Source organism: Mercenaria mercenaria, unplaced genomic scaffold (genome assembly GCF_021730395.1).
Source record: "Mercenaria mercenaria strain notata unplaced genomic scaffold, MADL_Memer_1 contig_916, whole genome shotgun sequence".
Classification (NCBI taxonomy): Eukaryota; Metazoa; Mollusca; class Bivalvia; order Venerida; family Veneridae; genus Mercenaria; species Mercenaria mercenaria.
The window spans coordinates 173-72,261 of NW_026463831.1; the positions used below are offsets into that span (position 1 = coordinate 173).

Sequence of the window (72,089 nt, forward strand, 5' to 3'; positions counted from 1 at the left end):
TGTAACCATTGTAACAGGGAAATAAAGTAAAAACCCATTTTATTTAAAGAATACTTACAAGGGACATTTTTGGGTGTATAGATATATATGAATATTCTGAGAAAGTTGATTTATAAAACAATAAAATCATAAGGTGTCTTCAAAGCTGTAAGGATAAAGATCTTAGAAAAACATTATGACTTAAGAAAAGTAATGGGGTTATGAAATTGTAGTGTTCAACTTTTAAATGTATCACTATTTTTTTTTATGAAGGGGTTTCCATCACAAGACATGAACTATTGGTAAGAATAAAATGTAGTTAATGAAAAGAAGTATTTTGTTTTAAATGTGCAGAGTTTAGATTTCATTTAAGAAAAGCCAAAGCTGTAACAATTGAGTTTGGTTTGAAAAAGTAAAACACAGTTGAAAACTATCCTTCATGCAAAATGTCACACTTTTGGTGCAGAGGGGACAAAATTAGCTAGATCTATATAATTTAACATAACTTTAAAAATGCTTGAGCCATTCATCTGAAATTGCACACATTTCTTGAATACATTGATTTGGATATGATTTGCCCCAACACACTCTAAAACTGAACTGAATTAAAGTAAGGTGAAAAAGAAGAAAAAGCTTCATTATTTTGAAAACCACCCATATAAGGAAATCAGCATTATATATGGAATCTTGACAAGTGTGGATTAATGTATCTTAAAACTACTCATGTAGCTTCATTTCTTTATGCTGATTCTGTAGGTCTACAGCACAGTTGTTTTATGAAGTTGAACAATTCATGCATGCCATGTAAAATAAATAATTATGATACTATTTATTAATCACATCTTGCTGTAATATAGGCCTACTGTATGTTATTTCATTCCATTGTATAAATGTATAAATTTGTTGATATTTTGGTGCATGATCATGCTTCATTCAAACCCTTGACCATGTCAGCTGTGCAGAGGTGTCCTTTCTTTGGCTTACTTATAGACATTGTTCTTTTTTTTACGAAATTATTCTATATATAGAACATTGACATTTACCTAGCTGTACTGTTGGTCGACATCATGTATTCCTGTTGAACAAGAAATGTCAATGTGAACGCCCAGCACAAGTTCAAAAAGTTTGCAAATGACATTGTTTCCATGGTGCAGGTATTCATTCATCTGAAACAAACACATGAAGGATTAAAATGCACAGTAGACCTTGATTCTAATTAATGTTACTTTAAAAATATTGATGGCTTTTGCCGGATTATTCAGCACGTCCGATCAGACATATTTTGTGGCATAAATGCAGAGTCTATGTTCAAATTATGTCAATTCGAATGCAAAAAGTACATCAACGTTTTTTTTTCTATGACAAAGTCACAATGATCTATTCTGTCTATTCTGATCGATTCACTATCTATGAAACAATGCGTTAATTCTGCAGCGACTCTATTTCAAGATCTGAGAATGATTTGTTGTAGATCTACCAGTGGATCTAATGATAAAAATAGGCAAATCATTCTCAGATCTTGAAATAGAGTCGACTGATAATCAACCTTACTTTGAACTCGTTGCAAAAATATAAATCTATATAATTTTGTACTTACCATTGTTCCTAGTCCCAGAACAACTCGACCTGTCAAAATATGTAAACACGAGGGAGGCCTTTTGACAGGACAGTCCTGTAAACTTCCGAAGGAAATAGTCCAAATTTATTCCAGTTACTTCCATATGCGATATTATCGTGAATTATAATTATATGCATAATGTATCGCATATAGATTTAAGCATAAATTTAATGTTTGTGAATCCTGTGCTTTAACTGTTTTCACGTTAAGCGCCGAAAATCATGAAATCCATAAGGCCATGTGCTCAGCCTGATCACATTTCTACGCACTAACACATTTTTGTGTGAAAAAATATGCTGAAAGTTACATTTTATTCTGTCAATTACTTTGTGACTGCAACCGTTTCTAAAAATAAAATTGACACATCTGACTTTTATGTGTATTGCCCATGTAATGATAGTATGGATTTTTGTCATAGATACGCATGTTTATCTCGAATTAGTTGTGAAATGATGATGTCTGCATGAAAAAAAGAGAAAATAAAAATTATCTGAAATTATCGACTATAAAAGACACTTTCATCAAATTTATTTAAAAATTGATTGCTCGCAGGAAGTAGATATATTATCTAGGTACGTTTTGGTCACAATTTTAGGCAGAATAATGCTTGAATGTAGCAGCTGTCGATTTTGAAAAAATATGACCGCCTAAAAATATTTTTTTCTGTCTTCTGTCCGGATTTTCGGGTACAAGTTGGCATTTGTTTTTCAAGATATATACTTCAAAGGAGAGCTAAATCATTTTCAATAGGCATTTCATTCATCAAATTATGTAATTCTTCAGTAAAAATTCGCAAAATGGTTGTAAAGACAAGCACTAAAATGTCGATATTTTGGCTATAGAATGTACCTTAAGAACAACTAAATACTTATTTTGTTAGGAGGCGAGAATGCAAAGAGAAAGTTATAAAAATTTGTCCGGACTAAATTGTATCATTGCATTATTGAAAATAGAACAGTTCCTATTCTTACGTTAAACAAACTCATCTATAAATTATTTAAGTGCAAAACCGTGATTTAGTATTATTAAAACACAACGGGCTGTTATACGTTGGCTGTAATAATTTCACGAGCGCGCAACCCTCAACCCTCGTGAAATCATTTCGAACGACGTGTAACTGTCCGAGTGTTTCAGAATGTGCTCTTGAAATTATTTCGAACGATGTGTAATTGCTCGAGTGTATACACAATTTGATCAAATATGTCAGAATTTCTTCTTTACGCATGCATGGTATACACGCCAGAACCGGAAATGGTAATGCTTCTTGTAGGAGGGTTCATTTTGTGCAAAGTGGTATTCCGTTTTAAGCGTGCTATTAAGTAAAACATTTGACAAAATTTGATTTGTTTGTTTGTTTGTTTTGGGTTTAACGCCGTTTTTCAACAGTATTTCAGTCATGTAACGGCGGGCAGTTAACCTAACCAGTGTTCCTGGATTCTGTACCAGTACAAACCTGTTCTCCGCAAGTAACTGCCAACTTCCCCACATGAATCAGAGGTCGAGGACTAATGATATCAGACACAATGTCGTTCATCAATTAGTCACGGAGAACATACGCCCCGCCCGAGGATCGAACTCGCGACCTCGAGATCCGTAGACCAACGCTCTTACCTATTGAGCTAAGCGGGCGGGCTTGACAAAATTTGAAAGCGTTATTTCTAGGTGCATATATGTCGCTTAAATTCACGACGATATGACGTCAACGTAATTTCGTTTTGATGACTTCAACATTATTAGTCATATTAGCTGTTTTTGGTGATGCAGGCGGCCATGAAAGGCAAAATATGTCACTATTTATTTTGTGTTCTTTGTATGTTCTTTCAGGACTTTGGGCTGTAATTAATAACGCTGGAGTTCTTGGAACAGCAGGGCAGTGCATCTGGCAAACTAGACAAGATTTTGAAACCGTGTTAGCAGTTAATTTTTATGGTGTTGCTATGGTAACAAACGCTTTTTGCCCGCTAGTATTGAAAGAACATGGTCGTATTGTGAATGCATCAAGTGTGGTGGGTCGTTTTGCAGCTGGTCCGGCTGCGTACGTCGTTTCAAAGCATTGTGTGGAAGCATTTTCTGATGTACTCAGGTAAATCATAGGTCGTGGTCAAGAATTTATATACTCATACAACATCTGACAGTATTGAATTTTGAATACGATTTTTGTTTCAGTTTAACAGTTTTTTAAAATTATTTTTCGGAAATGTCTCCATTCTTGAATTGACGGTGATATCACATAGCTTTTTTTAACATACCAAATATCCAATTATATTACAGACGGGAACTTTACAGAACAGGGGTAAAGGTATGCATAGTTGAGCCTGGAGCATTTAAGACGGGAATTCTTGATCCAAGGGCTCAATTAAAAAGACTAGACAATAAAGTTAACAGCTTGCCAGAAGGAATAAAGGGGAAACTGCGAGAAGATTACATCAGCAAAAGTATTTAAATTTCTTTATATTTTATTCTTTTAAAGACAACATTGCATTAACCGTTTCAGGAATTCAGAACGTTCTGTTCATGTAAAACATTTTTGCGTCTTGACTTGTTACAAATAGCTGATATTTGTGATGCTGGCATACTTACTTCAGACTGGTTGATGATCAAAACCAAAATTCATTCAAAACCTCAATATAAGTTTAGGACTTGTGATAACATTAACACTTCTCATTGCCGAACGAAACTTACGGCATGATTCATATGTTTAAGTCATTTTTTCAAACCGTTCAAATTTCTGAATATTGCATTGAAGGTCTGGCAAGGTTTATAAAGGACACTTCTCATGCCTCCATTAATTTCAATGAGTTTGTCGGCGCCTACATACATGCCATTACCGCTAGGTATCCATTGAAAAGGTAAAAGATAATATTGTCTACATGATCAGTAAAGTATATCTTTCAGGGTTTTTTGTCTGTCGTTTTTTTGTCTTTAATAACATCATTTAAAACTATCTATCGTCATTAGTTCTTTAACACCGAACAGCTCACTGTGAAAAAATATTTCTTTCGATACAAACCTCCTACCCATATTATTATTATTATTATTATTATTATTATTATTATACCAGATTTATATAGCGCCCTTTTCATGATCAATTTCACGTTCAAAGGCGCTTTACACAGTTCAAATGCAGCCACACAGGGCGCATAAATTCATCCTCTACTAGTACAGACACAGAGCGATCTGACCAGAGGGACATAGTGAGACAAAGCCCACACGACAGAGATCAGAAATCAGATACAGGCTTGTCCGGCTAACTTATCCTAGCTCGATGCGAATAGACAGCCTGGTTCTTTAACGTGCCCAGTGTATAGCACTGATACACGCAAGGATTGCCTGGGTTCCTGAGCAGTACACCTCTAGTTGGGTGGGAAACACTGAAAAGCGTTCCTGAAAATTCCCGAGTAGCTGCCGGGGATCGAACCCCCGACCTCAGGATTGGAAGGCCAGTGTGCAAACCACTGAGCTATTCGTCCACACTTTCTAGAGAGTTGATACAGTTTTTACAACAGGGAGCAGATAAGAGTGTAAAACTGTTAGCAGTTGAGGTGACCTAGCGTTTAAGGTTTCGCACACTGATCCCGGAGGTCGTGTGTTTGAATCCAACAGGGGCCACGGCAACATCTCTTCATACGACACCATTACTGATTTTCCCAGGAAGCAGGTTCGAGAAGGATTGAAATTTATCCCCATACTATCACAACTGGACTGAGAGAGTCTGATATATACAAATCGGTTAGCTAATTAGCAATTTGAGTCGCACCATGAGAAAACCAACATAGTGCATTTGAGACCAGCATGGATCCAGACCAGCATGTGCAGGTTGGTCTTGATCCATGCTGTTCGCTAACGGTTTCTCTAATTGCAATAGACTTTGAAAAGCGAACAGTATGTATCCTGATCAGACTGTGCAAATTCTGGTCACAATGCAAATGGTGGTTTTCTCATGATGCAGCACATTTAATTGATAGTGCGTTTGAATGATGTCTTTCTGAACAATAGAATACATTTATATATTAATCATATTATTTGAAATGTTTTGGAATTATCTATCTTTGCATAATAGTGATGATGCATTATGTAATTAGATGCTAAACCATTCGGTCAACCAAATGATCAATCGAACCGTGCCAAAAACAAAAAATATATACAGCTAATGAATACACATTGTTATTATAGAATATAGATTTGTAATTTATTTACAGATATCTGGTTGGCAAAGACGCAAAAAAATTTATGCGGGCATTGTGGCTGCTTCCTGAATGCGCAAGTGATTTCATCATTGATAAATTTAGTGGAGTGGATATTTATATGGAGTAGAGGGACTTTGCTTATAACTATCTACAGTTCTTTTTATGTAACAATTATCTTAGTTTTTTGAGCATCAATATACAATATAGTTAGATTTGAAATATAATGCATTATGTAGTCTACACATCAATATTATGCTTACAAGTTAAGCAAGGGAAATACTGCTGGTATAATAACAGCTAACAGCGTCATCTATTCTGCTTTTAAACTTTGTGTTTCAACCTGAGTGTATGAAAATCAAAGCTTGCAGTGACGAAAAACTAAAACAAGTTCTTCAAGCCAAAGGCATCTGGGCCGTCGTCTGCGTCGGCGTCTGATTCAGAAACTTTATGCACGATTACCAGCAAGTTTGTATCTGTGATTTTGATATTACTAATCAGGAATAAACAGATGTCCATCCAGTTACGAAAAAAGTATTATATCATATATATAACTATTATTGTTATCAATTTTATAGAAAATACTCTCATGTATATTATTCAACAAAATTATGTTCGCGCATGTGTGCAAGATGCTGTGTCATAACGTAAGTATACGGTGTATATCATAAATAAATAAAGGAAAGAATTTACCCCCTAAAAACATATTTCCATAAGAATTACATACGTTTCTTACTGTAATTCTAGGCATTTTACTTTGAAGCAGGTCATATTTAAAAATAATAATAGTAGCGTCATCGGACGGACGAATTAATGGATAAACAGATAGGACGATTCCAACAATTACAATTGCTTCCTCTTGCCGATGTGGGGAAAATATTCATATTGACAATTAATTCAAAGTTAATTCCGAGTGATAAACTCATGAAAGCAGGAAACAACACTATTTCATTTAATCAAACATTTATTTACAATTGGCCAATACAAGGTAGTTTAGACATAATAGAATGCTTCAGAACAACACATATTGAAAGTTAATGTAATGTATTTCTCCATCCCTCTTAAACTGTATGCTTCATTTACCTTTGCCCTTACTAAAACATATACAGAATATACAAATGTAGGCATTTCTACAAACATTGTGTGTTTTGAAATTTTAGTCACAGAATCGAAAAGGAACTTCAGTATATATAATTTATTCCTCTACCCTTCTGACATTGTATGCTTCATTTATCATTATCGTTCGTAAAACAAAAGCATAAACAATAATTGTTACAAACATAAGAAATACAGAAAACTGCCTATTAGTAAACGACACATCTGACAGTTTTCTATTAAGCATATAGGCCAAACTGTTTCTGCAGACAGAATTTCTTTATTTTTTGTTTTAACTTAGAATCAAGTTAAAACAGAAGTATTATTAAAAATCATAGGTAATATTTACAGTATTTTCCGCCTTTCAAGGACAGATCATTAATGACCAATGCTGGGTACATTGAATTATTTTATTTTATACATCTGTTGTTTATTTGATTCTCAGTAAACAGATTTAAAACAACCCCTGTCCGTAAGATAGGTCAGTATAGACACTTGCAAACTTCCTTGACGATGAACATGACAAACTGATACCTCAAAGTCATGCTCTTTCCCATGGGCCAAATTTCTATAAACATTGTAAGACTATACTGAATCACACTATGTATCCGGATAATCCTAACTCTGTTCAGCGACCCTAACTCAGTGCCAACATGGCGGATGTAAAGCCGATACAGCTTTGTTTTCTGTGTAATTTCGATGTATAAAGGAATGTTTCGGTAGAAAAGTGTCAGTGTATTTGGGGGTGGGGGAAGGTGCATGGACTGACAGGGAAGAGTTATGGAAATCCACACATTTTTCACTTGTCAACGGACACTTAAAAATGCACTTGTCTATAGTCAAATTTCACTCGCTCGGATTTGTAATATTAAAATTTCACGAAACTGCAAATAGACTGGAGAGTTCTTTATTTAGGACAATGAAAAGAAAAGCATATCAAAGTAACTGTGGTAAAAAATAAGGTGTTTAAGTATTTGCCTTTTAAAGTTTATAAAAGCCTGAAATCGCGCAAGCAGGATTATGGATCTTTTAATTCCATGTCCAAAACACTGTCCACGCAATGGTACAAAGCCAGATGAATTCAGAGAAAAATTCTTAAAACGTTTTGACTTGTTTTTAGTCATACTTGAGATCTCTGTGAGCTTCTGATTTTCATTTGGCTGATTACTGGCTCCCATATTTCCTTTGACAGTGACTTATTGTCTTAGCAGTTTGAATTCTACTTACAAACTTGTCGAAATACTTTTTTAAGTTGTTTAAGTGTCTGAATTTTATTATAGTTACCGAGTTACAGTGTGCGCAAGACCTAGCCAAAGAACCAATCAGATCATGGAAAGTGATGCTTAAAGACAAAGATGCATGATTTTTTTTTCTAAAACTGCAACAATCGAGAGACTCTCAGCAAGTACACAATGTATTTCATACATTCAATTATCTTTATCACCTCCATACACTTGAAGCAACACACAACCTGAATGATATTTTTTTTCCTCATTTCATACCTGAAAATCCTGCCTGTCCGTGGACACACAGAATGAAAAATGCACTTGTTTGCCGGCAAAAAATCACAAGTTTGACAAGTTGGATATAGGAATCCCACATCCCTGCAGGGATGGGCGGGTCAAGGAACTTCGAGCATCTATAATTCATACATAAAGCAAAGACGAACAGCTATGTTTTCGTTTGGTTAGGTGTTTATCCATTCTAAGTTCGTATTTATCCAGCACTGTTTCCTATACCAGTCAGGAATTATCCACAAATCTATACCCACCTCATAATCAATATAGTTTTTAAGCTAGAAAAATGAATTTCAAACTTTGATACTGTTTAACATTGTCTAAGAGATGTTTATTGAACTAATACAGTCGATAAGTAAGGTCTTATTGCAATTTCTGGTACTTTAAAACAGTTAAAAACATAAAACATGTTCATTTTGAAGACTTCTTCGAGTACATTTTAATGAATTCCAGCCACATAATGCGCATTGTCGATTAAATATTTAGTAAACAAAACATGTTATCAATACAGAATATGAAGGCTATCAAAAGTTTTACGCTAACATTGCATACTAACATAAAAACAGGAAAAAAGACATCGTCTTTCTGTCAGCCATGTTGGCACTGAGTTAGGGTCGCTGAACAGAGTTAGGATTATCCGGGTACAAAGTGTGTGAATGCAAATGATGACTATAATAGAAATAGAAATTAAAATGCATAGTTCCCTAAATGCCTTACTCTTGATTTATCTGCCCTTGAATTGATATTTTTTAGTATTTTCTGATTTTCAAGGGCAGATAATTCAAGATCCTAATCAATAGGGCTCATTTGCTGGTCATGACTAATTTCTCTTTCAACTTTCATAATCCTAGGCAAAGGCGTCCTTGAGTTATCATTCGGAAACCGTTAAACTGTTCGGATCACTGTGACCTTGCTCTTTGACCCACAGACCTTTAGACCTATTGGTCTCATCTGCTGGTCATGACCATCCTCCCTATTACATGTAACATGCATCCAAGAAAGTTAAACTAAATGTCCTACAGCATATAAATGCATATTTTTCATAAGAACTGAAAGATTATAATAATAATGATTAAGTATATCAAGATTTAAGTTAAAATATACTCAAATAACAAACAGTCATCTTTTACCCAGATCTTTTGATCCAAACATATGTATAAATGCTTTAAGGATGCTATGCTGCATATAATATTTAATAACGTATTAACCTTTGAAAGCCATTTTGTTAACTTGTCTCGAACACTGACTGACTTTCAATAATTAATTGCAAAGCGTTAGCATTATGTCTAATTTCACTTACACGTATTTGACAATAGCTAAATAGAATAAGGTGACGAAATCATCTTTTGATATGCACGGAATGGTCTTCTTTCCAAACAATAATTAGAACTGCTTTTGAGAAAAGCGCATGTCTCCCAAAATGCCTAATTATCTGAATAGTAGTATATGAGATATCAGACTATCAGTCCTTAAATTACCAAAAAAAAAAAAAAAAAAAAAAAAAAATAATAATAATTTCAATGGCCATAACTTCGACGTGCCTAGGGCGATTTCGCTAGATATCGAACTTGTCCGAGGACTTATTGGCGAACACTTTTTTAAGTTTGATGAAGATCGAATGAGAAATGTTTGACCTAGGGTGCGGACAAGATTTGAAACAGAGACACAGACTGACACACAAACGTACAGACACAGACATGAGTAAATGTATATGTCTCCCACACCACTGTGTAGCGGGAGACATAATAATTACATTACCATGCAAATTTACAGAGATTTTTTCAGAATAAGTTGTATGTTTAATATATTGATAACGTAACACATTAAGCACAGATAGTGATTGACTCACTTTCCATGCTATCATTGCTATAATTATTGTTGAATAGCTGTTAATAATAGAATCTGGGTCATTTGCGGCTGATCTGGTTTCATTATGTGGATGGCCGGGTCCCAGCTTCGCACATTATGTCATATACAAAACTTAAAGGGAACCAGATATTGATAGAGCAAGTACTCGTTGTAAAACGTTATGTTTAAATTTAGACCAATCGGAAACAAGTTCTAAAAATAGCACGTCTGCTGAGGTATAAATAGGTAGATGGATGACAGACAGATTTCGGTATCCAGCTGTAGAAGAAGACGCATCGAGGATTCAACTAATAATTTATCCCAGTACCTTGATAAGCAGACTATTGCAGCTACCCTGTCAGGGGCGGATAACTTATTAAAAAGAACACGTTTGAAGTTCATAGACTAAAGAAGAGTTGCAGAATTTTAACAAGATTTCGAGTTATAGGGCCAGCGCATAGGAGTTGAAAGGGTAGTTGAATGCTATAGACGATAGCAAAAAAAGGCTGAGGATCGGAAAGCTGAGACAGAGACCCAGAGTTTGGTAATCTACTGAGATGGTAGGAAAGCTCCAGCGTGTAGACAGTTCAGCATTATTGGCAGAGTACAGCCAAGGCATCGGGGATATACCTATATGTTAGTTGAATGTTACATATGATAACATATAGGCGCTAAGCATCCAGGAGTCAGGGCAATCATATAGAGTTTGAGAGGATAAAGGCCGAGCATCTATGCGATAGGACTTTTATGTTGTTGATTCAAAGACATTGTCTGATGGGATAGTTAGTTTGAAACATTTAGTGATTTGCTTGATCCCTGAAATTGTATAGCTCATACTAAGAAATCATTTACGAATCATTGGTACACGAATCATTTAGGCAAGGTAGCCAGAGGAAAATTCTATATATGAGCTATTTGGTCTCACTAGCCCTACGTTTTAACAAAGGACAATCTACATCGTTTGTCAGCTAGTCTAAGACATAGTCACCTTAGCAATTGGACCCAAACTATTGTTCAAGATACTAAAGGCACTTCCCTGGGTCATATAACCAGTGTCCTGACAGATTTAAAATAGGATAAGTAACTGAAATTTGTAAATCAATTAATGATTTAGGTCAAAAGATACTCAAAGAGCAAACAATCCTATCAATTATATTGTCGAGTTACATATGAACTTTTAAGAGCCGTTTTGTTTACTCTTCGGATCAAACAGTCTTAAATAACATGCTATTTTTCAATAATTAAAGCAATCCGTAAACACTACGTCTACCTTCAAAAATTTAAAATAAGGTTATAATCTTTAAGTCTTCTCTTCAAACAATAATGATTCCGCTACCTTGCAAACTTACTAAGGTCAAAACGAATAAGAATAACTGAATATCGTAAGTCATTTCATGATTTTAGTCAAAAGATACTCAAATAACAAACAGTCACCTTTTACCTAGACCCATCATCCTCACATATATCTAAATGCCTAAGATACTACCACGTTTATCAAATATACTATTCCATAACGTGCTAGAATTCGAGTTACAGCTTGCTTACCTGTACCATAATGCAAAAAAGTATTCCGACATACCCTTAATTTTTGACCCAACCTAAATGTTTTTATGGCCTTAAGATTTTCTAAAACTAATAAAACTTTTAAACAAAAAGATGCAAAACTGCACTTTTTATGCTTTAAACAGGGTCAGCTCTAAAGGCATAACTCCCTTATTTATATTTCTTTTTGACACAAAAATAATTTCCAAAAAGTCCCATTTTTTTAACAAATTTAAGAAGTGCTCATGGTGAGCTATTGTGATCGCTCACCGTCCGGCGTCCATTTGTCCGTCTATCAACACTTTCGTTTAAACAACATCACTTCCTACACATGAGGCCACTTTGGATGAAACTTCACAGAGATGTTCCTTGCAAACTGTTTTTTTTAATTGTTCAAGGATGTGAGTTCCACAAATAACTCTAACTGCCATGGTAACCAAAAGGAAAAACTTTAAAAGTTCTTTTCTAAAACTGCTAGACAAATAGCTTTGATATTTGGCATGTGACATTATATAATGGTCCTCTATGAAGATTATTCAAATTATGTCTCTGTGGTGGAAAGTGGCCCCGCCCCGTTGTTCAAAAGTTTTATATAGGACTTACACAGGAAAAAACTTCCTGAATGAAATCACAAAACCTGCGCCATTGGTATTTGGCATGTATCATTGTCTTGTGGTCTTATACTAAGATTGTTAAAATTTTTACCCTTTAATGAAAATGCCCAACCCGGAGTTCAAAATTTAACACAGGCGTTTCTAGGAAAAAAACTTTAAAAATCTTTTTGCCTGAAACCACAAGATCTAGACCTTTGATATTTTTAAGCGGCATTTCCTTGTGATCCTCTACCAAAATTATTTACATTTTTTCCCTGGGATGAAAAGAGGGCTTATCCAGGTGGTTATAAGTTTTACATAGACGTTTGGAGGAAAAACTTTTAAAAAATCTTGTCTGAACGTTCAAGGCCTAGGCCTTTGAATTTTGGTATGTAGCATTGCTTAGTGGTTTCCTAACAAAATTGTTCAAATTATGTCCCTTGGGTGAAAAGAGGCTATGCCCAGGGGTTATGTTTTATATGGGTTCTAAAGGACTGTTTACTTATAATCACCTGATTACCCTCCAAGTAATGAGGTCACTAAACCTTTACCCTGACGTACTTTTTGCTAATATAATTTAAGAAACAGCCTTGAAACTTGAACAAACAAGTCTAACCAATTTTCATTAAGAATAGACCGAGAATGTGGCCTGAATGTAAACAAGCTTTCCTTTGATTTTAACAAGCCTTCTAGATTTTGACCCTACATGACCCATATTCGAAATCATATAATACTTCATAATATCAAACATTCTGACCAATTTCTATGAAGATCAAATAAAAAATATGGCATATAGAGTGTAAGCAAGTATTTTCTTTGATTTGAGCTGGTGACATAGTTTTAGACACATAGTTTTAGACATTAGCTTCATGCATATTAAAGAAAAATGCAGCCCCTATAGCATACACAAGGTTTATATTTGATTTGACCAGGTGACTTAGTTTTTGACCCCAGATAATCCATATTCAAACCTGACCTAGATTTCATCAAGGAGATTTTTCCGATCATATTTCACGAATATCCATTGAAAGATGCTGTCTCTACTGCACACACGTAACTTTTTCTTTGATTTGACCGAGTGACATAGTTTTTGACCCCAAATGACCCATATTAAAACTGTACTTAGATTTCATCAAGGAAATTATTCTGACTAATTCTCTTGAATTTAAACTTAAAATGTGGGATATAAAGTGTTAACCTAGGCCTAGTGACCTAGGTTTTGACCTCACATAACCCGGATTCAAACTTGGCTGAAAGATCATCAGTATAAACTTTCCTACCAAGTTTCATAAAGATATGGTCATAAAGGTGGCCTATAGAGTGTTAACGAGCTTTTCCTTTAATTTGAACGGGTGACATACTTTAAAACTCCACATAACCCAGATTAAATCTGACTTGAAAGTCATCAAGGCAAACATTCTGACCAATTCTTATGAGTTTTAAATTTAAACTAGTCTCAAGAGTGTTAACAAGATTTTCCTTTGATCTAGCCTAGTGACCTTGTTTTTAACCCCACATAACCAAGATTCAAACTTGGCATTAAGACCATCAAGATAAACATTCTGACTAAGTTGCATGAAGATAGGTTCATAAATGTGACAAGCCATGACAAAATGGTCCCAAATGACATTTTTATGGAAACTGAGTTTTCCACATATTCTGAACTGTACATGTATCCTTAACATAAATCCAAAATTTTAGACCTGTATGCTTTAAAATAACAAAATTATAGCATTTTTTGTACAATAACTCCCCATCACAAACTTGCACTTTTTGTTAAATAATAATGACAAATACTAAAATCATTTACTTTTGTCATATATTTTAATTTATTTTGCCATCTATATCAAAAGTATTTAACAAGATTAGCACAATTGATAATGCCTTCTTGCTATAAATATGCTATTTTATATTAAAAGTGTTTCAAAATTTATGTTTCTATAGCAACAAAATACATGAATTGCTTTAAATGTCAGTTTAACAGACATTTTAGCCTATATTTGATACCAAAAAAAAATGTAAATTTACACAATATATATATAAGTTCTCTAGAAGAACTAGAATTTGTGATTTTTCTGATTTATATTCATCTCAAAAATATCTAAAAGCAATTCCATAAATATCTAATATTTGTAATGTGTCATTCAACTTCAAATGTACTTAAGATGCCTTGCTCAAAGACAGTGTAAATTGAAAATTAAAAGTATCAGTGATGATGATATAACATTAAATTGTTTACATAATTATAATTAAAAGTCATTTTTACTCTGGTATGAAAGCAGATAAACTTAATACTCAAGTTCTGTTTCCATGGCAACAACATTTTTATAAAATAAAGAATTCATTTTAACATCTATTTCCTTCGTTTTTCACATAAATTTTCAAGTAAAAGTATCATTTCAAAATATTCTTCCTGGATGGCAGCTTTTTTCAACTTATATAGTTGCATAAAATATATCAATAATCTTCACTAAAATATTTAATATTTAGGTAATCTCAAATGTAGAAAATCATCAATAAATATATTTAACTTTGCTTAATGTATAAATCAACTGTGTATGTAGAGTTCCATTCATAATTTTATATCATGCAGTACTAAACAGTAGATTGTTGAAAAAATCTTCCAGTGTCTTAGAGGAATTTCACATTTATACTGTGTTCAGCCTTACATACATACAGTGTGTCTATATTTAACCAATGCAAACTACTGCTGACACCATAAACTTGTTAATTCAATGTTTACATAACTATATGTTGCATTTGTTCATATTCATATATATGGAATTTGGGTCAAGTACACCTTTAAACAATCAAAAACAAAACACTTTCAAATTAATTAAAATTTCACAAAATACCAAATGAGCTAAGCTCTTTCTCTGTATTACTTTAAATGTTAAACACTTTTTTCCATTCATTCTTCGTTTTAAATGACTGAGTTCTCAATTTTAATGGCTTTGGCACTGCTAGTTTTGAGCATACATTGCTGTTGCTGCAAAGGGGCCCTATTTCATTATACAGGTACCACTGTCGACTGGTATCCAGCTCAGGAATGGTAATACGGTTGGAGAATTTGCCTGTCATGCCAATCCCCTGCCTAAAATATTAATCTCTGTCTCTGTGTTGAAGTAATTATCCTTCAAGAATACTATACTAGGTCATGCAGAAGACATTCTGTAATGATAAATGTATGAAATATTTAAGACAAAGAACACTAATAACCATTTTTCAATCCTGAACAACAGCTGTCCATAAGACAGCCCACACATAATTACATTAAATTACATTTTAGAATTTTATTATAGTAATGACAACCTCTTTTCATCAAAAATTTCATTTCAACCATCGCACATATTTTACATCAAGTAAGGGCCATGATTTTGATCTCATTTTAACAAATAGTTCTTTAACCTGGTTCAGAAAAAGCAGTTACTGTATTACAATTATGTTATTTCTGTTGAAATGGCTTGCAGTGAGCTAGACACTCTTTAACAACATAAAAAGAAACAGAAAATGTGGCCTATTTACAGACATGAACTCTGCAGCAAGTTTTATCAATTCTTGATTATTACAAAAAAACTGTTTAAAGAGGTGACAAGCCAAATATACATAAACATGTTCAGGACTGAATTCTGCAAGCCCGGCCTCCATCAGGTTGTACTCCAAGTCAATCATGTAGACCCATCATATCAAGCCACATTCCAGAACTGAAATAAGGGTATATTTAAACAATGAATTCTTAGACAATAACTTTAAAGTAGCAATAGTGTAGTCCTTAGAATATAACATAGCGTCTCTTTATTACAACAATCAAATGCCAGCTACACAGTTGAATTTTTTAATACAGTATGTTATGTAAGTATGCAATATTCAAATTGTAAATCAATGTTTATCAGTGTGTCACAGTGAGTGAAAAGAATTGGTATTGTAATACCTAAATCACTGATGCGAGAGAGTATCTTTGTCCGGAGCATAACTCCAAAAGTGCTGGAGGGATTTTCTTCAAACTTCATACACTGATAGAACACATTGGGAGGAAGCTCAGTGTTCAAGAACTATAACTCTACGTTGCCTATTTTTTGAGTTATTCCACTTTATCTTATTTTCTTAAAAAAAATTGTCCGGAGCATAACTCAAAAAGAACTGGAGGGATTTTCTTCAAACTTCATACACTGATAGAACACTTTGGGAGGAAGTGCAGTGTGCAAAAACAATAACTCTATCTTGCCTATTTTTTGAGTTATTTCCCTTTATCATATTTTCTTAAAAAAAATTATCCGGAGCATATCTTTTTCATGCATGGCACAAATGTTCACCACCACGAGGCAGAGTGTCATGCGCAAGAACCAGGTCCCTAGGTCTAAGGTCAAGGTCACACTTAGAGGTCAAAGGAAACAAGAATGAAAATCTTGTCCGGAGCATTTCTTCTTCATGCATAGAGGGATTTGATATAACTTGGCACAAATGTTCACCACCACGAGACAGAGTGTCATGCGCAAGATCCAGGTCCCTAGGTCTAAGGTCAAGGTCACACTTAGAGGCCAAAGATCAGATACAAGAATGACTTTGTCCGAAGCATTTCTTCTTCATGCATGGAGGGATTTTGATGTAACTTGGCACAATTATACACCATCATGAGACGAAGTGTCGTGCGCAGTTCCTTTCTTTAGAATTACTTCCCTTTGTTGTTACTTTAAATAGCTTTTATTGTAACTTTTTCATTACTAATCGTAGGGAAAAATCGAGACCACTTTTCTGTAGTACAACATGCATGCTACATCCAATTTTGAGGTGTATTTTGACCAATCTCTACCTGGTAAAGATTTTTTTGTGGACTTACAATTTTTTTTTATTTTTTTTATTTTTTTAGATTAACTTCCCTTAGTTGTTACTATAAATAACTTATATTGTAACATTTTTATAACTGACCGTAGGGAAAAAACAAGACCACTTTTCTGTGGTGGTACAACATGGATGTTACTTTCCAATTTTAGGTGTATTTTAAGATATCTCTACTTGGTAAGGAGTTTTTTGTGGACTTAGAAAAGGAAAAGACTTACAATGATTACTAAACAACCACAAAATTAAAATTCCATTTGCAAATACAGCTGCTAGAGTAAAGAAATTTGCTGTGACGGGCGTATATTGTGACATTCTGGCACTCTTTTTCCCTGTTAGCTTTCCATTCCTTCTTTTTACAGTAGCTATACTGTTCATGAAAATTAATAAAATTTAGCAGTAAACCACCTCACCACTGACCTATTCTTTCTTCCACATCTTTAAAACCCCTGATGCGGACCACAACTAAACGGTTCTTCAAAGCTTTCCCCAAAATTAATACTTTCAGACACTAACTTGCCAGGAACTTTAGTCTTCAATTATAATATGCCCGGCGGGGGGATTGGCCTGTCTGACATGGCTCTTGTATTTTATTTTATATTATAGCTTATGCTTGTGTTTGTTTGTTTGCAGGACACCCTGCAATTCTACCAATTATCTGCATAATCTTCCAACAATGGAATAAATATCGACAAACCCTTATGAATCTTATTTTGTGACAACCCCCAGAAATAATTGAATTCTACCAAATACACCTCTGTCACAAGTGGATATATGATGTTTCATTTACATAAAAGTATGCATATTATATATATAAACTGGAAACTAGTGACTTTCCAAACTGAAGTGTATGATCACACTGTGAAATTAAATATTTCAACATAAAGTTCTGTGTGCTTAATAAATATTTCATTATTTATTGAAAATTCTTACCTTATTAGAACACTTTTCTTATTTTGTCCAATATAATTGTCCATATGTAATGAAACCTTCTTTTATCCATAGCCATGATGCTTGAAGTGATGGTGGACCATAGATACCACACTGTTTGCTCCTCTTCCAACAGCAGTACTGTATTTTTCATACACTAGGTAGAAAATCTGAGAGCCTTGAAAACAAGAACAGTTTATGAGAAATGTATTAAAGTCCTCATCAAAACGGAGTGAATCAACACTGACCAAAACAGTCCACCATTTCTTATAGATAATGCTTGACAACAACTTGCATTTATCAAAATTTAATTGAAATCCAATTTAAGGTGCTTATTATACAGCATCTTTATTATAAAGCAATGCAGTATTTTCAATCCCATTTCAGGGATTAAAAAAAGTCCAGTGAAAAAAAAAACAAGCTAAGAAATTAATAGTAAAATCAAGTCTTAACAAAACACAACTTCCTGTAGTTTTTATGTATAGTCATGGTTGTTTTGAAGACTGTGGAATTTAATTTAGTGATACTGCAGTATATGGAATTTCATAGTTAAATTGATATTGAAAAAAAATACATTTGAGGATACTGACACTGATATGAATGTAAACACTAACTTTAGATATTAAACCTGCATGAAAACTCACAGCAACTCCACTTTCTGAGCATAGTATGTGTACAGTACTTGTAGTCAAAACTGCAGTGAACCTTTATATCTCATACTGCTGGAGGCTGTCCTGAAAAATATAAAGAAAGATTATCATTTATTTAGTAGCCTACAATTGCTGTCTACTAGTATTGACAGTAGTGAGGATGAACAAAGTAGTTTTTATTGTAAATATTGCATGTAGATTTTTTAGAAATGTTCAGGAGGTCTATTTTAGTTGCTATTACAACAATAAGTGACAATTTAAAACACCACTTTTCCTGTGTTATTGTACTTTTCTTTTCCAATTGTCATAGATTCTACTGTACCATGTAATTATTCACAGACACTTTGGGCTCAGACAAGCTTATAGTTGTATATTATCATCACACATACGTATCTGACGAATATGAACAGGTTTCATAAGTTTATATTTAAAAGATGCCTCCATATACTATCAAGCCTTAATATACTGAAGATACCAAACTTTTCCAGTGTTTCATTGTTCACATATAGTGACCTTGTTTAGGGCGATTTTATTTAACTTAATTCGACACAAATACACATACTATTGGTTCCATCCATTCAACGCTTAATATGAATTAAGGCACTGCCTAGCATGGGGATTTATCTTTTATATATCTACTTACGAAGAAATATTCAACACTCAAAAGAAAGCTAAAGTTCGCTCTAAACAGTTTACAGTTAGTGTCATCATACCTCATACAGTGAATATCATACTTCGCAAAAATTACGGGAAGCCGCGACGGTGACGTCATTCACCGCGTTCTCGTACTGGTTTTATGATTTTTTTGTTTGTTTGCACTCCACGCAGAATCTTGACGGCCTTTACACTTCCTTACTGTTTAAAAAGTGTTTTTCAGTTGCATGTATAGTTTTCATTACGAAAAAGAAGTAAAAAGAATCATGTTGGCGCGGTTTACGAATTTTTGTGACTGATTCGAAAGATCGAATGTTCTTGAAGACAACCAGTCTGCGTTGTGTACATAAACCGGAACCGGAAAACATCGAAAAAATTGCCTCAGTATATGCAGACAACAAAGACGAATAACTATATACGGACGTTACCGTCTCGGGGATTTTCATCCCCTAATAATCTTTCCGGTCATATGCATATTATTACCTGTCATGAACTTAAAATAGCAAATTTCGTCTTTGTTTCCATCGCACGCAAGTAACATTTTGTTTGCCACATCAACTCTCCGTTGAATGGTTCGTGGTACCCGGCTGACATGCACATGTATCGACAACGCAGAGTGAGGGGAACCAATAATGCATATGTGGGCGCTTTTGTTTGTAACAAACTTGGTTCGGTTTCAAACCGGTTTGCCAAACTTTCGATTTGTTTTGTAAAACTGGTTTTGATCTCGAAAACGTTTGTGTCAATTGTTTTCAAAAACCGCTAACCGGTTTGTCAAACCGACCAAACTGCCCCCGGAGGCGGTTTGTTTGGTTTGTTATATCCGAAATTTATTGCAGTACGAGAAAAAATGGCGGACCGTGTGGATCAAAATGGAAACGAGAAAAGAAAAAAATAAGAATTGGTTCATTTCTGGAGTAAACCCGTGGTAATCTTTATGCTCAGCCGAATTTATTTGTCAATAATTACTTCTAAAAACAGTCTCTTTGACTGGCATACATCGTTTTCATCAGTTTCTCTAACCATCGAAATATTCCATTCATTTCGTTCCAAGATTATTCGACCTCCAACAGTCCAAAATCCAATTACAGTTATAGAATAAAGTTTTAAGTTATAGTAAATGTGTCTGTTTCTGAAGGATAACATACATATGCAATATTTTGTATTTAAATAAATGTCTTTGTTGCTAAGCAAGGGATCACTTCTTGTAGTGTAAAGAAACACACTTACTTTTGTAAGAAGTCTAGGTTCAAGTCCTAGCAAGAAGCCCTATGCACATTACATAACTTTATATGCACATAAATATCGTTAGTATATAAATACATATGCAAAGCAGGTCTCTAGCCTGACTAAAAGATGCAGTTTTAAATTTTAAGAGCAAAATGATTATTGTTTTATTATTTTCATGCACACAACTATTCATATCAATGAACATTTTATTTTCCAACTAATTTTTCATTTTTTTTATCCCTGACAAGATATTTATTGAAAATAAATTGACTGACAGCTCTAGGACCTCTTAACTGATGCAGAAAAATGGCCGAAAAACATTGCAAGCTCATAAATACTTGTGGGGGACTAATTTTCATTGATTTCATAGTTGTGTAATTAATTTCTAACAAGCCGAAAAATACCATCGTTTTTATCTTTAAAAGTTGAATTCCATAAATTCGTGTCCCCATGAAATAGCCATTTTAATATAGACAAAGCAATTATCAACAACAAAAACAAAATGACTATTAAGGACGTATGCTAGAATTTGGTGCGAAAATTTTCCCAATAACAGAATTTCTTCAAACTTTGGATATTGAAGGACAATCATCTAAGAAACAAAAAAATGCAATAAAAATCATAGGTCACCGGTATCGAAAAAGAGTTATCTGCCCTTGAAAACGACATTTCCCCCAAAAATGACGTTTTCAAGGGCAGATAACTCTTTTTCGAATCCGGTGACCTATGATTTTTATTGCATTTTTTTGTTTCTTAGATGATTGTCCTTCAATATCCAAAGTTTAAAGAAATTCTGTTATTGGGAAAATTTTCGCCCATCTCATATACAGGGAATTCTAGCGTACGCCTTTAAGTCTGTAAAAAGAACTGATCCTTGTTGTCAAATGTTGTACAGTTTATTACAATGCTAACTTCGGAAAGAAGTTTACACAAGTTTGTTTCAGTTGATAATGCATTGTCTCGTTAGTGCCTTGATGATGGTGACTTTCTCCTTGTAACTCACAGGTTCTGTTGGTTGTTCTGACTGAGCTCCTAGCTTAGCCAGTTTGTCTGCCTCTTCATTGCCTGCAAGTCCACAATGGGATGGAATCCACTGAAGTGCTACTTTGTAGGTTATACTCAGGCTCTGCATTCTCCTGGCTAGCTGCGGAGCTTTATTGTTGATCAGAGCTTCCATGACTGACAGTGCATCTATGAGAAAGACGACTGAGGAGCTTTCTTCAGCCGAGTCTTCAATCATTGAGACGGCCTTCATGAGTGCTTCAGTCTCTGCCTTGTAATTGCTGCAGTGTTTTCCTGTGGCTGCGTATATATAGTGTAGAGAAATTTCAATTCACCGAAATACATATAATTATATACATAAGTATCAATTATGTTTAATAATGTATACCCATGGTTTCTGGTTCCCTTTAAATACAGTGACATAAATGTTCAAAGTATTAAGTATTATCTGATCGAGTCAGGGGTGTCATTGGATGCCATCCAACTCGTTGCCAGATTTTGGATGTACAGTGTGTCATCAGAAAAAAATGTCAGAGATTAAATATGTCAACCATTTTTTGAAGAATCTTAATTAATATTTATTTAAACAAGTTTTTGTAAGGTAAGATACACTCGCTGGCCTAAAATACAACTGGTTACTTAAATCAGTCCAGCACCAGAGTCAGAGTATATGTGCTTTGCTTTTACCTGGAGTAGTATAACATCATCTATTTTTGCACTTTAACTACATCACAACTGTCAAACTTTGCTGAGTGTGTCTAAAACAAGGAAACAGCAATGATTTCAATTTAGGAGTTATCCCTGTTACAAAACACTTAATCTCTAATTTTCAGCAAATTGAAATAAAAAAAGTCTGCTGGATAGCGGATACAGTTAAATGATTGCATCTCAGTCTTAGTCTTTGTGGCCGGATGGTTAGGGTAGTTGATTTTAAATTATTTGTCCTTCACTGCTGTGTGTTCGAAACCTTGCTCAGGGTGTAGATTTCATTCATGTGTGGAATTTTTACGTAATCCAGCTGACTTAAAGGATAGTCGTTTAACCTAGCTGCCCGCCCATGCCTTAAATAATGCATTGAAAGTTGATATATGACCTTTAATTCTGTCAGTCTGACATTAAACTTAACAAGAACAAACATTTGTATTCACTAAATTGGTCTAATGGTTTATGTTGTTGAGTGCAAAAGGCAGTTACTCAACTGTCTATGCCATAATTAGCCTTGCTATATACATAGTGTCGGCTTATGAGGAGTAGTAATAGCAGTACATGTTATTTAATATGTTTGGCTGTTAGATACAAAATCTGTCATTTATCTCCATTTAGAATAAATTTAATCACTAGTTTTTCTAGATTCGTCATTTTGTTTATACAAACTGCCTGTTTGTTCAAGAACTCATATTAACTGAAACCAGTTTAAGTTTATCATTTTTTTTATACAAACCAAAACCTAAAACCCAAACCGGATTTTTGCAAACAAAAGCGCCCTGTGTAAACACATTACTCAATGAACTTGCGTAAAATTCTTGCGCCTATCAGTCGAGAATATGTTCCCATTTTTTACCAGTCGCTGGCTGTTGCAAATGAGCAGCGTGTCACTAAAAAGAACAAAATGCTTATTTGCATTTGGAAATGCGGATAAATTGACACGTCTGTCACCGCGATATTTTATCAGGAAATGCAAAAAAATACTTTATCAGCACTTTCTACTGCGTCATAACGAATTAACGATTGAACTGGGCGGTTGAGTTTTACTCGATTAATCCAGTAATTATAGCGTGAGTTTTGCGTTATAAAACACAGACTGAGAAGTTTGAAAGCATATATTTAGTAAGTATTAAAGTTATTAAGTCATGCTAAGTCAAAGTCAAAGCTTATATTATGCTATGACATTAAATGACCATAATGTTGTCCTTATGGTCAATGTGGCAGTGGTAAGACCTATGTATTGTAAGAAACGGCAGCAAGAATAAACGTATTTCTTTTTCTTTTTTCTTCTACCACGTGCATTATTACCTATCGCATACTATAATAATTTACCTGATATGTAAATGATTTCATTGCCTTATATGTAAATAATTTTATGGAAAAGCCTTGAAATAATATGATTAATAAAACTTGCACACAGTTTCTAATCAGCCATATGTTTGAAATATAACATGACATGAAGGTTTTTTTTTCAACACATACTGAAATTATCGAAAGATTGAATAATAGATGTTCATAGCATTATGCAATATCCACGAATTTTATGTGATCGTGCTGTTGTTGAGAGATTATTATTTAAAAAGCGATCATCGTTAGTTTCACCTTATGTTCACGGAGGAAGTGTCATAAGATAAACACTACATATATAGTTACCCTATAGGCGACTGCTATGTTATGCAAAGATTGTTGCCATTTTAAAAGATTGCACACTTAACCCTTTGTCCTTAAAATACTTGTAATATTACTCCGTGAAATATTCTATAAGATGTTTACTTGTTTTTTTTTTCTGTAGTACAGAATTCAAATGAGCGACGTAACTTTCCTACTAATTATAAGTGATCTAACATACAGCTTGCTTTGTTTATGGGCCCATGAAAGTAAGTACACGTGATCAGCCCCTTATGGGTGCTACGGAAAAACCATATTCACCCATTTCAAGTACACAAATTCCTATCCTTTATACAACTGTACTACTACCAAACATGTTAGAGTTCAACAGTTCAAATCGTTTTGGCATAAATGTAGCGCTTCGAAACATTTGAGCGTCATATTTGGGTGCCAAAAGTCATGGGTTGTTTTACTGACTGTGTCATACCAAAGACTTTACATAATCCTACCAATAGCTCCACTGCTTGGCGCTAAGTGTTAAGATGAAAAAATGACTTGTCTTCCTTCTAAACTTTGTGCCGTTATTACAATGAAAACCGGATGAAAAGAAGTATTTATATAAATTGCAGAACGTGCTTTACAAATGAGCTATAGAATAAATTTGTGTCAACATGCTATATTTGTTGTCATTGAATAGGTATAGCTGCTGGTAATTATGCGTAACTGATACCATAATGTACAGCTACTTCATCCTTTATGTATTCCATATTAATGTCAGTCCCTTTAAGTCCTATTCAGCTTGCATTTGAAACATTATTGTTATTCACTTTCAGTCCTTTTCAAGCTTTATGTCAGTATTAATATCTATCTCACCATTAACATGTAATATTAAAAACGATAGCTGTATTGTCCATTCAAAGCACAGGTGGAAGTAGGATACAGTACAAAATCATGAGCCATATATTACAATAATTACAGTGTGTGTAGCAGTTCCGAATCATGAGCAGTTCCAGATCACTTCAATTTCATTCTTCACACGTTGCCAATAAAATTAAATGTTTTGCCCCTAGAATGTCCCTTAGTTAAAGCAATAATTTCACATTTTTTTTAGAAGCTGAGTGTCATGTTGTTCTTCCAAGGGAGATAAATGTTGAAAAAAGTGATTCTGAACTAGTCTACTTGAATGACTATGTTTGGAAATGACCTCATAAATAATTGAAGGCTTTCTTATTTTCAAAAAAATTTTTTGGCAGATTGAAATTAACTGTCATGACTATGTTTTGAAATGTTTATTTTATATTTTTCATAATTCTGCATTTTTTTTTCTTCTGAGTGACCTTTAATTGCAAATTTTCGATGAAAATAAGTATGTACCCCGTGGCCAAACTAGTAATCATAGAAATGAAATCATACCTTTTATTTTTACATCTTTTCATATGAACACTAAACCCCAAAGGATACAATTCTGATTGATATATTGAACATTTTATGTTGGGTGATTCGGAACTGGTACACACACTGTATGTTTTCTTTCTAATGTCGATAGGCTGTTATATGCTTAAGAGTAATATAAAATAAAAATGTTCTAATTTGTGCGTTAATGAGGCGCAAAATTTGTAAATTTACACCGAGAATGTAGTGGCATGTCATCAGAAAGGCAGGTGCACAATTACATTATATGCATATACATACTGGTTATGACGCAGTAGAAAGTGCTGATAAAGTATCCTCTTAGCATTCCTGATAAAATATCGCGGTGACAGACGTGTCAATTTATCCGCATTTCCATTTGCAAATAAGCATTTTGTTCATTTGAGTGGCACGCTTCTCATTTGCAACAGCCTGCGACTGGTCAATTAATGGGAACTTATTTTCGACTGATTGGCGCAAAAATTTTACGCAAGTTCATTGAGTAATGTGTTTACATATATGCATTATTGGTTCCCCTCACTCTGCGTTGTCGATACATGTGCATGTCAGCCGGGTACCAGAGACAATTCAACGGAGAGTTGATGTGGCAAACGAAAAGTTACTTGCGTGCAATGGAAACAAAGAAGAAATTTGCTGTTTTTAGTTCATGACAGGTAAAAATATGTATATGACCGGAAAGATTATTAAGCGCTGAATAAACGGACACCAATAGTATGTGTGTTTGTGTCGGATTAAATTGAATACAATCGTCACAAACAAGGTCACTATATGTGAACAATGAGGAAAACACTGGAAAAGTTTGGTATAGATCTTCAGTATTTTAAGGCTTGATAGTATATGGGGGCATTTTTTAAATACTAGTAGAAACTTATGAAACCTGTTCATATTTGTCAGATACGTATGTGTGATGATAATATACAACTATAAGCTTGTCTGAGCCCCAAATGTCTGTGTAATTATTCACCAGTTCACATCTGTGACATTTTAAAAAATGAACAATATTCCTGTTTATTTACAATTTCTAGATAGAAAATTTCATACAGAATGTACTTAATATAGTAGATGTCTGGCTGTCTTGGCTACAAGTATAATATGCCATCATGAAAATTTACAAATATACAGAAAAAATATTAAAAGTACTTGACAGCAGACAGTCAAATCGAAATGTCAACACGGCCATTTTTCGCTGTCAAGTTGTATCGATTCGATACATCAACAAAAGAAGCGGTCTGTCCATTCTTTTTTTACTTAAGTTACGAATAAATGTATGATGAAAATAAGCAATTACCATAACAACCAATAAATCCGCCAGGTACTTTATATATCCGCGTAAATTCAGAGCATGTTTTAACTGCATGTTTTTCTCTGACCCAGTTTCACGGGAACGTCTCTTTTCCATAGTGAAGAAAGTACTGCGGCCATATGCAAAGGCATAATACCACCAATATTTTACCTGCGCTACGAACGATAAAAAACATGATTATATCTCAACCCCTCTGGGGGAGACATATTGTTTTTGCCCTGTCCGTCCGTCCGTCCTTCCGTCTGTCTGTCCGTCCGCCCGTCCGTCCGTACGTCACACTTAATTTCCGAGCAATAACTGGAGAACCATTTGACCTAGAACCTTAAAACTTCATAGGTTGTAGGGCTGCTGGAGTAGACGACCCCTATTGTTTTTGGGGTCACTCCATCAAAGGTCAAGGTCACAGGGGCCTGAACATTGAAAACCATTTCCGATCAATAATTTGAGTACCACTTGACCCAGAATGTTGAAACTTCATACGATGATTGTACATGCAAAGGGGATGACCCCTATCGATTTTGGGGTCACTCCGTCAAAAGGTCAAGGTCACAGGGGCCTGAACATTGAAAACCATTTCCGGTCAGTAACTTGAGAACCACTTGACCCAGAATGTTGAAACTTCATAGGATGATTGAACATTCAGAGTAGATGACTCCAGTCGATTTTGGAGTCACTCTGTTAAAGGTCAAGGTCTCAGGAGCCTGAACATGGAAAACCGTTTCCAATCAATAACTTGAGAACCTATCGGCACAGAATGTTGAAACTTCATAGGATGATTGTTCATGCAGAGTAAATGACCTCTATTGTTTTTGTGGTCACTCCGTTAAAGGTCAAGGTCTCAGGGGCCTGAACATTGATAACCATTTCCGATAAATAACTTGAGAACCATTTGATCCAGAATGTTGAAACTTCATAGGATGATTGAACATGCAGAGTAGATGACCCCTATCGATTTTGGGATCACTCTGTTAAAGGTCAAGGTCTCAGGAGCCTGAACATGGAAAACAATATCCGATCAATAACTTGAGAACCATTTGACCCAGAATGTTGAAACTTCAAGGATGATTGGGCATGCAGAGAAGATGACCCCTATTGATTTTGGGGTCATTCTATTAAAGGTCAAGGTCACAGGTTCCTGGTCATTTAAAATCATTTCTGGAAAATAACTTGAGAACCACTTGACCTAGAATGTTGAAACTTAACAGGATGATTGGACATGCAGAGTAGATGACCCCTATTTATTTTGAGGTCACTTGATCAAAGGTCAAGGTCACAGGAGCCTGAACAGTGACTTGAAAACCACTAGGCTAAGAGTGTTGAAATTTAGCGGGATGACTGGACATGCCAAGTAGATGATCCCTACTGCAGCCAACCATCAGTGTCCCTTTGACTTTCGCTCCTGACCCCTATTGACTTCTTGCCTATAGGACTTTGCATTGGGGGAGACATGCGCTTTTTTGCAAAAGCAATTTCTGGTTTAAAATTATGTATGAGCAGATGTATAAGCAAAAAGAAGATAAATAAGGTGTAAGAAGCTAAAGTCTTTGAACAGCAAATAACTGTATGAATATGTACGTCCATGCGTCCGTCCAGATTTGTGTGTTTAGACTAAAACTTTGATACGCATGGAAAAATCTCGTTGATATTTGCTATTTGTGTTAACCCCAGTGTGACAAAGTGTCATGCGCAAGCACCAGGGTCCTATCTCAAAGGTCAAGGTTACAGTTAGAGTAAAACATCATGCCATATACCGCTGACATGCCTGGTGCATATTTATTTATTTATTTGGGTTTTACGGCGCACCAACACAGTATAGGTTAGATGGCGCAAATTTTTGTTTCACATCCATGTATATCGAAATAAAAACATGAGGCATAGAATCAAAATTTGCACCTGCTGGAATCACAGAGTTACAGCAAAACCAAGTGTTAAGACCCTCTTAGTCGCCTCTTACGATCATGCAAGGGTAAGGCAGTGGTTCCAATTCTTTTCATACATAGATCGCCCCAGAACCACATGGGGCATGCCTGGTGCAATCTTGTTTACAAGTAGCATGAATGTTACCATCAGTGAGACGAAGTATTCAAAACAGAACTCTTCTGATTAGTCCTCTATGGCTACAGTAAATAAACGTCAATATAGCACTAACTACCCGTATGACTAGTTCTATATGGCCAGAGTAAATAGAGATCATATATCACCAAGTACCAACCTGACTACTTCTGTATGGCCAAAGAAAATAGACATCAATATAGCACCAAGTACCCATTTGACAAGTTCAATATGGCCACAGTAAATAGAGGTTAATATAGCACCAAGTTCCGATATGACTACTTGAATATGGCCACAGTAAATGAAGGTCAATATAACACCAAGTTCCGATATGATTTGTACAGTATGGCCACAGTAAATATAGGTCAATATAGCACCCAGTTCCGATATGACTAGTTGAATATGGCCACAGTAAATAGAGGTCAATACAGCACCAAGTTCCGATGTGACTAGTTGAATATGGCAACAGGAAATGAAGGTCAATATAACACCAAGTTCCGATATGACTAGTTCAATAAGGCCACAGTAAATGAAGGTCAATATAGCACCAAGTTCCGATATCACTGGTTCAATATGGTCACAGTAAATGAAGGACAATATAACACCAAGATCCGATATGACTAGTTCAATATGGTCACAGTAAAGGAAGGTCAATATAACACCAAGTTCCGATATGATTAGTACAGTATGGCTACAGTAAATAGAGGTCAATATAGCACCAAGTTCCGATATGACTAGTTGAATATGGCTACAGTAAATGAAGGTCAATATAACACCAAGTTCCGATAGGACTAGTTGAATATGGCCACAGTAAATGGAGGTGAATATAACACCAAGTTCCGATATGATTAGTACAATATGGCCGCAGAAAATGAAGGTGAATATAACACCAAATTCGATATGATTAGTACAGTATGGCCACAGTAAATAGAGGTCAATATAGCATCCAGTTCCGATATGACAAGTTGAATATGGCCACAGTAAATAGAGGTCAATATAGCACCCAGTTCCGATATGACAAGTTTAATATAGCCACAGTACATAGAGGTCAATATAGCACCAAGTTCCGATATGACTAGTTGAATATGGCCACAGTAAATGAAGGTGAATATAACACCAAGATCCGATATCACTGGTTCAATATGGCCACAGTAAATGAAGGTGAATATAACACCAAGTTCCGATATGACTAGTTCAATATGGCCACAGTAAATGAAGGTGAATATAACACCAAGTTCCGATATGACTAGTTGAATATGGCCACAGTAAATGAAGGTCAATATAGCACCAAGTTCCGATATGACTAGTTGAATATGGCTACATATAATGAAGGTCAATATAGCACCCAGTTCCGATATGACAAGTTGAATATGGCCACAGTAAATAGAGGTCAATATAGCACCCAGTTCCGATATGACAAGTTGAATATGGCCACAGTAAATAGAGGTCAATATAGCACCAAGTTCCGATATGACTAGTTGAATATGGCTACAGTACATGAAGGCCAATATAACACCAAGTTCCGATAGGACTAGTTGAATATGGCCACAGTAAATGAAGGTCAATATAACACCAAGTTCCGATATGATTAGTACAGTATGGCTACAGTAAATAGAAGTCAATATAGCACCAAGTTCCGATATGACTAGTTGAATATGGCCACAGGAAATGAAGGTGAATATAACACCAAGTTCCGATATGATTAGTACAGTATGGCCACAGTAAATAGAGGTCAATATAGCACCAAGTTCCGATATGACTAGTTGAATATGGCCACAGTAAATGAAGGTGAATATAACATCAAGTTCCGATATCACTTGTTCAATATGGCCACAGTAAATGAAGGTGAATATAACACCAAGTTCCGATATGACTAGTTGAATATGGCAACAGTAAATGAAGGTCAATATAGCACCAACTTCAAACATGACTAGTTGAACATCGCCACAGTAAATGAAGGTCAATATAACGCCAAGTTCCAATACCATAAGTACAGTATGGCCACAGTAAATAGAGGTCAATATAGCACCAAGTTCCGATATGACTGGTTGAATATGGCCACAGTAAATGAAGGTGAAAATAACACCTAGTTCCGATATGTCTAGTTCAATATGGCCACAGTAAATGAAGGTCAATATAACACCACGTTCCGATATGACTAGTTGAATATGGCCACAGTAAATGAAGGTCAATATAACACCAAGTTCCCATATGACTAGTTCAATATGGTCACAGTAAAGGAAGGTGAATATAACACCAAGTTCCGATATGATTTGTACAGTATGGCCACAGTAAATAGAGGTCAATATAGCACCAAGTTCCAATATGACTAGTTGAATATGACCACATTAAATGAAGGTGTATATAGCAGCACGTTCCGATATGACTGGTTGAATGTCGCCACAGTTAAAGAAGGTCAATATAACACCAAGTTCCGATATGATTAGTAGAGTATGGCCACAGTAAATGGAGGTCAATATAGCACCACATTCCGATACGGCTAGTTGAATATGGCCACAGTAAATGAAGGTGAATATAACACCAAGTTCCGATATGATTAGTTGAACATGACCACAGTAAATAAAGGTGAATTTAGCACCAAGTTCTGAATTGACCAGTTGAATATGGCCACAGTACATGTACGTCAATATAACACCAAGTTCCGATAGGACTAGTTGAATATGGCCACAGTAAATGAAGGTGAATATAGCAGAAAGTTCCGATATGACTAGTTGAATATGGCCACAGTAAATAAAGGTCAATACACCAACAAGTTCCGATATGACTAGTTCAATATGGCCACAGTAAATAAAGGTCAATATAGCACCAAGTTCCGATATGACTAGTTGAATATTGCTACATTAAATGAAGGTCAATATAACACCAAGTTCCGATAGGACTAGTTGAATATGGCCACAGTAAATGAAGGTCAATATAACACCAAGTTCCGATATGACTAGTTCAATATGGTCACAGTAAATGAAAGTCAATATAACACTAAGTTCCGATATGATTTGTACAGTATGGCCACAGTAAATAGAGGTCAATATAGCACCAAGTTCCAATATGACTAGTTGAATATGGCCACAGTAAATGAAGGTGAATATAACACCAAGTTCCGATATGACTAGTTTAATATGGCCACAGTAAATGAAGGTCAATATAACACCAAGTTCCGATATGACTAGTTGAATATGGCCACAGTAAATGAAGGTGTATTTAGCAGCAAGTTCCGATATGACTAGTTGAATATGGCCACAGTAAATGAAGGTCATTATAACACCAATTTCCCATATGATAAGTAGAGTATGGTCACAGTAAATGGAGGTCAATATAGCACCACGTTCCGATATGACTAGTTGAATATGGCCACAGTAAATAAAGGTGAATATAACAGCAAGATCCGATATCACTGGTTCAATATGGCCACAGTAAACGAAGTTGAATATAGCTCCAAGTTCTGATATAACCAGTTGAATATGGCCACAGTAAATAGACGTCAATATAGCACCCAGTTCCGATATGACTAGTTCAGTATGGTCACAGTAAAGTAAAGTCAATATAACACTAAGTTCCGATATGATTAGTACAGTATGGCCACAGTAAATAGAGGTCAATATAGCACCAAGTTCCGATATGACTAGTTGAATATGGCCACAGTAAATGAAGGTGAATATAACACCAAGTTCCGATATGACTAGTTCAATATGGCCACAGTAAATGAAGGTCAATATAACACCAAGTTCCGATATGACTAGTTGGATATGGCCACAGTACATGAAGGTGCATTTAGCAGCAAGTTCCGATATGACTAGTTCAATATGGTCACAGTAAAGGAAGGTCAATATAACACAAAGTTCCGATATGATTAGTACAGTATGGCCACAGTAAATAGAGGTCAATATAGCACCAAATTCCGATATGACTAGTTGAATATGGCCACAGTAAATGAAGGTGAATATAACACCAAGTTCCGATATGACTAGTTGAATATGGCCACAGTAAATGAAGGTGAATATAGCACCAAGTTCCTATCTGACTAGTTCTATATGGCCGCAGTAAATACATGTAAATATAGCACCAAGTACCAATTTGACTAGTTCTGTATGGCCGCAGTAAAAGGAGGTCAATATGGCACGAAGTACCCGTATGACTAGTTCTATATGGCCACAGTAAATACATGTAAATATTTCAACAAATCCTCTTCTGACTAGATGACTTGTCTTATTAGTGTCCTCTGGCCAAAATGCTATATTAAAATTTATTTGCTGTTGCCATATGTTACTATTGATGAAAGTAAGAGTGTTATATTTAAGTGTTTTCACTTTGGCCAGAGGACACTAATAAGAATAGTCATCTAGTCAGAAGAGGATTTTTGAACTGTTTACGTGTATTTACTGTGGCCATATATGACTAGTCAGTATTTAGTTCTATATAGACGTCTATTCACTGTAGTCATGGAACTTCGTGCTATACTGACCTCTATTTACTGCGGCCATACTGTACTAATCACATCGGAACTTGGTGTTATATTGACCTTTATTTACTGTGGCCATACTGTACTAATCATATTGGAACTTGCTGTTATATTGACCTTCATTTACTGTGGCCATATTGAACTAGTCATATCGGAACTTGGTGTTATATTCACCTTCATTTACTGTGGCCATATTCAACTAGTCATATCGGAACTTGGTGCTATATTGACCTCTATTTACTGTGGCCATATTCAACTAGTCATATCGGAACTTGGTACTATATTGACCTCTATTTACTGTGGCCATACTGTACTAATCATATCGGAACTTGGTGTTGTATTGACCTTCATTTACTGTGGCCATATAGAACTAGTCATATTGGAACTTGGTGTTATATTGACCTCCATTTACTGTGGCCATATAGAACTAGTTTGATAGTTACTTTGTGCTATATTGACCTCTATTTACCGTGGCCATATTGAACTAGTCATATCGGAACTTGGTTTTATGTTGACCTTCATTTACTGTGGCCATATTGAACTATTCATATCGGAACTTGGTGTTATATTGAACTTCATTTACTGTGGCCATATAGAACTAGTCAGATAGGTACTTGGTGCTATATTGACCTTCATTTACTGTGGCCATATTCAACTTGTCATATCGGAACTTGGTGTTATATTGACCTTCATTTACTGTGGCCATATTGAACTAGTCATATCGGAACTTGGTGTTATATTGACCTTCATTTACTGTGGCCATATTCAACTAGTCATATCGGAACTTGGTGTTATATTCACCTTCATTTACTGTGGCCATATTGAACTAGTCATATCGGAACTTGGTGCTATATTGACCTCTATTTACTGTGGCCATACTGTTCTAATCATATCGGAACTTGGTGTTATATTGACCTTCATTTACTGTGGCCATATTGAACTAGTCATATCGGAACTTGCTGTTATATTGACTTTCATTTACTGTGGCCATATAGAACTAGTCATATCGGAACTTGATGCTATATTGACCTTCGTTTACTGTGGCCATATTCAACTAGTCATATCGGAACTTGATGCTATATTGACATCTATTTACTGTGGCCATATTCAACTAGTCATATCGGAACTTGGTGCTATATTGACCTGTATTTACTGTGGCCATACTGTACTAATCATATCGGAACTTGGTGTTATATTGACCTTCATTTACTGTGGCCATATTGAACTAGTCATATCGGAACTTGATGTTATATTGACCTTCATTTACTGTGGCCATATAGAACAAGTGAGATAGGTATTTGGTGCTATATTGACATCTATTTAGAACATATCCACATCTCCTCTTAAGAATTAAACTTCCATTAAAGATTCACCAAATTCCAACAGGTGTTTGCTGAGAAATAATCTTACTATAGTATATTACTGTTAAATAATGAAAGAGGCAATAACTCTAAAATTCATCCAACCTGAACCTAAACATAACATCCTCTTGATACTGAAACTTTCTATAAAGATCTGTTAAATTCCAACCAGTGATTGCAGAGATATACTCCTAACAAGAACTGTACTATAGTAAACTATTGTGGAATAACTGAAGGGCGATAATTCGTAAAATCATCAAACCGCAACATGAAGATAATAATAGTGGGCATCTCCTCTTTATAGTGAAGCTTTCTATCAATTTTCACTAAATTTCACCCAGTGGTTACTGAGAAATACTCAAAACAAGAATTGTTCTATAGTATACTATTGTTGATTAATTAAAGGGCAATAACTCGAAACATTATCAGATCGGGACACAAATAAAATAAGTTTATGCACATGTCCTCTTAATAGTAAAGCTTCCTATGAAGAGCGGCTAAATTCCAAATTGTGCTTGCTGAGAAAACTCTCAACGATAACAGTATATTACTGTATGTATTGTTAAATAGTCAAAGGGCAATAACTCCGTGAAAAATCATCTGACCGGAACAACAAGTCTGTGAAGTTTCGCTATAGATTACAATCATCAGTGGGTACGTAGAAATACTCCGGACAAGGAAGAATACGGGACGGACGGACGTAGTACCGGTCTTTTAGTGGTGTATAACCTTTAGTATGGAATCTTCCGTACGGAAAAGAGTGTTTCCTCAGTTTCACATGTATACACCGTTAATGGCGTGTAGATTTCAAAGGGAAACAATTCGCTAATTCACTCATTATTTGTGATATTTCACTACTAGTGCGATAACTAAATGTTTTAATGTTGCTTCTAGAATATAAACAAGCTTTTCCTTTGATTTGACCGTGCGATTTAGTTTTTCTTCCAAAATAAATCAGATTCAAACTTTACAAATTATTAAGATTACAAATCATTGAGATAAACATTTTAACCAAGTTTCATGAAAAAAAAGAAAGAATTATTTCTCTGGCCTCTAGAATATTAACATTATTTTCATTTGATCTGGTCTACTGACCTAGTTTTTTAATCAGCCAGTTTCTAAATTGACTTAGAAATAATCAAGACAAACATTCCAAGCAACTTTCATAAAGATTGGGTCATAACTGTGACCTCTAGAGTGTTAGCAAGGTAAATGTTGAACAGCATTATTAAACCATAATATTATGCATCAGAGAAGACACACAGGTAAAATATTTGTTCTCAGATTTGTCCTCAGAAAATTAAAAAAAGCACAATTAGTTTGTCGTTACCGTTGTAAATCCTCACGAAATACTAATGTAACCTGCCTCTTGGTATATATATTCTTTTCAATAATAAAATGCCATTTTATTGTAAAATAGTGCGTGCAATTCTTTTGACATGTATTTGAACTGACGTAACAGCTGTAGAAATTTGAAATAAGGTAATGATATCATTTTATCTACACTGAATGAAGTATTTTTAAACAATAATGAATTGTCTACCTTGCAATAATAATTTAACAATAGGATGGCTATTTAAAAGTAAAATTTTCAATATTGCTCTTTTCTTTAGGTTTAACAACAAAAAAAAAACTATCATAGATCCACTCTGATAATGCAAAGTATGATTATGACAAATGCAAAATACAATAAACTAATACATTGTCAAATGCAATCTAGATGAAAAATTCTTCGAAACAGTGCTGTAGGACATTTCGTTTATTCCTTTTGGGGCACATTATTCATGATTGGATGCAGCAATTAACTTATTTATACACAATTTATACCGGCACAGTTTTCCGACTATATTCTGTTGTATAAAAATGTCAAAAGCATTATCTCAACTACAAAAGGATGTTTTGTATAAGTTTTGTTCTGGAGTTTTTTTTCTAATTCATGACTGACTTTTATTATAATTGTCGCTAACCTGAATGCTGATAATATGTTATACCTATTAATATTTCGTTATAAGTTTCGTTGAACACTTCATAATGAAAGAGCCACTATCTAGCTTTCTACGTCTGAAAAATAATTTTGACTTTGAACTTTGAACATAACAAGAATAGGACCATAAATAAGACAGATCAATGAAAATGGTTATAATCAGCTTTAGATAGATAGAAAATCACAGTGCTAGGGCTGTTTAAAAATAACGTAGACTTTTTCTCTAGTGACTATATACCATTAGAAGTGCAATCTTTCTACTTGTAATTTAGACGCAAATATTACCGTGGCGCTAAAAGTTATATCTCCGTATAAGCAGTCTGTAGTAAGAACGTAGTGACTTATATATATCAGCTTCAGTTTTGAGTATTGATATATATTCGATTATTCTATACATTTATTTTGAAAAATATAATTTATAGTCTATGCCCCAAAATTTGGACAGGGTTTACATTGTAAGAGATCAGTCTTTACCATACGCAACAGAAATTGACCTATAAATCGATTAACTGTATTTTTCTTTCAGTCGTTGCTGCATGTTACCACTTTTCTACCATATGTGAATATCTAGTACTTTTCATGTCTAAAGCAGTGGTGTCCCAACATTGCTGCAGCGTCTGTTTTATTAATCCCCCGCCGTGGCGGAGGGATTATAGGAATGGTATGCGTCCGTCCTTCCGTCCGTCCGTCCGTCCGTCCGTCCATCCTTCCGTCCTTCCGTCTTTCCGTCCTTCCGTCCGTAACAAAATCGTGTCCGGTCCATATCTCCTAAACCCCTTGAAGGATTTTCATGAAACTTGGGTCAATGATCACCTCATCAAGACGATGTGCAGAACCTATGAGTCAGCCTTGTCGGTTCAAGGTCAAGGTCACAGCTCAAGGTCAAAGGTTTGAGCCTGCCATTTTGTGTCCGCTCTATATCTCCTAAACCCCTTGAAGGAATTTTATAAAACTTGGATCAAATGATCACCTCATCAAGACGATGTGCAGAACCCATGAGTCAGCCATGCCGGCTCAAGGTCAAGGTCACAACTCAAGGTCAAAGGTTTGAGCCTTCCATTTTGTGTCCGCTCTATATCTCTTAAATCCCTTGAAGGAATTTTATAAAACTTGGGTCAAATGATCACCTCATCAAGACGATGTGCAGAACCCATGAGTTAGTCATGCCGGCTCAAGGTCAAGGTTACAACTTAGGGTCAAAGTTTTGAACCTTCCATTTTGTGTCCGCTCTATATCTCCTAAACCCCTTGAAGGATTTTCATCAAACTTGGGTCAAACGATCACCTCATCAAGGCGATGTGCAGAAATTATGAGTCAACCATGCCAGCTCAAGGTCAAGGTAACAACTAAGGGTCGAATGTTTGAGCCTTCCATTTGGTGTCCACTCTGTATCTCCTTAACCCCTTGAAGGATTTTCATCAAACTTGGGTCAAATGATCACCTCATCAAGAACTCATGAGTCAGCCATGTCAACTCAAGGTCAAGGTCACAACTGAAGGTCAAAGGTTTCAGCTCTGTATCTCCTAAACCCCTTGAAGGATTTTCATGAAACTTTGGTCAAATGATCACCTCATCAAGACGTTATGCAGAATTCATGAGTCAGCCATGTCAGTTCAAGGTCAAGGTCACAGCTAAAAGCAAAGGTTTTACCCTTTCACTATCCATAGCAGTGGCGGGGGATTTAGCTGTCTTTCAGACTGCCTTGTTAATTTGAAAATGCTATTTCGCGTTTGCCAAAATTTCCATTGAACGTAACAGGTATTTGATCTTTAATGCGACCCGATATGGACATTGGGTGTGTATTTAATAGCAGTTTTCTCTTATTTAAAGCCGTCCGTATGATTTAATACATTCCTTGGCTTCTTACTGGACCAATGAAGACGTTATTACGAGAAAGGTTAAATCAGTGGACATTACCAGATAAATTTAAATTATAGCAGATAAAAACATTTATACAGTTACATAAAGAGTAGCTAAGGTAATAAAAACGATCTACGTGATTTATCTTAGAAGGAAAATATTATGAAACTTATAAGACCAAATGATTTAAAGACAGTAATCATTTGTATAACTTTACATCGCACTATATACACAACAGACGGTTTTTGACAGTAAAAGTCTACGTTATTTTTTAAGAAACCTCGCATACAGTACAAGCACAGAAGTTTTCGCCTATAAATTTTGCGATTTAGGGAAATTGCAAAATAAGAATATAGAAGATGAGTATAATGTGTATAAGGCTTAAACATTCCCCCATGAAAAAAATACTTGAAAATCAAGAAAATAGTAGAACATTAGGAAGTGTACTTCTAAGATTTAAAATCAATTAACACATTTTCTAAGTGATCAATTTTGAGTCTATAATACTATGGAAAGCCATTCAAAGATATAAGAAAGTGTTGTCTTTTTTAAAGCACACACATTAAGTACAATATTAAATAATGTACCACAAAACATTTGCATTTTTGGTTAGGACGGTAGATCCAAAACAACGTAATGAAAAGTTTCGCAATATCTTTGAATTCCATTGTGCACACAGCTAACTCATTTCTTTATTTTAGACGATAATCAAACAAACGTATGCGTTGTACTGACGGTGAAGTTTGTTACACAGTTAAATTGCTCTGCATCGTTATAAGTTAGCATTACTTGTATCATCTTGCTATTTTCGCCTATAACGTAGGTTTTTCAAATGTATTCTTGATTGTGAATTATGTGAGGATGATCCATTGGACGCGTGTATTTAAAATGTATTGAATGTATCGAAATTGTATCAATGAAATTAAAAATGAAATTGAAATGATGAAATAAAATGAAATAAAAAAAGTACATAAAAATATAAAGAAAACAAATTCAGTCATAAAACAAAGCGTACTGTATGGGATTCGAACCCTCAGCCTCCTAATCGCAAAAGTTAAATCACTAGCAACATTCCTCAATTCTACCAGCTGAGCTACCGAGGCATTATTGTACATTATTGGAAATATATTTAATATAGCTTTAAATAAGTCAAATATCTTTCAAACCCTTATTTTAAAGTTATAATACTGGCCAGGTAAGATTACGTAGCGAAAGTAATAGGAAGGTCATTTTTCTACAGCAACACATAAAACATACGTTCAGGAATACATTGGCTTGATAAATTTACTTGTAAATTGATAGATTCTACCGATGGAGACGGATATAAATAATGTTACTTTCGGTTTCAGTGACACAACCGCCATCATTCGGATACGTCCGTGACTACGCTAAAGGAAGTGGCTAATCGTACGGTCCCGTATGAATAGTGAAATAAACCGCAGGTGCCTATCCGTACGGCAGTTTTGTATTACATTGTAGTGAAGACATTCAACTGATATGTTTTCAACCGATTTCTTTACTTTTCTTTAATATTCAGTCGCACATAAACAGGAAATGATTTCGAATATAGAAAAAGGCTAATGTCTGCGTGCAATATTGTTGTCATTGTATGACACACATGCAGTCTATAGAAGTTCACATCATCGTTTGAATATCATTTAATATGCTAACTTTTTCTTTCATATTTCGGTTGATAAAACTGGAACTAATTGTTGACAATAATAAGTCTTCTCTCTCCCTCTATCTCCTCTGTCTCCCCCACTGAAAACTAGAGATGCTGCTAAATATCTGAGGGTCACACTAAGTAAATATATTTATCTCATTTTGTCAGAATATGTTGATAACATCAAATCAAAAGCAAACACTTCACTTAGATTCATCAGAAGGGAAAAAAAAGAAAAAAAAAAGAAAAACCAGGAAAGTAAAAGAAACAGCTTACAAAACAATGTCCGCCCACAGCTTAAACACTGCTTCTCTATAAAAATGAGACTAAAATTTACATGTCTTCACTTGGTACCAGCAGTGTTCCACAAGATTGGAGGAAGGCTATCGTTGTCCCTGTATACATAAAGGGCTTTCGAAGCAAAGCCAACAATTACAAACCTATTCTCCTACTTGCAATTGCTTCCAACTGATGGGGCATGTTTTAGTATCAAATATTATCAATCATTTAGATAATAAATTTTGCTTAATTCCTTCCAACATGGCTTGCGCTCAAAGCACAGCTGTGAATCACAATTAGTAAATTTTAGTCAAGAACTTTTGATTACCTTGAAGCTAGTAAGTAGACAGACCTAATAGTAATGGACTTCATCAAATCGTTTGACAAAGTCAGTCACAATCGTCTGGTCTACAAGCTGTTTCAATTAGGTATATATAGAAAAACATCCATGTGGATTAAATATTTCCTTTAAATACGAACACAAAAGGTCTTCAATCAGATATATCACATTTGGTATCAGGGGTACCGCAAGGGTATGTCCTTAGATATTGCCTTTTCTTAACATATCAGTCACCTGCCAGGCTCACTTAAAAGCACCGTAAGACTCGTTGTTGATGATACAGTACTTTATCTCACTATAAATATCACGCAAGATTGTGAGACTCTCTAGCAGTACCTCCATCAATTAGAGCTTTGGAAAAAGACCCGGTCAAAGGTGTTGAATTCCGATAATGCGAAGTGATTAGGGTATATAAAAAGAAATAAAAAACAATGCTTTTCGCTATAAGCTACATATCCATGAATTTAAAACTATAAAAATGCTTAATATTTAGGCGAACCAGCAGTGTTAGATCATAAAAAAAACAAACAAGACCCTAAACACATGAAAAGAAATTATCAAACAAATGACAAATGTACAAATTTAAGAAACTCCGTATAAAACATGTTCAACCATAATTGGAATATTGCTCAACTGTTTGGCATTCAACAATCTTTAACATATGGAATTGAAAGAGTACGAAAGGCTGCCGCCAGATATGTTCAAACCAACTATGTCTGTAGATGAAGCATCACAGAAATGTTAAATGTACTGGCAAACGTTAGAAACAAGGAGAAATTTCACATCCCTACATCCCTGATTTTTCATATAAAATCCGTCATTCCAATGTTTTTTTTTTTTTTTTTTTTTTTTTTTTTTGTAGATCACCAGTACCGGCTACACTCTCAGGACCTTCACTTTTATATTCCTTCCTCTCGCACCCATTTTCACAAAAACTCAATTTTTCCCCAAGAACCATTAGACTCTAAACAACCTACCACGTCATGTTAAATCTAGTGCTACGCTTAATGAGTTCAGGTGTGGCCTAGATTACTGATGTTCAAACTTGAAATATATGTTTTATCATCTTTTAACCTGTAACTTGTAATATAATAGTGCTGATTTTAATATTGCACACTAATTTGTGTTTTCAATTAAGGCTTAATCATCGAAGTGCCGACCAGACGGTCGCCTCCTGGTCACAGTCAGTCATTGACAATGTGGACTATCTAGTTCTGGCTAACATATTAACTTAACTGACACTGTTTTTATTTTCTGATGGTCGCATTTATTAAGTCATGGCGAAACCCCATTTGTTTAACTAACCAGTATCAAACGCAACATCTCGCACAGTCTCTCGTGAAAATCTCATGATGTCATGCGACAGTTCGGAGCACGTGGTTATGCTTGAAAATCAGTATCAAAATTTTACCTATTTATGAATTTAATTTAATCACATAAAATCTATAAAACAACATACAATTTCTCAGGAAATGTCAATAAATAACGATTCTCTACCGCCTAGTGGTTTTTTCAAAATGAAGAGTACCCTGATCAGGTGACAACTTCAATGACGGACAAAATATTGCAGACATGGGTACCAATTTGAAACTTTTGTTTAAATTATGTTGCATTGATTATTTATGCCAGATCAAAAGAAAATTTATTAGAAATATTGTATAGTAAAAGGTGAGTCCATTGCATTTAATAAAATTATAGCGTGACAGACTTCTGGAACGATTCCTGGTTAGGTGTCAGTACGGGATTCATTTTAGTTCAGAGATCCGTAACAGCATATTATATAAACATTTCTGAGGTGAACGTTTAGCTAGGGACTACTGTGCAGATGTAGACAAATTGATTGTGAAACGTACGGGACCGTAATAGGAGCCACGCTAAATGATTGTTCGTACGGGACCGTACAAAGAGCCACGCTAATCTATTTTAAGAAACAAAACAACAACACGTCTAGTAAACTGCCTTTCCTTTTATTTAACAACAGGCTTAATTTTATAACATTAATGTATTGTTTGTAGAAATGGCATCGAAAAGCAAAACATTTGTAAATTTCTGCATTTATCCACCGTCTTTACATAAAATCCTAGTGAATTAGTGACCAGCTGGTCATTAAATATTTCATGTTTTTATATCCATTCGTATCTCAACAATTTTTGGCCATCCAATTCTAGCTAACGGGCGAATTTGTTCATTAGACTGTTTTCTACAAATGTATAAAATACAAAACAAAACATAAAAGCCACAGGTCATTCCAGAATGCTTGTTCTTCCAAATAGATATCAAACTGCGAAGCTTCATTCTTCATTGTCTGTGGATCTTCTGTTAGCATGTCTGCAAATAAAAAAGTGCAAGCACATTATAATACTTTTTGTCGATTTCTTATTTTTTATAAATGTGATAATTACAAAAAAATGTTTCGGATTATACGCAGTTTCACATGATTTTATCATTAACATTGTCATGTAAAATTGATAACAGCAGTAAACTTCATGAAGCTAATTTTAAATAGGGCCATAAAACGCACTCAAGTTAAATAATTTTCAAATCGAATTTTCTAATATATCATTATAATGAATTTATTGCTGGACCGTCAATCTTTTCTGTCCCTTTACTTTCCTGCCACCCCGTCCATACTTACTTTAGTTTTAGGGGTTTTTAAAAGATGATATGTGTCTAGAAAGATACATCCCTGTAAAGTTTCATCAAAATTGGCCCGTTGGTTTAGGAGGAGATGTTGTTTAAAGGAAAGTGTGGACGGACGACGGACGTACAAAGGACGGACGCCGGACGGTGAGCGATCACAATACCTCACCCTGAGCATTTTTTGCTCAGGTGAGCTAATAAGCTAATATGTATTGTTTTGTTTTATCGACACACATCTTTTTTGTGTGATTTCACATTAGCAGAATTTAAGTAAAACCATCCACTTTAAGAAATTTCAAGGTGATAATACGGCAATAAAAGTTTTAAATGACCAAAGTAACCTAATTTACATGGATGGATAATTGTCTTATTTCCAGTCCTGCATGAGATCTTTCAGCTATAGATACACTCTGTATAAATTAAATAAAGGTTGCTTTCCCTAGATAATCTACGAGCAATGATGATGTGTTAAATGTCATTATCGAAGGTGTTCATGATAATCCTTTTGATATACATTCTATAAGATATTAGGTAGAGAGACATTTTACGAACTAAATCACCACCACAATATACCAGACCAATTAGGGAAAAACGCTTAGCAGTACAAACGAACAGGCATATGCCACAGGACGTCCATATATATAAGCCTATAAGATTACTTTCAATGCTGCTTCATAACAACCTGACTTATATGCAATATGATTGATAAATCAGAAAGGTCTGAGCAACCAGAGGTCCACAATTGTTCTGTATTTGCTCTCCTGAGTTTAACAGGACATGTGAATTTGAGGAAGATTTCAAGTAATAAAGCGGTACAATGCATATGATGTATCAAATAAAAATCATTTAACCTCAGACAAAATGATCCGTTTTTGTCCCTGATCAATTATGACGCAGTTCTTACAGTCACGCATAAACAAAATTATTTTAATTCAAGAATACATTACTGCCGAACTGTTGCTTCAGTCTTATCCATCATCGCACTTGCACAAGGTTACATTAATTAATTTAACAATGTTCGACACATTTGAATTGGTGGAGAAATGGTTGTGCTAGACTGTAAACATTCTGAAATACGGATTATACTCATGTTCGTCAAGGACAACATGACTTTGCAATTACATTCAGAGTTCAAGCATCAAACATGTTTATAAATCCCATAAGCTTGGAGAACTGCGCGACTGCTGACCTGACATAACAATTATATCAATTCTTATACACCTCCTTACGCCTTATGCTGTTTTAAACAAAACAAAAGAAAACACATTAGACACAATTTTATCTTTTGATTTTTGTGGCTCGTGCCTATGACATAAATAAAGTACACATGTTTACTTTAAGACTCCGTATCTAAGCGTCTTAGTAATTTGAGTGTAACATGTGGTACACAAGTTAGAATGTCGACGATATTGATACATTTAATGCTATCCTTTTGTTCAGACGACACTAAGAAAGAAATATCAAACTAAATTTTAATCTCCTTTTGACTAATTTCAAACGATGATTTCAATTTCACCAGTTCCCAATGTACATCATTAAAGGTAGTTAGTTATTTCACTGTCACAAATATTGAAATATATGCTTCTTTTCCTAACAAACTCGTATGCAAACAGGCTCAGAACTGGAATAGAAAAGGACAGCAAACCTGTTTTAATATCAAATACATCAGCGGATTTTTACCCACTTTAGGTTCATGACATTTGTGCATGCAATTAATGAGCTATTGGCAATTTATGGAACGGAATGGAACGGGACGGAACAAAGTTTGAGACACCCTATTGGGTATAATTGCAATGTTACAAATATGGTTTGAAAATTACGAAATTATTAGTTATGAATAAAAAACTATTAAAGTGAATTCCATAATAGCATTAAATCGCTCAATAAAACAATTTACTCTTATTAAAAAGAATTCGTTTGATTCCGTTCCGTTGAATACCATTACTTATATGAGTGTTGGTACTTTGCGGAACGAAACGGAACAACTCCATACAGATTTCACATTTATTTTCAATCTCGATAGAATGACCGCTGCACTAGCGGATCCAGGTGACCCTCACCCCACTATAAAATTTGTCACAAGTAATGAATAAAAACTAATGGACTAAATTTATAATTATTGCATTATTTCAATCAAACATATTTTATAGTCTTAAAATATTAATTCGCCTGATTCCGTCCCGTTCCGTTAAATACCATTACCTATATGGGTACTGGTACTTTGCAGAACTGAACGAAGCCACTTAAAACAGATTTCACATTCATCTGCAGTCTTAGTGAATTGACCGGCTACACTAGCGGGTTCACTTAGGGGTACTTCCGGCGTCCCTCACCCCATCATAAAATATCGAAATTCTACGTTTTAGTTGTTTTTATTGCTATGCAATTCAAAAGCTAAAAGGTATTATATATCTTCAGCTCAATTTCCTCGCAAACAAGAATGATATTTTTGGTGGAGTGATTTTCAGAGAAATGATAACACAATAAATAGATACACAACAGAATAATATATATTTCAAGAATTTTCCTATAGATGCATATTAGGCATGTTCTATTCGTTTCGCTAGAATATATTCCTTGTAAATATTAATAGGCAAAATTTATTATATAATACATTTTCTTCACCATTTACTCGCACGTCATCTTTAATTATAGCGTATACCACAGTGACGATATTCCTTTAAAAATAAAGTCTTTAAAATCATAAAAAACACAACAAATACCTTTGGAAATAATCTAAAGCAACGAAACATTCTGCTCACTTTACATTGCCGTGTACTGATACACTGTAGCAGTTAAGCAGCAGGTAATCCAGACTACAAACGTTCATGTTTATGAATGAAAAATATTACATAGAGGTTCATAATATCATAAACGCACTCAATCAAATTGTCTTAACAGTGTTATTTAATATTAATTCATCCTGTTCTGTTCCGTTCAGTTCCGTTAAATACCATTACCTATATGGGTATTGGTTATTTTGCGAAAGGGAACGGAACCAACTAAAGAGATATCACATTTATCCGCCAACTCAATACACTAACCCTTACCCTCGGCCCAAACTGACCAATGCTGACCAATTCAAAAACCACAGGTTTTAACAAACTACTGTGAAAACATTTGGTTTTTGAATTGATCAAGTACTGAGAAAATATATTTAACTTTCAAAATATCTTTAAAAAAAACCTTAACAAAAACTTTACACCCGGACTGAAAAACAATTTGCAATAGTTTTTAATCCTTTTTATTGAAATAATTTATGATTAATTGTTCATTTTGTTTTACATTGTTAACTTTTAGTATTTTATACAATGAATTATAAATGTTTATACTGTCTTGTAACATTTTTATAAAAAATAAACAATAATAACCACACAATACACTTGTTTTGTTTTGATATTGTATGCTGTTATACTTTACTCAAGGTATATATTTGATTACATCTTTTGGCGAGGGAAGTCCAAAGGGGTCAAAATATATTTTATTTACATAATATACCCAATGTGTTCCGGACCCAAAAGGGTCGTCCAAAATTATAATTTTGCATTCAACCGAAGACTTTGTCTTTAGTCATTTTGTTTTTGGTATATTATTTCTACTAAATACACCCCTAAAGTTTTTAATTTTTAATTGTTTTACCCATTATTCAATTTCAAAGTTAGAAATAGGTTTGTTTATACATTTTACTTTTTTACAATAGGAATTCGTTTGTAAGGTCTTCGTTGAGAATCAATCTGTATACCCTGGTCTTGTACATTTGCCACTTAACAAGGATGTAATCAAAGGTATTTCGAGATTAGCAGGCAGCATACCTAGGAACCCACCGTTTTGATTTTGTTTTTGTGTTAATTTAATTACACCAGTTCCACTTAGGTGGAAGATATGGTGATATCATATTTCTTTTATTATTAAAATTTTGCTACCGAAATCATACCATTTCCAAGTATTTTACTAAAACCAGTACTAGCAAGACCAAACAAGCGTCGACATCTAACGGCCCTAATATTTTTGGGGCTATTTTTGCAGCTACCGGAAGTACTGTCCGGCCTAACAGACCAGCCATTTTGACCTTGACAAGATATTATTTTTGAAATTGTAATTTCTAATCCATTCTTATTCCTAATAGACTTTCTATTTGATTACTCTGTGTTTTTGTTAAAAGTAAAGGAAAGTTTCCACGTAATTGTTCATATTTCAATCTAAAAGTATGTGGAATTTTGTTGTTGTAAGCTTTTGCCAATTTTTATTTCTATCCATCAGTTAAATATACTTTATATTCTATATAACTTGATGTCATTATATATTTTATGTACATTTTATTTACACAATAACATGTTCATTTCCAATAGTATTTATTTCAACTGTTTCTTCATACAATACAATTGCGTAAACATGGATATTAGCTGCTGGTGAAATATTTAATTTAGCTGTTAATGTAATATTCTTAGGAGCTTCTTTAATTCCTTCCTTTTCTAAAGTCTAAGTTAAAATGAACAAATCCAAAGATTTTCTTAAAATTTAACATATTTAAAAGACTTCCAGTGGTTTTAATAATTTGTTTATGAAAATAATTATTAAGAACATCATCTGATTCATAAATTCTTGATATACTTGTATATTCCATATCGGGATAAAAAAAACACCATTACTGTTGAAAGTGTTATCATTTTTCTGAGGTATTTCGAACTTGTTGCTTTCATATATCTTTCAGAAATTAAATTAATTGCATATAGATTACAAATTGAACGTGCAACCCACACAATTAATTTAGTTACAATTACCCTACCTGCATCAGCAGCATTAGCTCTGTACATTAATTCATCATCTTTAAATTTTGTTTATTAACTTTAAAACTTACTTCAAAATAACCATTAAACCAATCAAATTGTGAACTTCTATCATAATTTGTAAAGTGATATCCATTTTTTTGTTGTTTAACATTATTTCCCAAGTCGAATACTAATTTTAAAAGGTGTATATTCTAACTGAATAGGGGTTACTTCGTATCTTTCCCATTACTGTTTTGTTCTAAACATGTATATTATATATTATTTTATTTTTTTATCAATTAATCTGTTAATACGTTTACGCCGAGCTGCCGCAGACAACAGGGGACCAATTTATTAATTCTTATATCAATATCATCCTTATTATTTTTTACTATTATGTATTTTTTTTTTTTGTAATTCCTTAACAACTAAATCATCAACAGCAGGTTTTTAAACGTCATTACCAGCCTGAGCGGGGTTTTTGAAACTTTTATTTTTTTCTGTAATTTTATCAGCAGCTAAATTCCAGACTTCCGTTCCAATCTTTTTTGTTCCACTTTCAAGCGCAGTTTTTCCTGCAGTTTTCAGAGCTTTCTTTCCAGCACTACCAATTGAAGATGCAACAGAACATGAAAACAATTTTGTTAAAGTGTCAAAGATATCTGAACCTTGTACAATTTCTTCTCCGGTTTGAGCATCAAAATAAATAAATATTCCTTTATTTTTGTCATAGATATTTTTGTACATTATATATTTATATATTTCTTTTAAAATTTGTATAAAACTTGTTTCAACTCCATTAAAATTAATTATTCTAACAAACATATCTGTAATATACATTCTAATTGAATTTATATCATTTTTATAAATTTCAGAATATCCGACTCTGCTGGCCCTGCTGTAAATGGATAAGCTCTTGTAAAATGCAACTTAAAATTATCATGAATTGAAATTAAGATTTTAAAACTACTTACATCAAATTCCAAACTTATTGGGGCAATGTCTGATTTATCATATTCAAAATCACTATTGCTTATTAGTGTTTCTTTGATATAATTGTTGACATCCGTATAACTGTAAGAACCATTTGTAAATAAGATATCTTTCCAATCTTTACCATTATTATAACGAGTTCTTTTATTATCGTATCCATCACTAATATTATGCCAAGAGTAAGTCATAGTGTTAGTACTATCCAAACCAAAAGCATAAGTTTTTTATCTAAAATTAAGGAAAGGCTAAATCTGACTGTAAAATCGTTTGGGGTATTTTTATTATCATTTTTAACTTCTTCAGAACATAATACTATTTTACTATTTTTTGTTCCGCTTACATATTCAAGAAAAATATCTTTTATATAACATTTCATGTGTTTTGGTAACAATTCATTCATTTTTAATAGTTCATCAATTATGCTAATACCTTATTTTTCCAGTTCTTTATTATTATTTCCAGCATCAATTGAACCACAAATAAGCTCTAAGTTGATAACCAGTTCTTCTAGATTACAAGGATAAACGTCATAAACTTGACCCCTAATAACTTTTTTAAATTCCATAGATCTTGTATTTGTTTTTGATAGGTAATCCTGATTTTTCTGTTAATTCTTTAAATATTTTCCTAGAAAGTATTGAATGATTTTTTTATCATTGTTATATTTTTATTAATCAAATCAATCAAATCATCATCTACCTTAACGTTAATAACTTCTTTTCCAGTTGTTCGATCCTTTGCAATCAATTTGTTTTGACTATAAAATTTATTAAGATCAGTAATTAAAGTACCATATTGTCCATTTGCTGAAACTTTATATGGATTTAGAACCTTTTGTTTTTTTAAGTAAACTTTGTTTTTGATTGTAATGTTTTATTCCCTTTCCCGAATATTTTGTCACATACTTTTTCAGATCTGTAACCACAGCTTTATATATTTTTTTAATTATTCAACTTAGCTATAATTGCTTCCCTTTGCTTTAGCTAGAGTTTTGTGGGGTTTTTCGTTCATTTTATTGCACCAGATTTATAACCAAAACCTTTTATGTCCTCCGAAATCAAAAAGAAATAACAAAATACTTTATTAAAGGACGTCACAAAAGCTGTTCTGTTATTTATTTAAGTCAGTCTTACTATAAAACACCAAAAGCTATTTGAATTAATTGTATACATAATACACTTGTTTTTGTTTTGCCTTGATACCATATGTTATTGTATTTTACATTCGGGGTGTAATGTATTACTTCTTTTGGTGGAGGAAGTCCAGACGGGTCAAAGTATATTTTATTTACATAAGAAACCAAATGTGTTCCAGGCCAAACAGAGTCGTCTAAATTGATTATTCCACACTTGTTTTATTGATGTTTTCTGGTAGATTATTTCTACTAAATACACCCCTAAAGTTTTTAATTTTTAATTGTTTTAACCATTGTTCAATTTCAAAGTTAGAAATTGGTTTGTTTATAACTTTATTTTTTTACAATAGGAATTCGTCTGTAAGGTCTTCTTTGAGAATCGATCTGTATACCTTTTCCACTAAGAAAGAATGTAATCAAAGGTATTCCGAGACTAGCAGCTATCATACCTAAGAAGCCACCGTCTTGTTTCTGTTTTTGAGTTAGCTTTATTACACCAGTTCCAATTAATTGTTTTCTTTGAATAGGTGTAAGATATGGTGATATCATTTCTCTTATCATTAGCTACCGAAACCATTTCCAAGTAACTTACTGACACCAGTACTGGCAAAAGCGGACAAAGCACCAAAGCTACATTATTAATTAAAGCAATTTGATCTCCATCAGCATAATTATTACCACTAGCAAGTTTATTAACATTAAAACTTACTTCAAAATAACCACTAAGCCAATCAAAATATGAATTTCTATCATTAATTGTAAAATGATATCCACTTTTTTGTTGTTTAGCGTTATTTTCCAGGATTCTCAGGACGGATATTAAAGCTGTATCTAACTGAATAGGAGTTAGTCCATATCTTTTATAATACTGTTTTGTTCTAAACATGTATACTATATATTATTTCATTTTTTTATCAATTGATCTGTTAATACGTTTACGCTGAGCTAAACCCTCAGATCCTGACAATAATTTATTTATTCTTATATTAATATCCTCCTCCATATTATTTGATTTTTTGTTATTCCTTATCAATTAAATTACCAACAGCTGGTGTAACAGGTTTTCGAAACTTTTGATTTTTTCTGTAATTTTATTAGCAGCTAAATTTCCGACTTCCGTTCCATACCTTTTTGTTCCACTTTCAAGCGCAGTTTTTCCTGCAGTTCCCAGAGCTTTTTTTCCAGCACTACCAATTGTTAAAGTGTCAAAGATATCTGAACCATTTTGAGCGTTAAGCTCATAAGGAGCTAAAGCTCGTGACAAAGGATCAACATCATAAACCTTTTTGAACATTATATATTTCTTTTAAAACTAGTGTAAAATTGTATGTTGTAAATTGTATCCACAGAGTTAGTTATATTTGGTGTTGACATAGTTCCCATACGGCATTTCTTAAAGCTTTTTTTCTCAAATCCAAGCAATGTATAAAAATTTGGTATTCCTAAATCCAACATAAAATTATCATGAATTGAAATTAGGATTTTAAAACTACTTAAATCAAATTCCAAACTTATTGGGACAATGTCTGATTTATCAAATTCAAAATCACCATTGCTTTTTAGTGTTTCCCTTATATAATTATTAATGTCCGTATAACTGTAAGAGCTATGTGTAAATATGATATCTCTCCATTTTTTACCATTATTATAACGATTTTTTATTATTGTATTCATCGGTAATATAATGCCAAGAGTAAGTCATAGTGTTAAAACTATCCAAACCAACAACATAAGCTTTATTTGAGCCATGCCATGAGAAAACCAACATAGTGGGTGTGCGACCAGCATGGATCCAGACCAGCCTGCGCATCCTCGCAGTCTGGTCAGGATCCATGCTGTTCACTTTCAAATCCTATTAAAATTAGAGAAACTGTTAGCGATAAACATGGATCCTGACAAGACTGCGCGGATGCGCAGGCTGGTCTGGATCCATGCTGGTCGCAAACCCACTATGTTGGTTTTCTCATGGCATGGCTCATTTTTATTTAAAATTAAGGAACGACTGAATCTGATTGTAAAATCGCTTGGAGTATTTTTATTATTGTTTTTAACTGCTTCGGAACTTAACACTAGTTTTGTTCCATTTATATTCAAGAACATATTTTTATACAACATTTCATATTGTTTTGGTGACAATTTATTCATTTTAAATAGTTCATCAATTATGCTAATACCTTCATTTTTTAGTTTTTCATTATTATTTACAGCATCAATGAAACCACAAATAACCTCTAAGTTACTAACCAGTTATTTCGGTTTATATGGACACACGTCATAACCTTGACCCCAAATTACTTTTCTAAATTTCATAGATCTTTTATTGATAGGTAATCCTGATTTTTCTGTTAATTCTTTAAATATTTTCCTAGAAAGTATTGAATGCTTTTTATTATTGTTATATCTTTTATTAATTAGATCAATCAAGTAATCACCTACCTTAACGTTAATTACTTCTTTTCCAGTTCTTTGATCCTTAGCAATTAATTTGTTTTGACCGTAAAGTTTATTAAGGTCAATCAATAATTTACCATATTGTCCTTTTGGTGAAACTTTATATGGATTGTGATGTTTTATTCCTTGTCCGTATGTAGGAGCCATATCAAGAATACCCATCAACCGACCTTTGTACTTTATTAGTTCGACTTGTTCAGGTTTTAATTCTTTTACTTTTTTTTGTTTATTTGGATGTTTTGATCTTGATTTGCTAGATACATGTATCGGACCGTTCAGATTTTTAATAACTCCAGTAACATCATCTATTGTATTTTGAAGTATCTTTTTATCTTTTTTATCAGGATTAGTTTCATCTGCAGTAAAAAGTCAAACATTTCAGACGGTTTGAAATATTTATATTCTTCTAAAACATCATTATCCAAACCAGCATCTAAATTAACTTTAAATTCTTTTGACCTTGCCCCCAATTCTCTTTCATAATCTTCCGGTGTTTTTTTCATAATCTTCTTCAGTAGGTTCTTTGCTTATTTCTGTAATTTTTCCTTCCTTGTTTTTTTACATTCCCTTACCATTTTTGCAAGTTCTTCAGGAGACCATGTAATTTGTAGTGGTTCCTGGAATAGTTGTGGTAAACCTTGATATGTTTGTATATCTTTTATTTCATCACCAAGTGACTCTAATTGTTGTTTCATTCCAGGTAATGTTTTTAACTGACTTGATAATTGTTCTTTTTGACTTTCTATTCCTTCTGTAATTGGTTTATAAATTTCAATATACATTTCTCGGCCAGTAGCTTTTCTGATTTTTTTCTCATTATTTTATCTCTAAGAGCTCTTATCTTTTGCCCGACTAAGATTTTTCTTATTCTTATTTCATTAAGTTTTGATTGCATTGATATAATAATATAAGATATTGTAAGATATTGTAAGATAATGTAAGATATTGTAATATTATTATATAATGGAAATAACAAGTTATGATACAAAAAAGAAAAAAAAAAACGAAAAATCTAACAACTTTAAGCAATTTCATCCTTTTATGCCAGATTCATGTTTTAGAATGTTAATATGTGGATCTTCCGGATCAAGAAAAACAAATGCATTAATGCATATGTTTCGAAAACCTCTTATATATTATGATAAGTTATACCTATATGCTAAAAACCTAGAACAATCTTAATACCAGGATTTAATTAACCACTTAAATGAAATTGCAAAATAGAATTAAAGTAGATCCAAATGAAATACTTGAATATTCAGATAGCCAAGCTTGTGGCGGATAATCAAGAAGCCTTCATGCACTTATTGAGAATGTATCTCCCGATGGTCAAGGAGCTCCAGATTTTCAAAGAAACGTACTTAGTACAGGGCATCCCTTTAACCTTGAGTTACACCAGCTGTGACACTCAGGTTCCTGCTACAAGTTCTAAATGAACGGCTTCAGTGTAACTTACAATACCATATCCCGAGTGATTCGAGAGGTCTGTTGCCATCGTTATAAACCATTACTGACGTGAACTGCAAGAAGTCATCAAAATTATAACTGAAAGGCGAGGATAAGTATTTATCAGGTAAAGCTACGTTCCGAAAACGCAGAATTATTAAGCTTTCTTCCTGGGTTCTTCTCCTATGTTTTTATCTTGAAAATGCTTCCACCCATAGTTCTGCGAAATTCATTTTTTTAATTTTCAAATACCCCTATATTCTTACTGTATGATTTTTTTTGCACTTTAGAAATGTAAATGTAAAATTTACATCTTTTCATATATCACCTTCACACGAAAATTATTAATACGCGCATGTACACTAAGCAATGATATGAAAACATTTTTAAAAGCTATTCTCATAGTTTCTGAAAAATATATATACTCGTAATGTAAGTCCCCCGTCTTCTGTGGATATGTTTAAGTCTTTCAACAACATTTGCTTGCGTTTGCGCTGTATTTTTACAGTCAGTCAAATGAGATTGATCTCTGGTCTTCCTGAGTTTTGATTATTAATATAATTGGGATAAGGAAAGTTATTCCGTCACTATAGAGACTGAAGTAACAATTCCCTGTTAGTTTATGGCTTTATGAATGACTTTTGATTAAATACTTAAGTGTTGTTAGGAGACATGTCTTGACATATAAAAGTTTATCAACAATCCATGAAACAGTATCGTACCTGCATTTTTACTTTGACGGCTTGAACAGTTGTTAACTATTCATTTTGTTTTAAAGCTGCAATTAACTTTTTCTCTTAAATATTGATCACTGACATACGTATATATTTGGTTGCAACAAGTATCATTCGATATTTGCCCGCACTGTCGTTATTTCTAAGCCATATCACGTAAATGTCGGATCTAGGACGGAATTATATTTTTTTACGTTTTAATAAGAAAGTTTGTAAAGAAATTATAAGGCGTAAAAAGTGTTTGTTCCCGACAGATCCTAAATCCTTGTTCAGACCCTAAATGATTTTATGGCCTTGGATATTTTTTTTTCTTTTTCTTTTTTAACTGTTAATAAGAAGTTAAGAATGGCACTTTTATGCTTTATGTTGAAACAGTTTTTTTTCTGGTCCTTTGGGATCATTGGTTTCAACATATTTAAATCTAAAGATTGAATACTGCATAAGTCGGTGTTAGTGGGTATGGGTAGTATTGCATCTTCCATTACTGATAATAGTGGAGCAGCTAAGTGAGAAAATCTAAGGAAATACTTCACTTGATGATACAAGCATGAAATTTACATTAAATGTTCGCCACATGGCCCAGATTTAAAAATGATCGAGGGCCACATAAAAATCATCCATTTTCAAGATGGCCGCCAAATTTCAAATTGGCTACCAGAATTGAGACATATTTGGCATTTTTTTCATACAATCAAAATCTTTAAGCTTCTAAATTGTCATATTTGTATGGATATAGCGTGTTTTTCCTATAAATGTGTCCCCATACGCTGATAATTTTATTTTTAATGCTGCTTTTCTCAAATATCTACCTATTTAAGATTGTCTCCATCTTCAAAATGGCCGTCATACTTTTAAATAGCGTTCTTATCACGACCAAGTTTGCGTTCTTCACTGAGAAAACTTCTCGAAATCATTGCAATACTGAACTATTGCTAATCATCTGAAACAAGATCTTTTAATCCTTATTGTTGAATGACATGTGTAATGAATCCATAGAATGGACTACAAACACTACCAGGGCACAATGGGATAGGTCACTGTCGTGCAACTCAGCATACGGTTCAGCGACAACTTTAAAACTAGTATGGAGCTTTGATTCGCCCCTTTAAAGTGTCGTACCCGAAAAGGCGGTGTCTCATCTCAGGAAAGCCGAGCCAAGAAGAACAATGCTTTAGGAATAACATCATCAAACCAATCCGTATCCCATACAGCAAAATGTTAAAATATATATTGAAAGTGGAAAAATGATAGTCCCCGGCCTTCAAATTATAGTAGTACATACTTTGTATTGACATAACAAATTTGTATTTATCATTGTTTGTGTTCTATTTCAAACATTTGATAATGTCGAAAAGAGTTTAATAGTAGACCTCCTAAATCATGGAATAGTTTTCTTAGATGGGATGAAAACAGAACTGAACTATTTAGTATTCTTGCGGATAATCTATCTAATCTATAGACCTATCACTAATGGCAAAGAATACCCCCAGGCAGACGTGTATTATCAGAGGAACAGGGGTTTTGAAAATATGATACATTTGTATATAGTAAAGGGAGAAAATGTACCAGGATGCACAAAGAAATGTTGTGCAAAACTGTATTAGATCTCCAAATTTCATTGCTGTACCTTTAAAAGAAGAAGGTAGGTCAAAATCAAGGTCATGTAAAGTCAGTTTTGAGATGTGTGTTCAAAACTGTACAAGTGGTCCAAATTTTATGGCAATGTCTATATAAAAGACGAAAGTAAGTCAGGAGGTAAAGGTCATGGTCAAATGACCATGTAACCTTCTTTTTAATCTTGATTTTAGCAGTTTCTGTGATATGCGGGCTCCATAACCACAGACCCCTCTCTAAATTCGAGTGTGTTTAGTTCTGCCCATTGCTTTCACGTTTAGCGCACAGCCATAATTTTATCTCGAGACCATACGCCGCTTTTCATGGAATTGCACTCTGTGCATCATTGAAGGTTCCATGTATATCTGCGGATGTCTCTAATAGCATTTTTTTGTACTTAAAACATGTGTAAATGTTGAGATCTGCTCAACCCTGGACTACAGGCGTGGACCGTAGATTGCACTTCTACTACCGTCCATGAACCGGCTCAATCAAACCGAGCCTGCAACATTTTCGTTTATGTCGTGTTGGGCAACCTGTGGTTTTCCATGTTTGTATTTGATTATATCAAGGGTCATCAAAGTTGTACTTTACAATATATGAAATATCTCAGAAAAATATTGAAGTATTTTCCAGTGTACAGTGTAACTCTATTCATATCTGAAACAAATACAGGGCCGTGACTTAGCAGATAAAATCATTCAAATGGAACGTGCTTTGTACATGCATAACTAAAGTACCGATGCTAATAATGACAAGGTTTGATAAAAGCCTGGCATGCAATGAGTAGTAGCGCGAACCAAGTACTGCATATGCACAACTTGACTGACTTGGTATCAATTATAATTACAAGGTTTGATATAAGTCTCGCATATGATGACCCAGAAAAAGCGCGGACAATTTTTTCCCATATACATACAAACTAAGAAAGAATGATTAAAGGGCCATTACTTAATTGAAAATTCATCCGGATAGAATCCGCTTTGCACATGGACAACTAGGCTCGTACTGATCATAATTACAAGGTTTAATTGGAATCTGGCAAATAATTGCTAAGAAATAGCGCAGACTAATTCCGTCTACAGCATCTGGGGGTGTGCCGATATCGTTTGCAATTCAAATTTAAACAGAAATGCGCTTGCTCCATGTAATAGCGAACAGTCGTATGTTTGTTCATGCAAAGCATACCTCAATGGCATGCTACCAAACAATTACAATGGGTAGTTAGTTGTTGCTATATTAGTGTACCCTGATTTAAATATTGATGTTTTGTGGCTAGCTTTTGGAAATGTAAGAATTTTAGATTTATTCGGATTCATGATGTTTGTAGATCACTTAATCCTCGTCAAAAGGCATGTCCATTTTTTCATGCATTTACTGGTTGCGAGACATGTTTCTGCATTTGTCGGCAAGGGCAAGCAATCTACACGGCAGGCATGGAATGTGTCCGAAACCGCTACTGAAGTATTTCATACCCTCTGCGCTGCCAACGACACAATAACTGAGTCGGAAATGGATACATTAAAAAAATGTAGTTATATGGTATGATCGATCAAGCACGACATGCAAGGTGGATAAGCTTAACTTGATTTGTTTGCCCAGAAACAAAGAGTGTATATTGCGGTTCCACCAACAAAATGTGCTCTGCAACAACACATCAAACGAGCAGGTCATGTCTGGGGTCAAGCAACAGTTATCATGCAGCAGCTGCCAACTCCGTCAAACTGGGGATGGCTGAAGCAGAACAATGTGTGGATCCCTTACTGGGCGTAGTTGTCTGCTATAGCTGAATGCTGCCAGGAGCTTCAAATGTGGGGCTCCAAAATACTTTCTTAACTGGTAATTGCAAGGGGGTAATTGCAAGTACCACCACTCAGCTGGTCTGTTATGCACAGCAGTTTGTTCTTGCAACTGTCAAGAAAATGACTAAACGCAGCATATGCATATTTTTTTTTTTGCTTCGGTTAGAACATTATTTCCGATGTGTATAGTTTCATGGGTATAAATAGTAAACCAACAGTGGTAGTTTTTTAAGGTTTGCATTATAGGAAAATATTGCTTTTGACTGTGCAAGTGCTCGCGCTGCCCTATTTCTTTGTCCCGTATGGTTTATAAGACGCATTTTCTTAAGATCTTGATTTATTGCATTGAATTTAATCTGAATAAAATGTATAATAAACTTATATTGGTTGGTGTGCTTCAGACTTAACCATTGTTAAAAAATGTAAGTTATAGAAACAAAGTGTTGGGATGTCTACATACATGAGCGTAGTCATACAAAGTTGATTACAAATTAAAAGAATATGCATACTACAGCTTGGTATTCTGTCCTTAAGTAAAACGAAAGTGTATAAATAAAAAAATGCAATCGTTTTAATGTATTACATGCTTACTGGAAATAAAGTATAGAAGTATCAAAAATAGCGGCCATTTTGTTTTTGTGGCGGCCATCTTGAAAATGACATAATTTCAAGTGGCCCTGGATCTTATGTTAAAGTGCACGACAAGAAGTTACTATCCTGTAAATCTGATGCTTGTATCATCAACTGAAGTAGTTTTTTGCAGTATCCCGCTCCACTATAATGAAGAGATTCAATCAATTTGAAACCGAGTCTGCAATTTTCACTGTTTGCCTTGTTCCCGTTGCTTCTGATGGAACATGGTAAGTGATGTTAGAAATCACTCCACTGATACTCTAAATTAAAACGAATTTATTTGTATTTATTGCTTGACACAAAAATAATTTCCGAAAAGTCTCATTTAATCGAAAAAATTAAAAAAGAAAAATTTCGACCTACCTACCCTAATCTTTTAGAACATGTTACTGGAAACAAAGAAAATTTGTAAGCCTAAAAAAGTGCAAAAGTACACACGACATGTTTAGAGAGGTTGCATCTGTAGACTGAATTAAATTGTTTTGATAATAGGTTAATATATATGTATGCTTATAAATGCATTTCAAATCTTTATTTATGCGAAGCTAACTTCTGTTAAATGTAATAGTTTGAAAATCCTGTTGAAACTTGCTTATTTTTACAGAAAACACTGTGCAAACACACTGCTATAAAATAATCTTTGGGTGCATTTTAGATATAAGCTTCTGCATCCAAAAGTCTTACAAGACATTCGTCTCGAATACAATTCCTGCAAAATAATTACATTTAACTTTAACGACATAAAATGTAAAGTACGGTCACTGCAGACTGATAGTGGCCAGTCAACTATAGTATCAGCCTTTAAATGCATCATTTACATGTATTGGTAAAATGACTAAATTAAATGAACTTCGGCCAGAAAGAAGGGTAAACGGACAGCACTTTTATGTACATTTCACAATGCACATTGTCCTGTTTCCTGAATTAATGCACTATCATTTCTTAATTTCGAGTACTCAACCTTTTACTAACCACGATAAAAGCAAAGGGCGTCATGTTTTCTAGCACTGTGTATCTAGTCCTAGTGCAACACTAGCATTCACATCATCTGGCCACAGAACACTTTCCGTATAAGTACGATGTAATCCGGCCAGTTAGTTCAACTGTTCATCAAGAATATTTTTAACATTCTGTTTAAGCCTTCTTACCAAACGAAATCACACACTCAGGTTTTCTTCAGTAGGTCAATTATCGAGCAGGGCTCATGGTTACATGACCTTTTGGAAAGTGAATATGGAAAAGCAGGAAAGAATTTCCATATCGGGTGGTGTCTATATTGCACGGAATGATCACAGAATTTGCTAGGGTCTTGTTGAGGACATAAATCTTCGTTATATTACTAATACAAATAAGATTATTCACAGAGACATAGTGCGTATAAACTCCAAAAATTCTTTGCTGAACTTTGTTAAAGTAATTCTAAATTTGTAATTTAGTATCAAACAAGGCCGTCCTCTGTATGTGATCTAAAAGCTTCAGAGTAACGTGCAATACCATATCCCAGGTGTTTCAAGAGGTCTGTCCCAATTAACAAAACAGTTACCGATGTGAACATGCAAGAAGTCATCAAAAGTATAGCTTAAAGGCCAGGATTAGTATTCATTAGTGAAAGCTACGCTCCGAAAACGCAGCATTAAGCTTTTTTCATAGGTTCTTCGCTTATGATTTCCTCTTGAATATTGTTCTATGCATAGTTTTGCAAAATTCAATTTTTCAAAGTTTCAAATACCCCTATATTCTTACTGCATTTTTCTTTTTTTTCAACGTTTTAACAAAAAGTTGAAAATCGGTACGTTTATGATTTATGCTGTAACACTTATATTTTCTGGTCCTTCAGGATCATTGATTTTAACATACTTAAATCTAGCGATTGAATACTGCTGTGCTAGCGGGCGTGGGTAGTGTTGCATCTTGCATGATTGCTTATGAATAGATTAAATCAAACCCAGTTTTCAATTTCTACTGTTTGCCTTGTTCTCGTTGCTTCTGAGGGATCAATTTTCCAGATTTGATTTAAATATGGTATGTGATGTTAGAAATCAGTTCACTGAAACTCTAAAGGCATAACCGATTTATTTGTATTTATTGTTTGACACAAAAATAATTTTCAAAAAGTCTCAGTCAATCGAAAAAATAAAGAGAAAAATTTCGACCTGCCTACCCTAATTTTTTAGAAAATTTTTACTGGAAACAAAGAATATTTGTAAGCCTTAAGATGTGCAAAAGAACACACGACTTGTTTAGAGAAGTTACATCTTTAGACTGAGTTAAATTGTTTAACAGGTTAATAAATATGTATGCCAATAAATGCATTGCAAATCTTCATTTGTGCGAGGCTAACTTCTATTAAATGATATAGTTTGAAAATCCTGTTGAAACTTGCTCATTTTTACAGATGTAATTGTGCAAAGCACACTGCTTTCTTTTAGTGCATGTTAGATACCTTCGTCTGGAATACTTTAAAGATCTTCCTGCAAAATGATTACATATAACTTAACATAACAACATAATGTACAGACTGATAGTAGCCAGTCAAATATAGAATAAGCCTTTAAATGCATCATTAACATGTATTGATAAAATGACTAAATTAAATGTATTTCGGGCGGAAAGCAGGGTTAACGGAAAGCAGTTTTGTGTACATTTCACGACGCAAATTTTCCTGTTTCCTGAATTAATACAATATCATCTCTTAATTTGAAGTACTTAACGTTTTACTATATATAGTGAGTATAAACTCCAAAAATTCTTAGCTGAATTTTATCAAAATAATTCTTAATTTGTAATTAAGTATGAAACCAGTCCGTCCTCTTTATGTAATCTAAAAGCTTCAGAGTAACGTGCAATACCATATCCCGAGTGATCTGAGAGGTCTGTCCCCATCGTTATACACCATTACCGATGTGATCATGAAAGAAATCATCAAAATTATAACTTAAAGGCGAGGATTAGTATTCATCAGTGAACGCTAGCTCCGAAGACGCAGCATTTATCTTTTTCCTGTACTTCTCTTATGCTTTTCTCTTGAAAATGCTTCTATCCATAGTTCAGCGAAATTCAATTTTTCAAATTTTCAAATACCCCTCTATTTTTACTGCCTGAATTTTATGCACTTTGGAAATATAGAATGTAAAATTTACATCTTTTCATGCATAACCTTTAGACTAAATTTGTTAATACTAGCATGTTACGCTAACTAATGATATGAAAACACTTTTTAAGATATCCTCATAGTTTATGAAAACTATATATACTTCGTAAGTTAAATCTTCTACCACCGTCTTCTTTATATATATTTAAGTCTTTCGACAACATTTGCCTGCGTTTGCGCTGTACTTTTACAGTCAGTCAAATGAGATTGGAATTTGGTCTTCATGAGTATTGATTATTGATATAATTGGGTTAATGGAAGTTATTCCGTCACTATAGAGAATGAAATAATATTTTCGTGTTAGTTTATAGCTTTATGAATGACTTTTTGTTAAATACTTAAGTGTTGTTAGGAAACAAACAAAGACAAATATCAAACAGGGAATTCCACGCACCAAAACTGCAGCCTCCCCAAAACGAAACCCACAGCACGCAGACGTGCACACCACAAACACACACACACACACACCCACACACACCCACACACACCCACACACGTGCACACACACAAAGCCAACACACGAGGACAAAACGAACAAACAAAGGAACACACACACGGACATATTTGGTTGCAACATGTATCATTCGATATTTGCCCGCACTGTCGTTATTTCTTTGCCATATCACGTAAATGTCGGTTCTAGGGCGGAATTATAATCATTTTTTACGTTTTAATCAGAAAGTTTGTATAATAAGGCGTAAAAATGTGCTTGTTTCCGACATCCCGACAAATCCTAAATCCTTGTTCAGACCCTAAATGATTTTATGGCCTTGGAGAATTATTTTTTCTTTTTTTTCAGCTTTTAAACTAAACGTTGAAAAACAGCATTTTTATGCTTTATGTTGTACAGTAACAGTTATTTTTCTGATCCTTCGGTATCACTGTTTTTAACATATTTAAATCTAAAGATTGAATACTGCTTAAGCCGTTGCTAGCGGGCGCGGTTAGTATCTTTCATTATGCTCATGAATAGATTCAATCAAATTGAGTCTTAGATTTTCACTGTTTGCCTTGTTATCGTTGCTTCTGAGGATCCATTTTCCAGATTTTGTTAAACATGGTATGTGATGTTGGAAATCTCTTCACTGATACTCTCAATGCATACCCATTTATTTGTATTTATTGTTTGACACAAAAATAATTTCCGAAAAGTCTCAGTTAATCGAAAAAAAAATGAAAAATTTCGAGCTACATACCCTGACTATTAAGAATATGTTACCGGAAACAAAGAACATTTTTGAGGCTAAAGAAGTGCAAAAGTACACACGACATGTTTAGAGAAGTTGAATCTGTAGACTGAGTTAAATTGTTTGAATAGATTAATAAACATGTATGCTAATAAATGCATTTCAAATCTTCATTTGTGCGAATGTTTGAAAACCCTGTTGAAACATTTTTACAGATGTGATTGTGCAAAACACATTGCTTCAAAACAATCTTTAAGTGCATATTAGCTACCAGATTCTTCATCCGAAAGTCTAACAAGATCTTCCTCTGGAATACTTAAAAGGTCTTCCTGCAAAATGATTACATATAACTTTAACGACATAAAATGTAAAGCACAATCACTGCAGACTGATAGTAGCCAGTCAACTATAGAATAAGCCTTTAAATGCATCATTTACATGTATTGATAAAATGACTAAATTAAATGTACTTTGGCCAGAAGGAAGAGTCAACGGACAGCACTTTTGTGTATATTTCACGATGCACATTGTCCTGTTTCCTGAATTAATACAATATCATCTCTTAATTTGAAGTACTTAACCTTTTACTAACCACGATAAATTAAAGGGCGTCATGGTTTCTAGCACTGTGTATATGGTCCTAGTGCAACATTAGTATTCACATCATCTGGCCACAGAACACTTTCATATATAAGTCCGATGTAACCAGGCCAGTTAGTTCAACTGTTGATCAAAAATATTTTAAAAATCTGTTTTACTCTTCTCACCAAGCGCAATCATACACCCAGATTTCTTTCAGTAGGCCAATTATCGAGCAGGGCTCATGGTTAAGTGACCTTTTGGATAGTAATATTGAAATGCATGAAAGACTTTCCATATCGTGTGGTGTATATTTAGGACGGATCACAGAAATTGCTAGAGTCTTGTTGAGGACTTAAATTTCCGTTATATATCTAATACAAATAACATTATTCACAGAGATATAGTGCATATAAACTCCAAATATTCTTTGCTGAATTTTATCAAAGCAATTCTAATTTGTAATTTAGTATCAAACTAGTCCGTCCGCTTTATGTGATCAAAAAGCTTACTGTCACTTAATCCACCACCTGCTTTGCGCAGGTAAGGAAATGTAAACGTAGTGACCAACACAAAAGGGCTATACACTAATCATTAAACATGTTGAACTTCTATCATGAACAATTCTTTTAAAAACCTCGCAGAACTGAGATACTGTCAATAAACATGGGCTCGTAGAATACAAAATGCCCCCTTGATGCATTCAGTAATTGCCAAAGAAAAAGAAATTACTTGGTTAATGTACACAAAATTTCTACTATTCTGGACAAATGTTACCTTGACCTTCGACATACATACCTCAAAATCAATTGGTGTCATCTACTGGTCATGATCAATCTCCCTATTATGTTTTGTGCTCCTAATAACAAGAGTTCTCAAGTTATCATGCTAGAATGGTTTAACTATTCTGGGTCACTTTGACCTTGACCTTTGACTTACTGACCTCAGAATCAATAGGGGTCATCTGCTGGTCCTCCCTATCAAGTTTTGTGATCATAGGCCCAAGCATTCCCAGTTATTGTCCGGAAACCGTTTAACTGTTCGGAATTACTTTGAGGATATAACACATTAAATAGTTGTTGTTCTTTATTCTACATAAAATTGACCTATTTCCAATGGCCGCAGCACACATCAGGACCCATTTTAAATGTCTGTAACATACATTTTCTTGAAGAGTATTGACAATGCTAAATAAAAATTAAAAGAAAAGTGGTGGTCATGTTTGATGCAAGAAAAATAATTTCAGTCAAACACACAAACTGCAAAATCAGCTAAAAGTGAGACCCCAAATTAAACTGGTGGTGTATGTTCTAAGTTTCCATGAAAAATTTTGCCGTGTAGTTATTTCAGTATGAACATGCTACCTACATATCAAGCATAGATCTGTCATGTGATTTTAGCAAAACAATTGCAAAGAAAATAAGGAAAATAGCTCTACAGAGCAAACAAAAAACTGAGAACCATTTGTATCCGCCATTTGTGTCTGTATGCTTATAAGAAAAACTTTTTTCTCTGACACTGTGCCCATTTTACTTGAAATGTACAAGAAACCTAAATGCATGGAAAAATCAAGGTTTTAGCTTGATATCAACAGTTTCTAAGGGTTTAAGACATTTTCAGTACCGTAGGACAAAGCGTCAGATTATTTTTTGTCAAAAATAGCTGTCGTGACATAATTTTGAAGCAGTTACCCTAAATGCAGCCTTGTTTTGCCTTGTTTTGACATTTTCTACTCTGATCTGCATACAAACTACACATATAAATATGTTCACTTTTACCTCTGTTGGCCAGAAATTAGCAGAAATTTTTTGAAGAAAATACACCCAAAACAGTAAAAATGTGATATTTATTTGGTTTTATCCTCATTTTCAACAACATTGCAATAATTTTGTCATTTTCCATCAAATTCTAATCAAAGTAGTCCATTTCCACCATCATCTGGCCAGGTTTCAATTTTTACCAATGTCATCTTATAGGTTATAACACACTAAATAGTTGTTGTTCTTTATTCTATTTAAAATTGACCTATTTCCAACCAATGGCCGCAACACACATCAGGACCCATGTTAAATGTCTGTAACCTACATTTTCTTGAAGAGTATTGTCAATGCTAAATAAAAATCAAAAGAAAAATGGGGGTCATGTTTGATGTAAGAAAAATAATTTCTGTCAAACACACAAACTGCAAAATCAGCTAAAAATGAGACCCAAAATTACACTGGTGGTGTGTGATCTAAGTTTGTCATGTTGTTATTTCATTATGAAAATGTTACCTACATGTCAAGCATAGATCTGTCATGTGATTTTAGCAAAAAAAAAAAGAAGCAACGCAAAGAAAATAAGGAAAATAGCTCTACAGAGCAAAAAATCTGAGAACTATTTGTATCCGCCATTTTGCGACTACCATTGTGTTTCCCGCCATTTTTCTATTTAGTGTCTGTATGCCTTGACCTTGACCTTTGGCCTCAAAATCAATGGGAGTCATCTGCTGGTCAGGACCAACCTCCCAATTAAGATTCACGACCCTAGGTACAAGTGTTCTTGAGTTATCATCCGGGAAACGTTTTACTGTTCTAGGTCACTGTGACACTGACCTTTGACCTACTAGCCTCAAAATCAAAAAGGGTCATGTCTGTTCCAGTTCACTGTGACCTTTGATTGACTGACCTCAAAATCAATAGGGGTCATTTAATGGTCAAGACCAACCTTCCTATATAGTTTCATGATCCTAGGCTCAAGTGTTCTTGAGTTAACATCCGGAACCAATTGGTCTTCCGACCGACCGACATCTGAGAAACAATATAATATACCCCTCCTTCTTCGAAGGGGAGCTTAATAACAGTGAGGAAATGGGTATGTCAAAGAATGAGCTTCTATTTCATTTTTTCATTCAAATTGTCTATACTGTCTTGAAATATTAAGTACAAGGTATCAGGCATATTGATGTAACGTGGAAACAATTTATTTAAAAATAGAAATAATATAAAATTTATGTCGGTAATAATGAGAAATTATCGAAAATGCAAAAGTTTTTCTATGACCATTTACAATATTTTGAATTTTGGATTCAGCCATCTACTTTAATTGCACCACCACAGTAAGTTCCATTTCAATAAAATTGCAGGTGAAACGCACAGTTGCTTTGAATTTAAGTGAAATTCTATATACCTAAATAAGTGTATTTATAAATCTTAGCTTCGAGAAGTAGCATTAAATCATTAGGGGAAATTGATTAAAATATCAAGTTGATGAAGCAGACCAAATTGCACTTACCCAACTGCTCATGGCTTATAAAAGCAACCCTGAAAAAGAGAAGCAAAGGTTTGAATATGAGTAAATATATGTAGTTATTTTAACGAAATCAGTATCAGACGATGATTTTGATTAGACGTGTTTTAAAATATGTGCTGTAACTTATGTGGCATATTTCTGACGTAAGAAAATATGGAAAAACGATTCGTAACTAGACAAGGCTCGTATTATTTAGTTTTCAAAAAAACAAAAAAAAAAAAAACAAACATGTCTAGGGTATTGTTATTGTCTAACACTTGTTACAAATATCAAAACAAGACAATGTTCATTAATCTAGTTAATATGTAAATAAAAGATATGTAAATAGTAATAAAATTATCAAATAACTGCTAAGGCTGCTTTGTTTCTGGTATCCCGACCTACCCTTTTTTTGCCCGACCCTAAATGATTTTATGACCTTGGAGATTTTTGTTGTCAAATCTTTGACAAAAAGTTGCGAAACTGCACTTTTATGATTTAAACACGGTCAGTGATGTTAGATATCAAGTTACTGATGCTCTAAAGGCATAATCCCCTTATTTGTATTCATTTTTGACGCATAAGTTAGGAAAGTCCCACTTAATAAAAACAATTACCGATCTACCTTCCCTAATTTTTTTTCGCCTGTTACCGGAAACAAACCATTTTTAGGCCACATGAATCTTTTTTTGTTAAACATTTGATTAATATTAAAAATGCGAATGATAGCTATACATCAAGCTTTATGTTGGAAGGAAAAAGTAACTTAAATGGTTGCATTCTTTTGGCTAATATCTGTTTTTAAATATACTTTTTAGTGGGAACAGTCTAGATATCGAGATATTTTTCTCGATATTTATCTATTTAATGCGAATCTTCTGCAGAAAAAATATAAAAAAATATAAAAGAATGACTACTCCTGTTTAATTTAATAATAAACAGATTTAGTCCTAACGTCTTCTCGTTCTTTAGTAAAAACCTTTATTGACATTTTTCTGACTGAAAAAGCTTGTAACATTTTAACTCAATATTCTATTATTATGATGTAAAACCACATTAAAAAACTGCAACACCCGCTCAGCATACCACATTTAAAACGACATACATGCAAATGTATACGCAAACACAACGGCTAGGCACATGTACACATACACGCAAACAAACACTGTGACAGAAGTAATAAGGTAGAAGTAGCAAACAGGGACAAGCATACACAAATTCTCCTCCTGTCAATTCGTCACTTAGACAAATGCCTAGCCCATGATTCCAAACCACTGCCCCAAGATTCAAGATTTGTGTTATCCGTATTGAGATTAGCAGGCGGGAACGTAAGTGAAATTGTAAAGGGAAATTTTCATTATTTTGTGTGCAAAACCCACTATAAATCAAACTGCTAAGGATTTTATTAGCGGTAGAAAACAGTATCTTCAAAATTAAGCCTCTGTAACTATATAACTATTATATGAAACTACTTTTAACAAATGCTTGTTTAAAACCCCACTTAACACTTATGATGGTATGTCGGATACACTTTGGCATTGACCTAAGATGTGACGATATCAAAAGATATATAGGTAATCTTCTGACTGTACCCAATAATCCTATGAAGTTTGATGGCGATAGGCCGAATATATAGCATTCGCTATTGTCAGTGTGTAAAAGCTTTAGCTGTGGTGTTTCAATGAGGACAGACTCAGTTTCGTTAAGAAATCTGTCAACCAAAGTAGACAGTTTTAACAGTATTCTTAAAAGTATTTTTGTTACTTACTTCCTTTTATTTGGAGACCGTGCCATAGCTCTTCATACTTCGATTTTTCAAAATAAAGTGGTTTTTACAAGTGCACTGGTTACGATTAAAAATATAAACAACGGACTCTGTCTTTGAATCTTTAAAATGAATGGATGGCAGTCGATCTTATCCATAATGCTGATTGACATCGAATATTAATGACTCTATGTGTTGCAGAAACTGTAATTACCTGTCAATTGCAATCCTCTCAAAACTGGTAAAATAGTTGCTTATATTTGGACAAACCTCACCGTCTTTGTTGTTCGCCAGCTGCTAAAAGAGCAAATATAAAAAAAACAGTGTAAGTAATAATTCACTGGTACTACCAGTTAGTAAGTTCATACTCTGAACAACACGTCAGAGAAATTTGGGCAGTTTTTACCGATTTAAACGTTGGCAGCATTACATTAATATATTTTTCTTTACACGAAAATTGCAGTTAAGTAACAAAGCAAATACGCCGATAATCCGGAGTTCACCGAATATGTTATTGTCAAAATATTGTTCCTGTTCACGTAATGTCTTAGGTGTGAGAGGTCCTGGGTTCGAGTCCCAGGTAGAGCTTAAATAGTTGCATTCTGCTGCAGCATATTTTTGCTGTTTACAGACTGTTCCAGATGTTCTAAATGTTAAGCACACAGTATCATGGATCATTATTAAGCAATCCAGATTACAGTTGAATGTTAAATCAAATGCGATGCGCCCAATTAGAAAATATTCACTATATTATGTCCCTTTGATGTTTCTGCTCTCCATTTTCAAGAAGAGTTAAATTTCCTTGATCACAAACATTTCTTTTACATGAATATATTAAATGCTCATTACTCTGGTTAAAATATTGTCTATATATCTATTTCGAGAAATATATGGACGCTTGTCTTCATTTCAAAGCTTTCTAATTTCAAACCTATGATTTGAAAAACTACTTTCTCTATTTTATTTCATTGACGTCTATGTGTATAATAATTAATTTCGAGCAAAATATTTTGTAATACCCAGTTCGTTCGCTATATTTGATTTTCATGTATACCGAATGATATTTCATTTTGAGCGCACACATGATAATATGAATTATATTTTAATTAAGGAACGTATAAAACACATTATTCAATGCTTTACTAAACATATTTTGACTCAGATGTCGATCTTCTGAACTTGACTTTAACCATATAATATTAGTTGTTTCATTTGTAGTCTATGGCTACTACAATAAGACTTTTTTAGTGTATTGTTCTTTTTTCTTGATGTAAAATGGGCATTAAGAAAGGAGAATTTCTTAGTTACATGTACATATCATGAGAACAAATATGGGATATGGTTTCCTTTTAAAGTTATGATGAACTCCGTATAAAATAATGTTACCCAAGATGAATAAATACATTTTTAGAAGTAAGGCCGTTATTATAAGATTAAACGAGAGCACCGACTTTCGGGTGCAGACGCTCATCTGATTTTTTGTCTCTGTATAACAGAAATATTGTCCTACTTTATGATATTTTCTAAGTACAAAAGGGGCAATAACTCTTGCAAATAGCAGGATAGAGTTATGTTTCTTGCTCCACAGAGTCAGGTTTTGATGGTAAACAAGTCTTGCAAGTTTTAAAGCAATAGCTTTGTTAGCTTAGGAGAAAAGCTGACATAAAAACAAAACTTAACCAAAAATTCTGATTTTCTAAATATAAAGGGGCCATAATTCTTGCAAAAAGCAGAGTAGAGTTACGGTACTTGCTGAACAGAGTCTGCTTTTAATGGTAAATAACTGCTTTAAGTTTTAAAGCAATAGCTTTGAAGGTTAAGGACAAAAGTTGACCTAAACACAAAACTTAATCAAGAGGTTTGATATTTTCTAAGTACAAAAGGGGCAATAATTCTTGCAAAAAGCAGGATAGAGTTATGTTTCTTGCTGCACAGAGACAGCTATTGATGGTGAACAAGGTTGCAAGTTTTAAAGCAATAGTTCTGATAGTTTAGGAGAAAGCTGACCTAAACATAAAACCTAACCAGGCAACGCCAACGCCGACGCCGATCAGGTGATGACAATAACTCATCATTAAAGAAAAAACTAAGATGAGCTAAACAGGCTTAAATTGCATAAAATGCAATCATGCTATATAAAAGATACACAATATAGCTGAAATATATGTTTGCCAATAAGCAAGACTACTTGATTGTACTACAAATGCAGTTAAACCCTTAACGGTGTTTTTATTTAATTTTTAGATAAAAGATCTCCAATATAAAGACGCCATATGCTTAAAAATGTTTCGTGAAGTTCGACAGCAAATCCATATTCCTTCCTTGCTAGATAAATTATACAAACAAAAAAGAAGTCGCCCTCCCCACCAAAAAGGAAAAAGCATGAAAGAATGCTTAACAAAAGTAAGATGTTGAACTTCGTGTTTAATTTCCTGGAAAAGGAGAGTTTTGGTCAATGAATGCTAAATAGAACGGGTTTAATAGAAGTGTTCAAAATTGTCACTTTTTTTTTAAACAGCACGTACAAACCTCATATAACTGTGAACATATTATACACAGAAACATATGCATTAACAACAAAACAAACACAAAATGGATGGATCGAAGAGAGAACATGTGTTTGCTGTAGTGTAACCGGGAACATTTGGTAATTAAAATTGTTTTGTAACATATTCACTTTTACTTTAAAGAAGGGGAAAACGATTCACTAGAAATATCCACGTTTCAAAAACACAAAACTTCTAAACCAACACCTTCGATTAGTGTATAGACATGTATAAAATACATGATTAATGTCAGGCACACTATGGGACTCCGTCTGGAAGCCGACTGGCGGAAGCTAAATCTCGTTCAAAAATTATACATTTCTATTGACCATGTCTTCTGAAAGTCGGAAAATCCGTCTAAATATAAACCTTGCTATTTATAAATACAAAACCCTGGCACGTTGTCAAATTTTGTAATAATAAATAATTTCAATCAATATGATCGAATAAAAAGAAGTAAAACAAGATGGTATTTGTCGTAGGCTGTGTCTTAATTACCATAATTTAGATACCTTACAGATATATATTGCTTAACACACATTTTCGAAACAACTTAAATTAAGGGTTTTGACAACAGTACTACTACGAAAATTGCAAGATAAATAAATAAAAGCATTTCAAAGATCAAACTCC

General features: G+C 34.0%; 1 protein-coding gene and 2 long non-coding RNA genes across 3 annotated transcripts; 1 reads left to right on the forward strand and 2 right to left on the reverse strand.

Moving 5' to 3' along the window:
- Positions 1 to 998: 998 nt before the first annotated feature.
- Positions 999 to 2,448, reverse strand: LOC128554979 (uncharacterized). Its single transcript, XR_008369748.1, has 2 exons — positions 1,577 to 2,448; positions 999 to 1,145 (listed from the first exon to the last, which is right to left on the reverse strand). It is a non-coding gene; the product is annotated as an uncharacterized LOC128554979 (long non-coding RNA).
- Positions 2,449 to 2,820: 372 nt separating this feature from the next.
- Positions 2,821 to 5,911, forward strand: LOC123531039 (dehydrogenase/reductase SDR family member 9-like). Its single transcript, XM_053536321.1, has 5 exons — positions 2,821 to 2,851; positions 3,422 to 3,680; positions 3,869 to 4,032; positions 4,344 to 4,446; positions 5,797 to 5,911. The coding sequence occupies exons 1-5, from the start codon at positions 2,821 to 2,823 to the stop codon at positions 5,909 to 5,911; spliced, it is 672 nt and encodes a 223-aa protein (XP_053392296.1).
- A 9,289-nt stretch (positions 5,912 to 15,200) lies between these two features.
- LOC128554980 (uncharacterized) lies at positions 15,201 to 18,279 on the reverse strand. Its single transcript, XR_008369749.1, has 3 exons — positions 18,146 to 18,279; positions 15,983 to 16,080; positions 15,201 to 15,547 (listed from the first exon to the last, which is right to left on the reverse strand). It is a non-coding gene; the product is annotated as an uncharacterized LOC128554980 (long non-coding RNA).
- Between the last annotated feature and the right edge of the window lie 53,810 nt (positions 18,280 to 72,089).

What these genes read in the sequence shown, in the direction of transcription:
- LOC123531039 (XM_053536321.1), top strand. Translation starts at nt 2,821, where the DNA reads ATGCATGGTATACACGCCAGAACCGGAAATG. An exon ending in AGAAGATTACATCAGCAAAA is followed by an intron (nt 4,033 to 4,343) that starts GTATTTAAATTT and finishes ATTGCATTGAAG; the next exon opens with GTCTGGCAAGGTTTATAAAG. An exon ending in GCTAGGTATCCATTGAAAAG is followed by an intron (nt 4,447 to 5,796) that starts GTAAAAGATAAT and finishes ATTTATTTACAG; the next exon opens with ATATCTGGTTGGCAAAGACG.